This window comes from Lycium barbarum, chromosome 11 (genome assembly GCF_019175385.1).
Source record: "Lycium barbarum isolate Lr01 chromosome 11, ASM1917538v2, whole genome shotgun sequence".
Classification (NCBI taxonomy): Eukaryota; Viridiplantae; Streptophyta; class Magnoliopsida; order Solanales; family Solanaceae; genus Lycium; species Lycium barbarum.
Window position 1 is genome coordinate 116,790,309 of NC_083347.1, and position 72,089 is coordinate 116,862,397.

Below are 72,089 nucleotides of genomic sequence, written 5' to 3' on the forward strand. Positions count from 1 at the left end.
TTTTGGAATCTTGTAACCTGGTGGCAATTCTACCTCAGGAAATACACATAATTCTTCATATCTCACGCTTTGGTTACTATCGAGTCCACGCAAACTTCTCATAGCATCTTCCAAACTTTTGAGCTTTCTATTTATCATTTCATCATTAACTGCCCTTGCCTCCTTTTCGACTTCGACATAATGATCAACATCTGTGTGACATAGTCCTTGGGTTTGTGTCATGGGTGGAGCTGTGGCATAAGTATATACCGGCGGAAATTGATACGCATTGGTAACATCATGTGCCAGCGGTATGTACTGAGCCTTTGAAGAAGCGGTTGTAAACAAAAGAGGAGCATTTTGAGTAACTAGGTGGGCGAGGGGTTCGGAATGAGCTGGATGAGAAGTGGTAAAATAGTTTGCTTGGTTAAGTTCATCCAAGTTTGGGAATGGAGGTGGCATAGGCAAAGTCTGACGAACCCCATGAGATGGAGTCATGTGTGGCGGAGTTTGAGAAAATGACCGATTTTGAAGCACTATGTGACTTAGTTCAGCAACTCGTTGCTCCAGATGAGCAATGATCTCTGAATGTGTTTCTGGTTCATTAGAGGATGTGGGATCACTCGTGATCAGTAAACTAAGAGATGGCTCAGATGAAGTGGCTGCATTGATCAAACTTTGCTCCATTTTAGAACGAGTCTTTTTAGTTAACCAGGTGATTAGTGATGAGTCAGAGTCTGATTTCTTGGCTTTAGACCGTGTGAAATATGGATGCTCCGCCAGTTCCCCTTTAGCACAAGTCAACCTTTTGTTTTGAAAATAAGTTTAAAAGAAAAAGGATAAAACAAGAAAAGAAAAAGAAAACGAGTCAGTATACGGTAAGGACATATTATTGCACATAAACACATTATTGCACATAATACATCGCGTTCTATAATGCAAGGGACCTCTTTATGCCAGAGGTAGGCCTAACGAACATTTGAAGGACAAACATGTCTTTTATGTATCATTCCATAACTCTTCCTAAAACTAATTTACAAGAATAATAAAAATTTATTACATGCCAGTTAATAATACAATTCAAAGTTAATCTAAGATATCTAATACTTCATCTCCACTAATTTCCTTTGGTTGTCTTCAAACCTCCAGCATTAATTGGATGCTCCACGACAACCTACAACAAAATGTTAGTTTCCCTGAAATATTTATCTATAGAGTACTAGGTCCACATATTCCTCACATTCGTCCTTCAAATAATGCACAAAAATAGTGAATAGTGTCACTTAGAGTCATAGACTCATTTGGATATTTGGTAAGGTTGACTAATGAACTCAATACACCAAAGGTATTAAGCCTCCTAGGCTTAAAATGATGCATGTCCTTACAAGGTTTTGGTTTTCACTCTACCCTAGGTAGACTAAGAGTGGGTTCACTATGACACAAGGCTCTCCCAAGTGGACAACTTGGGGGTGGAAAGTCTGTGGCTGTCGACTGCACCGCCGATCGACTAAATCCACAAGATCGATCCAACTAAAGGGTGATTTAATAGTGCACGGCCGCGAACCGCGAAACCGCTTTAAGTGTGTGAATTTGTGTGAATTTTCCAAGAGTGGAGGAAGTATGAACGGAATGCCAATTAAAGAAAGCAATAACACATTATTACATAGAAAATTTCACATAAGGAAATAATAAAACAATAATTAAAAGCACTTAAAAGCACATAAGGGAAACAACAAAAGCAACAATAAAGGCAAAAATAAAGAAAAACAACCAAAACATCCAACAAATTAATTATTAACCTAAGTTTGTTGTGGTTAGAACCTAAAGTCCCCAGCAGAGTCGCCAAGCTGTTATACCCTCATTTTAATCGGGTTAAATTAGAGTACAACATATTGGTGATTCCTAAATTAATTAACTAACTTAAGGAGTCGCCACCTAATTAATTTAGAGTTGAATTAGGATACCTATCAATTACTAAATATTAACTCCATTTAAAATCTACTAAACCTAAAATTCTGGATAAGAGTTCAATTAATCTAAAGGGAATGTGTTAAGCACCCTTTAAGATCCGTATTAAACGGTTAACCGGCCGAACTTAATTAATTAAAACAAAAGGTACATTGTTATGAGTTTTAGGGAAATAGCTAAACATTTAGCTGAATTCAAAAAAAAATTACAAGCAACACAAAGTTTTATAAGTAAAATAATGGATCTAAACTGAAGAAAGAGTAGAACCGAAACTTTAAAAAAAATGAATTTGTTGTTTATTTAAAGGTGTCCAGATGGCATATTAGTTCAAAGGAAACTTTGGTGAGAACTTCTAATTGGACTAAATGGGTTTCTTAAGTCATGAAATATATACGCTCTTTTATGCCAAAAAAAAGGTACCTTTGTATTATAAAATAAAGGAAGTACTCTATGTGATTAAATAAAACTTCACTCCTAACCATGAACCCAAACTTGAAATAAACCCCAAAACACACAAATCAACATTTATACATAAAGATTTAGATAAGACAAATGATAAAATGAAAACGAAGAAAGACGCCATGGGCATCCCCAAGCAAATTCGCTTGTTTTCTTGTTGTCGCATGGGGTTAAAGAAGGTAGAGATATGATGACTCTATGTTGGTATGAAGAGTCTTGTATCAAGACTCCATGTCGCTCCAAATGTGTACATGTAAACAAAGACGAGAAGGAAAATAAAGAATTAGAGAAATAAATAAATTCTCAAACATAAGGAGTTTGTAAACTAAGGCGAATCTGAACAAATACTAATTCTCAACTATTACACGCATAAACATCAAACAAATAGATCTAGAATATTACTTTAAATAACAGCTATTTATAACTACTTGCTAAAATAACAGATTTGTCCATCCCTCCACTATTTCACCATCATATATTTGTTTAAAGTTGATCTACAGTTTTAATTAACGACAACACCAACTACTTATAGGTAATAATGGATATGAATTTAGTTATACCTTAGCAAAACCTTCAGCAGTACCAGTTTGAGTATTTTAACAACAAAAAATAAAGGATCGGAATCAGATTTACGTAAGCAAATCTTAAGTATTTTATTTTGACATTCAAGCATGTATATTAACCGAACCAAAGTAGAATTGTAGTAATGCTCCGAACATTTATTATCAAGCAAACCAAACAAAATTCTAAAACATGGATTTCTAAGTAAACAGAACCACTTGGAATGAAAGGAAGAGGTGAATGGACACGGAGTCGGATTTACCTTTCTATGGAGCAATGAACTGGGCTTTGAGGGCTTAGATCTATTCGCCTTCAAACAAAATCAGAACAGACAGAGATCGAGAGAGGAAAATACTAAAGTTACTTTGAGAGATAGTAGAAAAATATCAATGGCCTAAAATGAGAGAGTATTTTTTTATCCTAAAAAAAAAAACCTCCTCTTCGGCTGGAGCATTAGAGAAATATTTATAGGCCCCCATTAGGGTTTTCGGATTTGAAATTTGAACACAACCAAGAGGGTCACGGGCTTGACTTTGGATCTGAAAGATCCGTTTGAGTCAAACTTTCTGAAAAATCCAGATTTTTTCAAAAGTTTTTTTTGGCTTTTAGTTTGACCAAATCTTCTGACAAAGATGAGAGATGAAGATTTTAAAGATTTTCATCGAAGTAGGCCTACAAGTTCTGGTTTAGAATTGAGAGGGATTGGCTTTGTTCATAAGGGGAAAGGGTGGGGAAAATGGAGGGTCGAAAATATCTTCTTGCTTTGGTTGAGAGTGGAATGGAAAACAGAACATGTTGGTGAATGAAAAAGAGGGTGTTCATTTGGGCTGGTTTGGGTCAGTGGGGAGGAAAAAAAAAATGGGCTGCTGAAAACAATAGATTGGGCCAAGTGGTATACTAGTTGAAGGGATATTTGGGCCACGAAAACAGTGTTCTTTTTTTTTTTTTTTTTTATCTCAAACATTTTCTTGGGCTTCCTCATCATAATAATTTATATAAGTTATACTTATAACATATGCTACTGTTTACTAACATATATGTATATCTATTATATGACCAAAATAAAATTCTAAACTAGAAAATTTACATATAAAAATACTAATGAATTAATAATAGTGGTAATATAAACTATAAATGTACTAATTCGCGTAACGACAATAACGTCTTAGTAATACCAAAAATGATAACGAGATGTAATTATAATAATACTAATGCTAATATTAATAATAAGAGTAATAATAATGGTACTACCAATATAAGTAGCAGTAGTAAAAATGGTAACAATTACAATGATGGAAAAAATAAGAAGATTATTAATGACTAGGAAACACAATTAAATCGATTAGAGGAAAAGTGGGACAAAATAGGGTGTCAACAGTGGCTGGAGCATTGGTCAAGCCGAACAACATGACTAGGAAGTCGTACGACCCATATCTTGTCACACATGTCATCTTGGATTCGTCTCCCTCTGCAATGCCATTAACCTGTATTCAGGTCTATTTTGGTGAACACTGTGGCACTGCAAATTTGTCAAACAAGGCTGCAATTAGTGGTATGAGGTACTTGTTCTTCACGGTGATCTTGTTTAGAGCCCGATAGTCCACACAGAGCCTTAGGGTACCATCGTACTTCTTTTGCAACAACATGGTGACCCGTAAGGTGACATAGAGGGCACAATAATCCCTATGTCAAGTATTTCCGTCAACTCTCTCCAAAGCTCGGTAAGCTCGGGTTGTGACATCCTGTATGGCGCCCGGGCAGGTGGTTTCGCACCCTGCACCAGTTAAATTTCATGATCCACCATCCGCCTATGCGAGAGCCGCTTGGCATATCCTGCGGCATCACATCTTCAAATTCTTTCATGAGCTCCTTCACAGGCATAAGAATGGGCCGTGAAGAACGTTCAATCTCTTCGATAAAAAAGGTAGCCAGGAACGTGGGTTTTTGTCTGTGGACTCCCTTCTTCAGCTGTAATGCAAAGATATTTTCTGAGGCCATCTTTACGATTGTGCATGGGATAATGCATGGTTTGGCCCCGTTTACTCCCATCATCAATAACACATCTGCGTAGGGTATGAGAATGGTGTTGGTTTGCCTCATGAATTCCAACCCCACTATCAATTCAAAGTCATCAATGATTACCACCCGCAGGTCAAACTTGCCTTCATAAGGACCTATTTTTACCGGCACTCCTCTAGCTAGTCCACCCACCAGTTGAGGCGGTGAGTTGATAGCGTTGACGTGACCCCTTCCCTTTCCAACAACTAGGCTATGACGTTCTACCTCAGTGGAGGCCAAATAGGTGTGCGTAGCGCCTGTGTCTATCATGGCCTTAATAGGTTTGCCATTTACTCTCAAGTCGACAAACATCAGGGTCTTCTCCTTTTGGGGAGGAGACCCCTCGCCTGCCTTTGTCTTTCTCTTCTTGGAAGTTGGGCCTGGGTTCTTCTTTTTGCATATACCGGCATTGGTGCCCTCTAAGGTATCAGAAATGGAACAAACAAGTGCATTGAAGGCATCTATCGGTTCTGTCTGATCAACATTATCCTCATCGTCGTCCGTCCCATCATCCAGAATTTGATGGGCATTCATCTGTGCCTATGGGGCGTATGGCTGCTTTTAGTTCTTTCCATGTCTCAAGAGCATCCTCACCAGCCTTGATGGCTTTATACTTTACACGCCACCAGAGTTTGGCATCACCTTGTAAATACATGGCAGCAGTTGCTACTTTCTTTGGTTCCTCTAATTCTCCCACAGAGCCGAAGTACTACTCGATTTCAAAGATGAAGTTTTCTACTTCTTTGGCATTTCAAGCTCCATGATAGGGCTTTGGTTCAGGAATCTTGAGTTTTTGGGGGTGTTGGGGCAAGGTTTGTCGCGCCCCTAATATGATTGCCTCCTACTCAGAGTAGGCCTTGTAGTGTAGCGTTGACAACATTGAGCTGATTAGTCATGTTGTCGATGCTTCGCTGCATGGCGGTCACCCTATCTGCCTCATGTGCCCCTGTAAGCTAGATCCTCAGTCCGTTGCGTGGCAACCGTTTGGGCGGCTCCATCTGAGTCGCCAGTAATATTTACAATGTCTTGCTCGGCCTGCCGCATCCTGTGGTCCAGTTCGTCCAACCTTTCAGGCACAGGTCGTAATCTGTTAATCATAGTTTCCAAAAGCAAGAGGCGGTCTCCATGGTTCACCATGGTTAGAAAATGATAACAGTAGCAATGTGTTCCCTCGTCCGATGTCGAGCCTAGGCTCTGATACCAATTGTTATGCGGTGCCTTCCTGAGACTTCTTGGAAGGACGACGTAAGGCTAAGCAACCGATGTTTCTTTAGTTACTATCCGCCAACCAGTGTCCCCTCCGTACGCTAGACGAGACTGCCAGTGCCTTTCGGGAAAACCAATGTCAAGAGCAATTGAGAGAACAAAAAAGTGAATGAGAATGAGAATGAAAGAAAGCTTGATTGCATTAATGAAAGCTATTACAACGAGAGCAAGCGGTATCGAGGGGGGAGAGACACCAGTATAGATAATTGATTGCTTGCTTGAAAGTTTTTGATTGCATGATCACTCCGATTTTAAAAATAAAAACTAAAGTTACAGGACTAGACATAATTTGCTAGAGAATCACAATGCAAGTACAGAAAGTAAACTACTCTATATTTACATCAAAAGGGACCTAAACTAGAGCAGGTCCATGGGCACCCTCGGGTCATGACACTGTCGTACGCGCAGAGGTGCTGGGCGGGCGCGCGCGCGCATGGGCGCTGGGACTAGTGCTGGGCGCTGGTGCAATTGGCCTGGCATGGGCGCCTGGATGCTATCGATAGGCACGTGTTGGGGCACGACCAGTATAGGGACGCTAACGAGGGACATCGGTGAGGTGACATAGGCAGAAGCAACCTTGTCACTTGGCGCAACCAAGACCACGGGGTCAGCCATGGTGTTAGGCGCTGCGAGGCTTGCCATTGCGCCATGGGGCGCATCTAAGGGGTCATGGGGCATGGCTGGAAAGCCGCCCATGACAGTTATTGCGAGCTTTGAATAATATTGATTAATAGTCTAATTAATAAATCTTAATAGTAATATTAGTTAGTAACCCAACAAAAATAATGGCTAATTAATCTACCATTATAGATTAAAGTATCGAATGTATATAGTAATCACTGTATCTTACTAGGACAAACTAAATATTTGGAAGTATTAGTTACATGTTTTGTTGTGGAGACTTTTCGGGGGGGGGGGGGGGGGGGGGGGGAACTCGAAAAATCGATATCGAAAAAATCGACTTTTAGTGGTTTGATTTTGTTTATAGATTTAAAAACCGATATAGTTGATTTGGTTTGGTAAGTAAAAAAAGAAACCAAATCGACATATGTACTTCCCTACTCGTCATGATCGATCTACACTCTAGAATAGTGCATAGCTTACAAATCTAGCTTACTAATGTGGTTAACTTCTCATTTTGAAAAAAGAAAACTAACTACAATGTGTGTGTATGAAAATCATTTACTGTCATCCTTTTTCACAAAATATAACTTGTTAAATTAAGACAGAGATGTCCCTATTTTCCTTACAAAATATTTTCTATGACTGTTGTGGCTCCAACGAGCTTCGGATCAAAATGGGATGGGCGATGATATTATTTATACTTGTATCGAGAAACGAAAAACGCAATTACATAGCATTTACCTTAGTTTGAAAACATGATAACAATTTATAAAATACTTTTAACATTCTTTACAAGATTGAGATATTTTTTAGGAACATATGTACTTTCTTCTGCTAATGCTCCTACCGCTAGTTTAAAATAAACCGCTCCAACTAACTCAGAAAATAAAAGTGAGAATTTCGTCAAGAATATTTATACCATAATGAAGCATTGCATGATGTTTACAGTTTCCAATAAATAACATAATCTCATTGGTGTTGTGTAATGCTAGTTACAGCAGTTTCCGTCATCACGATAAAAAATCTTTTGAAGTGCAACACTTCTCTGAATTCGTCCTCCCTAGTTAGCTCTAATGCGAAGGGATTAAAGGGTCGGAGATAAAGGAAAATTTTAGAGGAACCGTCCGACCCCTTACCCATTTGTTGACACCCAATTTTGTCCCTCCTTTATTCCGATTTATTTCCTTGGGCTTCTAAATTTATTGACGAGCTAAACGCTTTATTTTCACTATTATTTTTTATTGCTACTATTATTAATATCATTACTTTCATTTTCACTATTCTACAATCAACATTACTAGTATTACTTTATCATAAATTTTAAATGGTTCGTCATCGTTTCATTTTAGGATTTGCACTCGATAAATTAATTTTACTTTATTAATCCTTTACTTTCTATATATTAATTACTATTTATCTTCACGTAATATATATTGTACTAGTTACTAGTTATTAAATTAGAAGCCCGGGGATAATTAAAATGAAGGAGGAAAAGATCCATGATTTGCAACCCAATTCGTCAAATTGAGCCCAAATCATGGACCAAATGAAGCCTTTCATCAGCATCCCACAAACTTTTTTAAACCAGCCAAAATTAAGGCCCAAAATGACCAGCCCAACAACACTTTACCCGACCCGATTCAGCCCATACCCGTTAACCACCCGTCCGGCCCATTTCTTAAAAAACTTAGGCATCAGTCATCTACCCTAATTAAAAAACAAAGCGTAGCTCCCCTTTCTCTCTCCCTTCCCTTCCTCTCTCTTCACGCCTCATCCCCATTTCAGCAAAGCTCAGACCCTTTCAACCATGGCAGATCCTGCCACCCCCATTTTCGTGCAATACGCACATCTTTATTTTCCTCCTCCCTCTCTCCTCTCCTTTTCCAGTTAAATACCAGCCTCCCTTTAGCCTTGCACAAAACGCATCTTTCCATTTCCACACAAAAACGTCTCTATGTCTGTTTCGTCTGAGTTTTCTGTCGATTGACAGAGAAAGACGCTCCTTTCTCGCTTCAAACAAATTGAAATCTTCAAAGATCAGAGAAGGTCGAACCACTTTAAGGAGGGTCTGAATCAACCACGTGAAAGGCCCCAACGTTCGGATTAGCAAAACTTTGACTCAATTTCGATTTTTGATTTAAAAACCCCGCCCAATTTCGAACTCAAGAAACCCTACAAATCATCCTATAGAAAGATCTCCAAGTTCATTTTGAAAGAGGGGGATTTTGGACGACACTCAACGTTTTTCCATCTTTTCATTACTACTCTAAATCTGGAAGTTGTTCGAATTACGTTCTGTTCAGTTCGTTTTACTCTACTGTTACTTTAAGATCGAGCGTAAATCCGAGACCTCGAAACCCCGTTCACTACACCTACAAAAGGTCGGTAAACCTGAAGCTTCGTTTTTATTTTTTTATTTTTCTGGTACTGTTAGTATAATGAATCTGTCGTTTGAGATAAAATCATGAATTAGAGTTCTTCTCGTGTAAATCACTTCTCATTTCTCCTCGATTTTGTTTTACTGTTAATTAGCCTAAAATATTACTCTTCGTCAATTTTATTTTGTTGTTTTATGTGGTTGAAATTCCGACTGAAATATGTGTTATTTACTAGTTTGGTTGAAATCGTGACTGAAAATGTGATTGAGTGGCTGTTATGACATCTTTACCATGGCATGTTGGCTGGGCTGATTTTCGACTTTAGCTTTAAAACTTTTGATTCATTAATTTAAGTTAACCTTAATCTATGTTGTTTAGCTACGCGTCTCTGGTTTTGATTTAGAAATGCTCGATTAAGGTTGATAACTATCAAGAGTTTAGAGAATTATAAGTTGAATATCAATTTGGTCCTTTTTGTTCTGAGATCCTGTTTGAGGAAGAGGCAGAGTTTCAGTTATAGAGTGAGTTTGTTAATTGAGATTACGAGTGTGATTTCAAATTTAGAATAGACAGTAGTCTCCTTTCACGTACTTTGATCAAGATTGGTTTATTTGTTTGCCGCATGTTTTCCAGGGTTAGTCCTATATCTATTTTAACTACATGAACTTGGCTTTGTTTTACTTCTTTAGTTTGGTTTGTTACTGGTTTCATTCTTTGTCCAGTTAAAGAATGAGCAAGCATGTTTTAGTTTCCTTGAATCTGTAGTTACTAAATGTTGGTTTAAAAAAATGAAAATTGCCAACGATTTATGCTCAGTGTAACATCTTACAAATTCCCTGATGAACATTCTGCTTTGCCTTGCTTTGTGTTTGAAGCTTCTCTTTTGAACAAAATGATGATAACCTATTGTGCCTTAGTGTGATCTCTCTCTCTCTCTCTCTCTGTTTGTTTGGATTAACCTCCACTGCGGTCAACCATTGTTGTTCCTATGTGCATAATTTGTTGCTTCACTTTTCTTGCAACAGAGTTAGATATCAACTGCTTCTACTTTAAAAAATGCTAAAAAAAAACAGTCTTATAACCTCTCGTTCCAAGTAGACATTATGACTATCGATGGGTCTAAGCTGCTGCCTTTCTTATGCTGATTTTTGATTTACCTATACTGTACATTATCATATTCTCATGAAGCTTATACTTGTTTCAATTTTGCCGTACAACCGATGATAATCCCCTTGTTATTTTGGGCTTACTTTATTTGCTCGTTTTGTTGCTTTGACACGTTACTGGGCTTGCTGCCCCTTTGATGTTAAGCTGGGTTTTTCTTTTCTTTGCATTCTAAACCGGATTGGGTTTTTGTTGTGTCATGAGAATTAGTTTAAAAGAAAAATAGATCAGTACTTATGTAGTTGCATTAAATTCATTTTAAGTGTGTGTTTTAGATTTCGATATCCTTTTGAAATCACCTTTGTTATTAATCCTTATTTTCCTTTCTTTACATGTACACATCGGAGAAAAATATAGTCCTAATTCGGGACTCATCATCTGCCGCATTCGGTGTTAGGCCAAAGCCCAACGAAATTTTCTTCTCGAGTCATCCTCAACCCGCAACATACAAAAGAAAAATTCTTGGGCCAAGCCATGTGGCAAAAGAACCGAATGCAACAGCCTTTAAATGGGCTAGGCCCATCTACTTTCTCTACTCTATTCCTTTTGTATATTTGACTTGTATGGATTGACTAACACTTTATCTTATTCTTGTTCTTTCTTAGCTTAGATGAATCCTAGCGGGGTTTGTAGGATTTCTAGTTTGAAAGATTAAGTGGGTTTGTTTAAGACTTAGAATGAGTTTAAATGTTGATATCTATAACATTTGGGCTACACGAATGATTTCCCAAAAGAACGCCAAGAGAAAATAATAACTATACTTTCCAAACAAATCATGTTGATTTCAAAACACTTTAAAATAATGAAGACTTGAATCGTTCCCTTTTATACATTAAAATCCTCTCTCCGATTTCCGACGATTTCGTCATATTTTAATAATGTAAAACTTTAAAACTTTACCGATATTAATCTTACAATAACTCTTTTTAAATTTGTTAGTTAGCATAAATCATCTTCTCCAAATATCTACAAAATGTTATACATCCCGCATTTTTCCCAGTTTATTTGCAGCTAAACTCTTTTTATGCAAATTATTATTTTCTACCAATCTTATTTTAAATGGCATTCTTATACATCTATCCATAACTTTAGCAATACTTATAAAGATATTTTTTTAAAAAATATTATAAAATATTACATCCACATTCTGTCACGACCCGGCTAGGGGCCGCGACGAGCACCCGGTGCTACCCCACCCGGGCACCCCCTTATCGTACATAACATAACATCTAGGTGAACCATAAGTCAATTCGTGCTTTTCTTATCGTTAATCATATTGATCCCATTAGACGATCATCATCATTTAACATATCATAGGCATCTATGCCACATCATAAGTACAAGGCCGACGAGGCCAACAAAAGATATACAAAACATGGGCCGACATGGCCGAACATCTCTACCCACATACACATGACTACGAGCCTCTAAGAGTATGACATATCACATTAGCGGGACAGGACCCCGCTATGCCTATAATTATATACACAAAAGAATGAGTACCCAAAAGCTATGGCTCCGAAGGAAATGGAGCTCTCTATGAAATCTCTGAATAAGCAGTTATGGATCAAGTCTGTCTCCCTGTGTACCTGCGGGCATGACGCAGCGTCCACAAACAAAAGGACGTCAGTACGAAGAATGTACTGAGTATGTAAAGCATGATTAACATCAATATAGAAGCATCATAGACAATATATGAAATGGCACGGGAGGGAAGACAATAATATCATCATCATGGCACTTACCTGCCTTTCACAGGGACTTTCCATTTTTCATACGTATTTGTACACCTACGTCATCATCCGTATTCCATAATAGTACTCGTACCATACTTGTGCTCATATTCGTATACATGTCCTTATTCGCATTCATATACATAGTCTTTTCACATTCATATTCATATTATATACATAGCCATACACTTATATACATACATAGCATTTACATAGCATACCCGACCTCATAGGATCGGTGTTTCATACATACTTGGCCAACTAAGGCTCAAGGTTACTCATACCTGGCTCTACCAAGGCTTCAGGGTTATCTGTACCATCTGCAGAGGTGTGCGCGCGTTACGTAATCGTATACATACTTTATACATAATCATATACATATATCCTACCCGGCGTTATAAGCTCGGGGTATCATTATAGCCTTTCATAGGCACATATAAGTATAATAGCCCGTAGGCACCTTTGGCATCATTATTATTATTATCGTCATCACTATCATCATCATTATTGCTACATCCATATCTTAGGCTTACTCGTCATATGAGGTGCGTAGTACATTCGTAGCACGTATCAAGGGTCGTGAGCTTTTGAGCTCGGAGTGTCAATCACTTGAATACAACATACTCGTCTAGAGGATTTAAGAGTTTGGCCAAGGAACCATGCCTTATGAAAGAAGGGTTAGCCTCACATACCTTTTCGTCGAACTAGTTTACACTTGCACGTTTCCTTCCAATGCTAGCGTTTATACCTTCATTAATATAATAACAATGGTCATTAGTCATTCACATTATCAACATTATCTAGATTTCTCAATTTGCCTCTAATTCACCCATATTCATGGTCATAACATCCAACTTCGTCCATTCGTCTAAAGTGTCGAGTTCATGATCTTAGTACCATTTATAATACATTCATATCGTAACACAACAACATTCATAATTCAATTCCAACTATTCCTCAAAATGTCACTATTCACCATTCATGACCTAGTTGACCACATTTTCTACAATCCATGTATTTTAATTCTCCAATACCTTAAACATCTTGTAAAAATCATGAATCTTACCTTAGAAGTTGTAGGAACAAGCTTTGGTTGATAATACCCCACTTTGAGCCAAACCCTAGTTTTTCTCCATTTGGATTTCTTGACTTGGGTGATCCTTGATGATTCCCTTATCCTTGATTCACTTGTCTTAATGTTATTGATGGCTTATAATCCTTGAAAACTCATATAATAAATGTAGAGAGAAGTTTTAGAGAGGAGTGGTGTAATGTTGTAATGAAATAAAACAAGTGTTGGTCCCTTTATTTAATGACTTGTGAAATCTGTGTTGAGATGAACAGTGGTCGTCCATGGAGGTTTACGGCTCGTATTCCACTATACGGCTCGTCCTCTATGGGCGTATTTAACCATTTCCAGAACCAGAAGCTGGGCTGCCTTCATGGTGGTTTACGACCATGGTTTATGGGCCGTAAATCACTTTACGGTCCGTTCACTTGGTCGTATTTTACCATTTCTTGACTGGGCAGAAAGTTGAAACCTTGCATGGCAGTTTACGACTGCCAGTTTACGGACCGTATTGCAATTTACGGTCCGTATTTTGCAATTTACGACCACTGGGCAGTTGCAATTCTGCAACTTCCCATATTTCTTAGACTTCTCATTTTAATCACCCCCGTCCATGCACATGCATTGCTCACCTTGTATCTCATCTTAACTTAGCCAACTTCCTCGTCTCACATCGGATAATTTCGAAATCTCGCCTAAGGTCATCAAACGTCGTTTCTTGCTCATAGACATCATGCACTCATATTCATCACTAGTTCATCCACTTGCGTACCAACAGAAAATTTTCCGAGGTGTAACACATTCTTAGCCTAATTAAATGTTAGTCCGGTCGGTTAACCATTATTAATGGAATTTAGAGGATGCCTAATACCTTCCCTCTAGGTTAGTTGAACCCGTACCCAGAATCACTTGGTTTCGTAGACTTTAATAAAATCAACTCTAGATAATTACTTTAATAAACTCTAGGTGCCCTAATTCACCATAAATAATTAGGTGGCGACTCTCTACTTTAATTAACCCCGGAATTACCCGGAATGTTATAAACTATTTTGACTCCGGTTAAAATAGGGTATAACACCATTCCTAGTGGATCGGTCCTTAATGCGTCAGGTCAGGCGGATATTTAAAAAAAAAAAAAAATATATGAACACAAAAATGATAGGTAATACAAGCTAAAGAATTTCAATTTGAAGCTTAATTAAGTCTTTACAATATAAAGTTTCTGCTAGAAATTTCAACTATCTTGGAGAATATAAAATCTCTTGCAAACGAAGGGGTGAATTAACGAAGATATGAGTTACTTTTTCGAGATAAAATGCAAAAAATGTGGAAAGGTAACCTTAGAGCAATATACTTATTTGAATGAGACAATGGGGCACGATGAAAAAGGATTTAACCTAAAATTGATTTTGTTTTCCATTGATTCTGTTTGCCAAGGTTTACAATGATTTAGACGAATTTTTAATGTGTGTCTTTATGCTTTCTCTGGGGGAGAGAAAGTGAGACATACAGTGATGCTAAAAAGCAAGAAGATTGAAATATGATAACAAATATATAAAAGATAAATTCTTGTCTTAAAACTAAAAATATGGTGAAAATAAGTAACGTTACTTTTCTTTTTCTTAAAAGACTTAGGTTTTTGACCTGCTGAATAAACTAAGTAGCTGTACAGTAGACAACTAGTATGCTACAAACAATAGAAATTAACTTTTATTCTACTGAAATTTTGGACAAAAGAGACAAGGGAACCCAAGTACTTGACAAACAAATGTGGGGCGGGGCGGGGCGGGTTGAAAGCAACAAATTATGCGGGGCGCGGTTGAAGTCTTCTTGAATTATGTGGGTTTGTCCCACAACTGCACCACACCACACCGTTTTCCGTGCCTACTCAAATGGCAAATTCTGGATATCTATGTTGCAATTACATGAATTTTTGAATTTTTGTTCACAGTTTATGCAAAAGATGAAAGATACTTGTAAGGCTTTAAGTATTAGGTCATTTGTTAAGCAAGTGGCAAGTTTTCTTCTTAAAATAAATATTTATCTTGTAAAGAATGTTAGCAGTTTTCTTCTAAGTTGTTAGTGTGTTTTCAAAGTTTGGTTAATTCTATGTAATTGTGTTTTCCGTTTCTCAATGCATGTACAACATATTGGAATCCGAAAAAATAACACCAGACCTACCATTATAGATTAAAGTATCAAATCGTCTTTGCTCGATATAATACATAAATAAAAAATAGCTAAAGAAATTAAGAATGTCACTGGGTTCAGGTTAGGAAACTTTCTGGTTGGGGGATAAGGCTAGGTGGTAGTGCACGCGTTTGTTTGAGAAACAATTAGGTTACACTTGTTAGCCATTGTAGTTTGTTTTATATGGCTATGATCTGTATATTGAAATTTTGTGGTCATCCAGTTGTTAATATTTTTAGTTGGATGGCTATATATGCAACTTTCCCAAACTTAAATACTCAATCAGCCTCTGCTCTTTTAGCGATCCTGGGCCGGCTCAGACTAGGACTCGAGCTAATCCGACCAACTTGACGGACTTAATTGGAACATAAAGCGGAAGAAATTGAACGGTTTGCTCTTCAAATGGGTTGGTTTAATTTTTGCTCTTCAAAATCGAACTATGCCTATCGATACATAAATACTTTAAGGGCGCGAGACATAGCTTATGAGATATTATGATGTGAAAATATAAATTTATGCCCCGCGAAAAAAATTATTTGCCTTCAGGTTAAAAATTAAAGACCAACACAAAATAGAGGTAAAGTGCAAATGACCCCACAAAGCGACCAACACAAAAATAAAAGAGAGAAAGAAACCCTCTAACTCTATGGAAATGAAATTTAAAAAGTAACGTAAAAATAATAAGTGCACAACAAATAAGAAGAAGAAAAAAAAAAAAAAAAACAGTGCATGCTTGCCCTGTTCTTATACACTTTCACTCAAAAACTCAAAGCCCATTTCTTAATTACCATTTTTAATAAAAAAACCAAACACCCCAAATAAGTTTCTTGGCTTTTCTTTAACACCATATAATTCAATGTCCAGTTCTTCTCAGGTTCAGGTAATTTCTCTATTAGTAGCATTTTCATTCAATTAAATCAATTTATTCTGACCCATTTCATTATAATACTGAATAATTTACTCTAACAAACAAATTTAAAGTTGGCTAAAATTAGTTTTTTTTTTTTTTTTTTTTTTTTTTTTTGTGTTTCTTCTAGTTTTCACATTGATTTTAATGTGTATGATTAAAAAAGATTGGGTTTTTAGTGCCTTTAAGTGATAATTTGGAAGAGTATGAGAAAAATTCAGTCTGTTTTTGTGTGTTTTCTAGTTCTTGCATTGATTGTAATTTGTGTTTGATTATAAAAGATTGGATTTTTGGTACCTCTAAGTGATAATTTGAAAGATAATGAGAAAAATTTCATACCCAAGATTCCATTTCTCTATTAGTAGCATTTGATCAATTCATCCCCAAATTTATACTAAAAAGTTTACTTTAACAAACAACTTTAAAGTTGGCTGAAACGGGAGATTCTCTAAATTGGTATCATATATATATTGAAGGGGAGCCTTGGCGTAACTGGTAAAGTTGCTGCCATGTTACCAGGAGGTCGCGGGTTCGAGCCGTGGAAACAGCCTCTTGCAGAAATGCAAGGTAAGGCTGCGTATAATAGATCCTTGTGGTCCGGCCCTTCCCCGGACCCCGCGCATAGCGGGAGCTTAGTGCACCGGGTATCATATATATATATCAGTAGCATGAGTTTTTTTTTTTTTGTGTGTGTGTGTGTGTGTGTTTATTATAGTTCTTGCATTGCATTTGTGTTTGGTTCAAAAAGGTTGGATTTTTGGTGGCTTTAAGTGATAATTTGGAAGAGGATGAGAAAATTTGAAGTTGGCTAAAACTAGAGATTCTTGAAATTGGTATTAGACATATCAGTAGCGTGAGTTTAGTTTATTTTAGTCTTTTTTTGTGTGTTTTCTAGTTCTTGCATTGATTTTAGTTTGTGTTTGATTCAAAAAGTTTGGATATTTGGTGCCTCTAAGTGATAATTTTAAAGAGAATGAGAAAAGTTCCATTTCTCTATATGTAGCATTTCGATAATCAATTGATTCCCAAATTTATTCCAGCCCATTTCATTATAATACCATATAATTTACTATAGCAAACAAATTTGAAGTGGTCTAAAAGTAGTGATTATCTAAAATGGTATCAAACGTATAAGTAGCATGAGGTTAGTTTATTTTAGTTTTGTTTTTTGGTGTGTTTTTCTTGTTCTTGTATTGATTTTAATTTGTGTTTGGTTAAAAAAGGTTGGATTTTTGGTGCCTTTAAGTGATAATTTGGAAGAGGACGAGAAAAATTCCATACCCAAGATTCTGCTTTCCGAAGGTCCTAATTTGATCGGCCGAAATTGCATTCCAGTTACTGATAAACGGCTCAGCCGCAAGCACATTAGTATCACTGCATCCTCCACTGGCTCTGCTGATGTCGTCGTGGTACTTTTCTGACCTTTTTTCCTGTTTTTCACGTCGTTATTCATGTATATTTTGATTGTTTAAATATATCGATCAATCAATCAACGATGAATCGATCTCAAATTAGTTGGGTCAGCTCTGTCTATTAACTTTTATTTTGTTTGAGTTCAGTATTGGATGAGTCATCCTAGTTAGGAGTGGCGAACGGGCGGGCTGGATCAGAAATGGGCAGGTCGTAAAGGGGTTAAACAAAAACAGAAGAAATATCTGACCATCCGTATTTAGCACGGCTAAAAAATGGGTTAACCGAAAGTTACCAGTTTCAAAAAAAAAAAAGGGGTTAACCGACGGATAATATGGGTATTCATATTATCCATTATTTCAGGAAATAGTCAGGTGAGAACACAAGCTAAAAGCCAAAATAAGCTTAGACTCGCTGAAAGCAAAAACTCATGAAAAATAACAAACAGACAAATGGGTATTGATAATACGGATATCCATATTATCCATCTGTATATCCATTATAGTGGATAATAGCCATGTTTGATCCATTTTTAAACGGTCAGTTATTCAACCCATATTTAGTGGGTTAGATTGGATGGTTACTTGCTTTTTTTACCATTTTGCTAGCCCTAATGCTAATTAATATTTTACATCCATACACGTATGTGATTATTGTGAATTATCCTTTTGTAAGTTGTGGATACTAGGATTCTTGACAATATGCTTGTTTGAGTCTGTAGTTTCAATGATGAATTTTCTGCTAAGTTTCCTAGGCTTGTATACCAAGAGATTGGATGGGTTAGCGGAAGTTCTTGAAAGTTGTGGTGCTTAAATTCATGTATATGTTGCTTGTTAAATGCGTGAGTTCTGTCCACACCTTGTGATATCATTTCAACTTATTTACAGTGTAAAAGGACGTTAATGTCCTTACTTCTTAATTCCTGTTGAATTCTTTTCCTTGGAATAAACACGGGGATTGGATTGTAGGAAGGAACAAATCCAGTTGTTATAAGATCAAATGGTGAGAGAAAAAAGCTTTTGTCCAAAGAAAGGTGGAAAATCGGAAATGGTGATGTCATAGAGTTGATACCCGGGCGTTACCTATTTAAGTATGTTAGCACGGATCCCAAAGATGAAACTTCACCAGCCAACAAACAAAAAAGGCCTTCCAGTGAAGAAAGTGGTACCGACAAAGGTCAGATGCGTGGTAAGAAGAAAGCTCGAGAAGTTTGTCAAGAGGACGCTTCAGAAAAGGTATGGATTTCTTTGTTTCCTCGTTTTGGCTCTGAATATATAGTCTTTTAGCACGTTATTAGAAAAAAATATGTACGGAGAATGTTTCAATCTTGTATACTTATTAAGTATATCTTTTGCATATAGATTATGTTGCACAACAATGGCCAAGAAACAAATAGCTCCACAGAGGCCATCCGTCAGTTTAGAGTTCTCAAGCATAAGTTACCACTCACATTCAGATTGATGAGAGTGCGGGAGTTACCAGCATGGGCAAATACAGAAGCTGTGTCTATTAATGATGTTATTCAGGTAAAGTACACATTAAGATTGTTCAGTGATAGGTTCTGTTTGCATGAGATGGTTCTTGTAGGTGCATTATTGTTCACGAATTAGTAAAGGGGCAAAAGAAGATGTGACGTTAAGTTTGTCTCTGAATTGCCTGAACTGATGCTTCCTCTAGTGAATTCATTATTCTAATCCATTTGTTATCTGATTCTTAAAGTCTTGTATATATTTGTTAATACTTTTCTACATTATAAACTTTATAGGAGCTTTATGGCAACAAAGATTTTAGAGGTTGTTGTCTCCTTATATGGTATCAGACAATTCTCGTCATACAAGCTAGCTTTTGGGGTTGAGTTTCCGAGGTCCAGATCATCCCTGTTCTTGGTTCACCCAATGTTGGGCCTCATGTTTTATTATCCACACTCCAGTGTCTAGCTTTGGGCGTGCAGGGTGTTAGAATGCCTCACATAGGTTGGGGAAACGGGCTGATATCTCTTTATATGCTTTTGAGCAATTTTCACCTCATGTTCTAGCTTTTGGAGTTGAGTTAAAACCAAGGTCCATTTTCCATAAGATAATTGATAAATCCTTCTATATGTGGAGTTGTGGACCTGTAGTTGTTGGATAATGTCTACGTTTTTGTTGCTGCTTGACATGGGTTCCTATTTATCACAGGGGAATGTGCTTGTAGCTATCCTCTCAAATTACATGGTGGATATGGATTGGCTTCTTTCTGGTGAGTTCTGTCATTTTTGCCTTTTCGTTCGTTTCTCTGTTTCTTATTATGTTAACGTTGTCTATCTCTCCTTTTATTTATGCGCTTCGACGTCTTGGGTCGTTCAATGAAGTGGTTCCTTAACTTGCCAATTCTCTCCAAGTTTACTATGCTATTGTAGATGCAACTATCCAGTCTTTTTCCTTTCAGACCGTTCTGGTTGTAATTTTCACTTGTTAACATTACCTCAAAGTACATTTGCATGCAGTCTTATAAATGTCTCTCTTGCATGTATCATATCTCCACTGCTTATTTGTGGTTGTCATTGTTTGTTAGATACTCAGTATAAGTTTGTTTGCTTTTATGAACTAAGTTAATCTTTTTCTGTCTGAAGACTGGTTTCGTGGTCCTTTCTAATGCAGCATGTCCTAATCTTAAACGGATTCCTAATGTTCTCGTCGTTCACGGAGAAGGTGATGGTTCCATGGAGTGCATGAAGGTAAAAAACAGTTACGAGAATCTGATGTTGTTGGAGCTTCTCTTAGATTAAAAGGGATAATTATATGCTTATACTGCTCAAGAAAATAATAGCCAGAAAATGTATAGGTTTTGTATATTAAGTATAAATATACACATAATATACATACTGTATACATAAATATACATACAATAATATACATAATCAATGTATATGTTTTGTATATTTTGGCTAGCACCCGTAATTAATTTCGGCTGACGGGCCAAAAATGAAAAAAGCCCCAGATTAAATTTCTACTTCATTGTCTTCTTCCTTTACAGAGAAGCAAACCTGCGAATTGGATTCTGCACAAACCTTCTTTACCTATTGCATATGGAACACACCATTCGAAAGCCATGCTTCTTGTCTATCCAACAGGAGTTAGAGTTATTGTACATACTGCAAACTTGATCTATGTTGATTGGAATAACAAAAGCCAGGGATTGTGGATGCAAGATTTCCCCTGGAAGGATCAAAACAAATTGAGCAAGGATGGCGGATTTGAAAATGATTTGGTTGATTATCTAAGCGCATTAAAGGTACAGATGAACCCAAACCCAAAACGAAGAATAACTTTCCACTGCATCGAACAACTTTTGATGTTTTAAAATTTACTCCCTCCGTGCACTTTGTTTGTCTTGGTTTGACTCGGCAGTCGGCACAAAGTTTAAGAAAATCCAGAAGAGTTTTGAATCTTGGGGTCCTAAACTAAAGATGTGCATAATGTACCAAAATGCCCTGTGATTCTTGTGGTCTTGAATATTCCATGTACGATGTTGGGTTTAAAGAGTTACTAAATATAGAAAGTGACATTCTTTTTTAAACAGATGAAATAGGAAAGTAAGACAAATAAATTGACACGGAGGGAGTATTTAATTTGAATACATCTAAAAATTTCAGCCATTTTCTTCACATTTGATACAGTAGTTGGGTAATATCACCATCATGTTTCTGCACTTGATTTGTAGGCTTCTTTTTTGATTGACAGACTGACATTGGAAAAACATTATTGGCTTTTCATTAGTTGTCAATCGTCATACTCACGAAAATAGACATAAAAGAGGAAGGCTAGAATTAAACAGCCGTTCATCCACTGTTGTAGACCTTCGTATATAAAGCACCTTTGGGCAGCAAACTGACATTGAAGACATATTATTGACTTTTCATTTGTTCGCCTATCTTCGTGCTCACCATATCTATAGGCTTGCAAAGAGGAATGTGTGAGAATTAACTCTGTTCAATATTGTCTATCTTTTATACAACTTTTTGTGCGAATTGCAATAACTGACTCCCCATTAGAGAGACAGTTGGAACGTAGACCAGGGAAAATCGCTTCAACTATCTGTAGGAAGAGGACACTGTAAAATACACCTCTTTATTTGCAGTGTCCCATGCTTCCAGTTTTGGTTTCTTAACCTTTGCCCAATTTATTTATGAAGTAGTACAATGGTTTGTTTTTTCAATATAGAAATTGGCAATTGTTTCATCCTATATGGAGAGCTATGACTATATGTATCTGTAGATGCTGCAGAACATGCTATTTTAGAGGAAACCCTGCCTTGTTATGCGATAAATCAGGACCAAGAACTTCACATGTTCTTGATGTCTGCATTCTGATGACATTTAGCCTTTTCCCTTCTTATGAATTCACCCTTTTTCCTTGAACTTATTTGTTTCTGTTGAATTCTTTGCAGTGGCCAGAATTTATTGCTAATATACCAGATTTTGGAAGCTGCAAGATCAATTCCTTGTTCTTCAAGAAATTTGATTACAGTAGTGCAACGGTATTTTCTCATCTCTTTTACTGTAATCTTTATATCTGATTTACTTGTATGTCTTACTGGGTACGCCTTATATACCGCTTTTTGGCAACCTTCTCCACAACCAAGAGATCCTTTCGAGGGAGACTAGTTGAAGTACTGAGATAATGAAAAATCATTTCACTTTTTGTCTCCCAAGCTGAAACTCTATCTCCTTTGTGCTCACATTTCACGTGATGACTCAGTATTGAGAAATGTGGTGCCTGAGGTTTTACCGACTCCCAGGACATAATATTCATTTCTTTACTGTCAGCTCTCTTCCTATTTACAGCTCATAGGCAGCCCTCACCACTAAAAAGGGGAAAAAGAAAGGATGAAATTAAAAGCAAAATAGAGCTGACAAACATGGCTTTTCACTGTCACGTTTTAAAACCAGCATGTCTTTCTTTGGCGAAAATATTTGCCTTCACATGCGTGAGAATAGGAAAGGAAGGCCTGTATAACTGAGTATTATCCCCTCTTTCACTATTTATCATGGAGGCTGATTCTGTGGTTAATATTCTTGTATCCATGTTGGGGTGGAGGTGACAAGAAGTATAAATCGTTGCTAGGAATTTCTAAAAAGCTGTGTGGGGGTAACTGTTTATTGTACCATTTAAGGTGCAATGTGATAACATGACCTTGAAGTTGTCATTTCTCCAATTCCAGGTCAGGCTAATTGCATCTGTGCCTGGATATCATTCAGGTCCTAGTTTGAAGAAGTGGGGACATATGAAGTTACGTACTGTTCTTCAGGAATGTACTTTTAGCAAAGAATTTCAGAAGTCTCCTCTTATTTACCAGGTACCCATATCGTTTCGAGTTCCATTCAGCTCCAAGTATTCTTCCACCAGATGTCTCTATTTACACCTGCATTATCAAATATCATTAACATCCTTGCCTGCATTTGCCTCCTGCAGTTCTCCTCCCTAGGCTCTTTAGATGAGAAATGGATGACGGAGTTTGCCACTTCAATGTCAGCTGGAGTTTCAGACGATAAAAAACCTCTGGGCATTGGGGAGCCAATGATAGTATGGCCCAATGTAGAAGACGTTAGATGTTCTTTGGAGGTAATATTGAACAAATCCTATTAGACTATTAGTGGCATCACTAACCTGAATATAGATGCCAAACATAAGTTATGTTGCCCCTTTAATTCTTTTGGTTTCTTGATATCTTGACTTACAATCATACCTTATAAGCTTGTCTTTCTTATTCAGTTGAAAATTGCAATAGATGTGATTGGTACCTGACAAGTTAAAGCGAAATTTCTAGTGCATGCCCTTATTTACTTTGCTATTTGATACTTGCTGATCTTCATAAGTGAATTCTAACTCCTTTCATTTACTGATCATGAATTTTAGTGGTATCTTTGCTTCATCTTCTAGGGATATGCAGCTGGAAATGCCGTTCCCAGCCCCTTAAAGAACGTGGAGAAAGAATTTCTGAAGAAGTATTGGGCTAGATGGAAAGCTAGCCACACTGGTCGTTGGTATTGTATCTTTATGAACTTTTGAATTTTCTGAATGTTAGTTTCAATTTAATATTCTGGAATCCTTTGAAACCCTGTGCATTTCTCTCTTAAATTCCTAAACCTATGGATGCCTCCTTAAACACATTTACCTCTAGAGTTTTGCAATTAGAGCACTGTGGACTGTTACTGAAGTAATCACTTACATGTCAGAATCATAGAAAATCAGGCATAGTCATGTTAAGTAATAACATACTTGAATTATGACACGAGTTCTCTTCTTTTTTCTTTTTAATGACCTGGTCTAAGGTTTTCAGGCTCGCCAAATGTGAAGAAATTGATTGCCCAATACCATATAAGGAGACAAACGACCTATTCCTCCACAAATGTGGGACAGTTAACACCTCCCTCCCATAAATAACCACCCTCCCCCCCCTCTAAGCCTGCTAATTAGAGCGCGGAAAACAGAAATGGGGGCCGAACATTGGGGCACACAATAACAGAAATATGTCTGGCTCTGATACCACTTTCTCCAGAAGAAGAAGATAGAAAAAATGTTTTCAGAAAGGAAACAACCCTTCGTTCTTTTCTAAACTGGAATAGAAAGTGAAAGAACTTTTAGACAATAAAGAGAATATTTTCAAGATTAGAGACTCAAACTCTTGGTTTTGATATGGTATGAAGAAATGGATCTTGAGCTTGACTCAGCCCCACAAGCTAACTCATGAGGTGAGGATTTCCCAAAGCCATATAAGGAGACAAACATCCCATCCCTCCACCAGTGTTCCACACCGAACACGAAACATCTTACACTAGTCATTAAGAGCACATTTTAATTAATTGGATACGTTTTTCATACCTTGGTATGAGTCATCACATTTGGTAGCGGAATAGTTGATTAGAGTGAAGTGGGTACAAAAATTGGAGATCAGGGTTCAAATCTCATTAGAAACAAAAACACTAGGTGATTACTTTCTATTTTTCCGAGTTTTTGTGGCTAGAGTTATCCAATACATGTGCTGGTGGGGGATAGCAGGTACCCGCTGGAATAGTCGAGATGCGCGCAAGCTGGTCACCACCATAATCAAAACAAAAAAATAGTTAATTAGAATGTCAAGGTGATTGGACTGTATTCCGTTAATTCTGATGGTAGTTTTTAATAGCCGGCACATCTGGTGAGTCATCCTTCTTTCCTACTTAGAGAGCCCACGTGAGGGAGGATTCTCAGTGGCAGAACAACTTCAACAAGCTTCTCACACAACCTAGGTTTCCTGAAATTCACTGAAACAGCTGCTGCTCAGATCTATACAAGTGCAGTTTGACTTTTCACATAATGCTCTATTTAGTACTCATTGCTTTTGAGATTGAATCTTTAGAACCATGTGCTTAAGAGGGCGAGGACCTGTAAGAACAACAACATACCCAGTGTGATCCCACAAGTAGGATGTACGCAAACCTTACCCCTACCCTTTGAGGGGTAGGGATAAAAGCAGGGACCTTCCTAGCCTTAATTCTTCCCCCGTTCTGCAATAGTGATCCGTCATTGGCAGAAGCAATTTCACGATGGCATATCTGACCAAGTTCAATCAGGACTATATGTTGCAGTGATAAACTAAACCTGTGACGAAAGTTTCACCTTCAGAATGTCCCAGAATTTGAATTACTGATCACGTAAACCTTATGAACATCTTAATTGGACCTTCCCTGAAAAAATAAGCTTTCCTGCTATAGCCCACATATGACCCTTGTATCATGTACTAAGTAGCTAAGTTGTACTCTGATTATAGTCATGATTGTAATAGACAAATTAGTAAGAGCCTGTTTGGATTGGCTTATAAGTTGCTTATAAGCTGTTTTCAGCTTTTTTAAGTGTTTGGCTGGCCAGCTTAAAGTCATTTTGTGCTTAAAATAAGCTCAAAAAAATAATTGGGCCCATTTGACTTAGCTTATCTAAAGCAGCTAAGTTAGACTACCCCAACTTATTTTTTTTAGCTTATAAGCTGTTTGCAGCTTATAGGCATAAGCCCATCCAAACAGGCTCTAAATTCATAGTCTTATAGATATAAAAAGGGGAGAGAAGATTGCACAATCACAATGACCTATAGACTTCTTTTTGTGTCTACCAGGAGCATGTACAATGCAGCCGCATATTTTTGAACAAACTGGAGATGTTCTCAAACCTAAAAAATTGTCAAACTGTTTTTGGGGCCTCAATTAATACAATTTCACGTCAAAGAAAACTAGTTACAAGAAATCTTGGAATGAAGACTTGGTAGTAGTAATTGATCCTGTTCATGTTCTACGTTATTGGTTAGATGAATGTCTTGTCTTGGTTTGTATAATGAAAAAAGTAGGTGGGAGCAAAGTGGTGGCAGTGGAAGGCTGTGCGACTAGCGTAACCTTTCTAAAGCTTGTTTCTGTAGGGTTTCTAGTGGTTAAGAGTCGAACCTTATGCATGCTGTTGTCTGATAAAAAAGAGCTTATGCATTCAGTTGCCACTTTTTATCCTACTTTGGTTGTATGCTCGGCGAATACATTGCTAGGCAACTATAGTAAACTCATACAATATATTCTGATAGATTGATGTGGTAAGTGTTCTATGTTTTGAGTTCCATAACAATGTATAAAGGAGGCTCATTGTGAAGCTGATGTATGATTATTGTGATAACGCTCAAATTACACCTATTAATGGTATAACGCAGACGTTGTCAAATATAGTAACCCAACAAGGTTGGAGTCGAATCCCACAGGGAATATGGTGTGAAAAGGTTACTAAAGTCGTAGGATGCTGAGTTCTAGGTCTAATGTCTTAATCCGATGATTTTGGTAAAAGTTGGTTGATCTATAACTAATTGCTGTCTACTTGCTTTGGTGGAAATTTATGGTAAAAGAAACTAAGGTTGTGTCCCCGTTAGATAGGGTGTATGATCATGGGTATTGATCTTGATATACTTATAATGGATCATTATATGAATGCACTTAATCTCTATGTGAATCTCTACTATTTCCCAATAAATAAAGATTATGTCTTTCTATGATTTTCCCAAATATAAGAAAGTAACCATGAAGAACGATTAATCATGCCAAGTAAATTCTCCTTATTCCTAAGTGAATTTATTAAACAAAGTTTAAAGCTTTGAGTCCTTGTTAGTTATTCTTACCAACCCTAATTATTTTCCCAAATAAATCAAGGTTTATGGCTTTAATCAATGTTTGCAACCATTAATTATGAATGAAGAATGAAGAATAACTAAACCCTAATAATCCATTATGTGTATATCATTCACAAACTCAATCACAAAACACCCATCATTGGGTTCACAACCCTAGTAAGGTAATTTAGCTACTCATGACAGAGAACAAGAAATAAGAAATTGAAGAATTCATAATTGCTTAGTTTGGAAGAAAAGAGGAATTGATAATACTTGAATTGATGTTTGAATCTTAAAAAACTAGAGAGTATTTAATGTTCTAAGTCAAGAGACAAAAATATAATAACTGATAACTAATAAAAACCCTACAATGACTATTTATAGGTTTTGAAAACATAAAAGTTACAGATTTGCACTTTGGTCCCGTCGACACGAAATACGGTCCGTAAAGTGAAATACGGACCATAAATCAGTTTACGACCCAGTCGTCCTTCCAGTTGTGAGCAACTTCCATCTTTCGAAATACGGACCGTAAAGTGGTTTACGGCTCGTAAACCGCCCGATCGTCTTTCAACTTCCAAAACTCAGACTTTCTGCCAAATGCTCGAATGGTTAATTACGTGTTGAAATACGGACCGTAAATTGAAATACGGTCCGTAAACTGAGTCCGTAAATCACCATGTTCTCAGCCTGCCTTTCTGGTTCTGCTATCTTTTAATACGACCATGGAATACGGCCCGTATTGTAGAATACGGACCGTAAACTGAGTTTACGCCCACTTCTGTGCTTCCAACTGCTTTCATTCCAAATCTGCTCTGTTTCCTGAAAAACACTAAAAACCACGTAAAATCACATAGACTTGCTTAAAAACAAGTAAAACTTATAGCAGATAAGCATCGATTTGTGGCGTAAAATCACGCCACATCAATACCCCCAACTTAAAGTCTTTGCTTGTCCTCAAGCAAGCCATACAAAACGACGACTCAATCTAACACCTAGATATCATAGAATAACAATGTCTACATTGGTTTTGACTCCGAACCACCGGCATGCATGTTTTTCTTCAAAGGACCACCCCAATCTTCTATTTCAAAGCAATATGCACAACTCAAGAACGCTACGACTAACAATGAAGCTTCAATGCATGACATTACATTATCGAACATATTATGATGCACACAAACGCTACTTTAGGCGGTCACTTTATATTGCTCAATTCTCATCCTTATGCCCTCACATAGACCAAAGAATGTCCCAATACACATATATACAACAAGAATGGGACGAAGATGAAAGAGAAGAGAAAACACTCACACTCACAAAGAAATTCACATCTACACATGCAAATACCATAGGCTTGCCCTTATTTTCTACGTTCTCATCCTAGGCTCGTTCGGTTGTGATCACATTAGGACTTGTTTCGGCTTGTAATGTAGGCTTAGGGACGGGTAGGATACTTTTTGGATATTAGTGACTCACCCTCCTTGACACTACAACATCTCTTTACCTTGATTCGCCTCTTTTCTTTCCAACCCCTTTATTTTCTTTCAAGTTTTCGACCTCGATGTGGTTTTATTCCTATCCAACTAGCAATTCTTTTTGTGTTTCAATTTTCTGATTTTTTATTTTTTATTTTTATATATATGCAACTACCACATTGACTCTCTACTAGCAAACTCCACCACCCCCAACTCATGTTTTTAACATCTACTTCACATTTAATTCACCCCTACTTAGGCGTTTTGCCTCATCTATCTAGTAGCATCAAGGAGGGAACGGGTGCGAAGATGGATAAATTTCACAACGGGTGAGGTCTCGTTCGGCTAGCCAAGAAAAAGGGTCAAAAAGCTCAAAAGGGAAACTAGTGATATTTTCAGCTTTTGGTAAGGCTTATTTAGGCAAAATAAGTAAGTTCTGGATTACACATGGTTAAACAGAATTAAACTAACAACTCACACACACATTGGCATAAGGACAATTATTTTTACACTTGTGACCTCCTAAATAGTCATCTATCACACACAATACCCCAATAATTACAATGGCATATAAAGAATCAATCATGTCAACCAATAATTGTTCTAAGTATGCATTTTTCAAATTTCGAGGGGTCCCAAATTTCCCACAAACCATAACACATGCCATCAGTTACAAAATAACACCAAATAAGTCAAAATTATTCTACTCAACCTAAGCAACATCCTAAACATGCCAGTTTCAACAAGATAAACCCCCCTCAGGAAAAGAACTCTGGCAAAGAAAAGCCGAGGGGTTTCCTAAACATATATTTACACTACACTACTAACAACTAAAGAATCAAGCACTGTCTCAGTGCTGCACTTATGAGAACGAGGGAAAAGAAATGGTACCTTGGTGCTGTGAGCAACTCAGGACTGGCCCGCCGCATCCGGCGGTTGACTTGTGGACTCTCCTGGTTGGCGCTGTGGCTCAACCAATGACTGAAAGATCGCCTGCTGCAGTTCCTTCTTTTCTGTCTTCTTTAATCTCCTGTCCAACTCTTCTGGGTCCTCAGATGGCTCACGTACTCTCTTTCCTGTACCGCGAACAGAGGGTTCGGCATCCTCCGCCTCCTCCTCAGAATCCAGCAGATCCAGCACCTTAAACGTAGTAGGCAAAATGGCACGTGGTGCGGCTACCATACCTTGCACTTGAGTGCTTCAAACTCCTTTTTCAGCTTCTCCAACTCACTCCTCAATGAACTAGACTCCCCACCGGGTGTGGTCTGCTCTCGAGTTAATAATTTCGCCTCAAAGCTGTCTAGTCTAGCCTAGCCTGATACACTTCGTGCTTTTTCTCAAACTCAGCATGTATTTCTATGGTCGCCTCAGTAACCAACTGTTGCACTATTCTCACCACTTTCGGCTTAAATTGTTGCAATATTTTTTCTACTTGCCTTTTAGTCCTCACCGCTTTGACTGCAATCTGGCTGTAGTTAACATGGCTGAAGCGCAGCAACTCCAGCTTTCGATCAACAGGCTCAGCTGTCGCAGCGGTAGTGGCAGACCCCGAAGGAGGGCCCCGTGTGGCCAGAGGTGGTGGTGGAGGTCTTGCCTCAGAAACACCCAGTGTGGCTGCAAAAGCCTGTGTATTGATAGTATCTGGAAAAGCCTGTTGCACATCTCAGTTTCACATTGTTTTTGGGGATTCGGTTACTCAGACTTCACCCATTTTCTACCAATTTTTCATAATTCCCGCAAGAGTCCAGCTATTGGTGGGCAGACCAAAACTTCAAAATTTTGTGTTTAAAGTATGGAATGCCCTTCAACCCATTTGGGTTTTATTAACAAATTCCCACGAGAATTGAAAGAATTTAACACATCTATCCCCTTACAAGATCATTAACCGAGGTAAGTAGACCCTTAATCTCACAAAACCTAGCCTAATCAAATACTTACCATCAAGTTTACAGTCACTGCTGGAAAATAAGAGTAGAGAATGTCAATCATACCTTTTTATTATGACCCAACAGATGGAAATCAGCAAAACTTGGAGAACACAACTTCAATCACAACCAACTTTAAACCTAGGGCAGAGGGGATACGAATTTTGGGAAGAGTGGGTTTGTTTTTGGGTGTGAGTTGTGTATTTATGGGGTTTAGAAAGATGGAAGATGATGGGTTTATGGTGGGAATCGTGGGGGTTGAGGGGAGTTAAGGAGGATCGTTACTGGAGGGAAGTTTAAAAGAGGGAGAAGTTTATGGGGTGAGGTGCTCTGCCCGTTGATTTAAATCGCGATCTATTTAATTTTTTTTTTGTTTCTAAATACGGTCTGTAAAGTGATTTACGACCCGTATTTAGAGATATTGGTGTGGGCAGTACACTGTATGTCTCATGATAGTTTACGATTCAGGTTTACGGATTGTATTGTGAAATACGGTCCGTCCTCCATGGTCGTAAACTATCATGTTACATTACAGTGCTTACTGTTTTGTGACATTGTTAAATACGCCCTGGTTTATGAGCCGTATTGTGGAATACGGTCCATAAACTGCAGGCGTATTTTACAATGCTACGAGACAGTTTCTTACAACTGAACTTACCTGCTTTTCAGCAATATTTTCTGCAATATATTCCTGCACCAAAATAACCATTACCCTATATGTAATAAAAAACAAACTAAAAGATAAACATTACACTTGGGTTGCCTTCCAAGAAGCGCTTGATTTAACGTCGCGGCACGACGGTGGGGACCATTCACTCCTTATCTTGGTACACCAGATCATTGTTCGTTCCGAGGTGCTTCAACCTGTAGTGATCGACAATCCTATCCTCCGAAACCATTCCGTGATAGTGCTTCAATCTCTGCCCATTCACCTTAAATGTCCGAGTACCATCTCCGGACTTTAACTCAATTGCTCCATGGGGTGAAACACCTACCACCTCAAACAAACCTGACCACCTTGATTTAAGCTTACCAGGCAGCAACTTCAACCGAGAGTTAAACAGCAATACAGGATCACCCTTGTAGAACTCTCGCTTCAGGATCTTCTTGTCATGGTATTGCTTCATCCTTTCTTTATAAAGTGCTGCACTTTCATATGCCTGGTACCGAAATTCATCCATCTCATTTAGTTGAAACAACCTGAGCTTGGTTGCTTCCTCCCAATCCATATTCAGTTTCTTCAGCGCCCACATAGCCTTGTGCTCAAGTTCAACCGGCAAGTGACAAGCTTTTCCGAATACAAGCTTGAAGGGTGAAGTCCCAATCGGAGTCTTGAAAGCAGTCCGGTATGCCCACAGAGCATCATCGAGCTTGCGGGCCCAATCAGTTCTATTTGCATTCACTGTTTTCGCTAGAATACTCTTGATCTCCTTGTTGGACACTTCAACCTGTCCATTTGTCTGAGGGTGATAAGGTGTTGCCACCCTATGTTTTACACCATATTTCTCCATCAGTCCCGCGAAAGCTCTATTACAAAAGTGGGATCCACCATCGCTGATTATAGCCCTCGGAGTACCAAAACGAGTAAATATGTTCTTTTTGAGGAAACCCATAACACTCTTGGCCTCATTATTAGGTAAAGCCACCGCTTCTACCCATTTTGACACATAGTCCACAGCTACCAAGATGTATTTCATGCCACCCGAACTCACAAAGGGTCCCATAAAGTCAATCCCCCCAGACATCGAACACTTCTACCTCCATAACAAAATTCATAGGCATCTCTTGCCTTCTGCCGATATTCCCTTGCCTCTGACATTGATCACAGGATCGCACCAATAGATTAGCATCATGAAAAATAGTCGGCCAGTAATAGCCGCACTCAAGTACCTTAGCCGCAGTTCGGTTTCCGCTATGATGACCCCCAACAGGAGAGTCATGGCACGCCTTTAGAATCGCCATCACTTCACTTTCCGGAACACAACGCCGAATGATGTTGTCAGCGCATGTTCGGAACAAATAAGGCTCGTCCCAATAGTACTGCCGAGCATCCCGCAAGAATTTCTTCTTTTGGTAGGCTTTGATATCTTCTGGAACTATGCCTGTTACTAAATAATTGGCAATGTCAGCATACCACGGTGCCACCTTATTTGACACAGCCAACACCCTCTCATCCGGAAAAGCATCATCTATATCAAGCTCATCAGAAGGTCTCCCAGCCTCTTCAAGCCGAGAGAGATGGTCAGCAACCTGGTTTTCAGTACCCTTGCGGTCCTTCACCTCAAAATCAAACTCTTGCAGCAATAGCACCCATCTGATCAGTCGCGGCTTTGCTTCCTTCTTTGCCATGAGGTATCTCAAGGCTGCATGATCAGTGTAAACCACTACTTTGGACCCCAACAAGTAGGCCCGAAATTTCTCAAAAGCAAACACAATGGCAAGCAGCTCTTGCTCCGTCACTGTGTAATTCATCTGGGCAGCATTCAGTGTTCTGCTCGCATAATAGATTGGGTGCATAATTGTATTGTGCCTCTGCCCAAGCACAGCACCTATTGCAAAACCACTAGCATCACACATCAGTTCAAATGGCAGGGACCAGTCAGGAGCAACAATAATAGGAGCCGTAGTGAGACGCTCTTTTAACTCCTCAAATGCCTTCTGGCACTTATCATCAAACACAAATTTAGCCTTTTTTTCAAGAAGCTTGCACATTAGGTTAGCAATCTTGGAGAAATCTTTGATGAAGCGCCTGTAGAACCCAGCATGTCCCAAGAAACTTCGGACACCTTTGACCGAGATAGGTGGTGGAAGTTTCGCAATCACATCAATTTTCGCTTGATCGACCTCGATGCCGTTTTCAGAGATTTTGTGACTGAGGACGATTCCTTCCTTTACCATAAAATGGCACTTTTCCCAATTTAGCACCAGATTGGTCTCCTCACACCTTTTTAGCACTTGACCCAGATGGCCAAGACAATCTTCAAATGAATTACCCATCACAGAAAAGTCATCCATGAACACTTCCAAGAAATCCTCTACCATGTCAGAGAAGATTGACATCATGTACCTCTGAAAAGTGGCTGGTGCATTACACAAACCAAAAGGCATCCGGCTGAATGCAAATGTCCCATAAGGACAAATAAAAGTGGTCTTCTCCTGATCCTCCAAAGCAATGTTGATCTGATTGTAGCCCGAATAACCATCAAGGAAACAATAGTAGGAACGCCCTGCTAGCCTATCAAGCATCTGATCAATGAAGGGCATAGGGAAATGGTCCTTGCAAGTGGTCGTGTTGAGCTTGCGATAGTCCATGCAAACTCTCCATCCGGTGACAGTTCTGGTCGGGATCAACTCATTCTTTGCATTCGGCACAACAGTAATGCCGCCCTTCTTAGGAACACATTGGACTGGGCTTACCCATTTACTATCGGCAATTGGGTAAACCACGCCCGCATCCAACCATTTGATGATCTCTTTCTTGACGACCTCTTGCATATTCTCGTTTAGTCGCCTCTGATGCTCTACACTCGGTTTGCTACCCTCCTCCAACTAAATTTTGTGCTCACAGATCCCAGATGGAATACCTCGAATGTCTGCTATGGTCCAACCAATAGCACGCCTGTACTCCCTCAACACCTCCAAAAGCTGTAAAATCTACTCCTCAGTCAATAGGGCTGAAATAATCACATGTAATGTATTGTCTGGACCAAGGAACTCATATTTCAGACGTGATGGTTCAGATGTGATGGGAGCTGCTTCAGCTCCAACTTAGGCAGCTCAATGATCGAAAGCTTTGCTGGAGGAGTAGTTCTATTTTCCAGATCAAGATTTAGCTTCTTTGGGTGGTATGAGTATGAGCCCAATCCAACAAGTGAATTAACTGTCTCCACATAGCCTTCCGTGTCTTTAGCATCAAAATTAATAAGAATACCAGCTAGAGCTTCACCAAACTTTCTTCTTCCATCTTGAACTCCACTGCTTCATCAACAACATCAAATGAATCAATTACCGAAATACTCTCGTAAACACTTGGTAACTTCATCCTTTTGCTAGCCTGAAAAGTCACTTCTTCATTGTTGACTCGGAACTTGATTTCATTTTTCTCCGAATCCATCAGAGCCCTCCCTGTAGCAAGGAAAGGTCTCCCCAGAATGATAGGAATGTCCCGATCAATCACCTTCTCAGCAGCCCCCTGGATTGTTTTACCACTCCTAGTAGTGATGGCAAACTTCCCACAAACCGTAACACATCACCCCATAAACTTCTCCCTCTTCCAAAAAAATTAAATAGATCGCGATTTAAATCAACGAGCAGAGCACCTCACCCCATAAACTTCTCCCTCTTTTAAACTTCCCTCCAGTAACGATCCTCCTTAACTCCCCTCAACCCCCACGATTCCCACCATAAACCCATCATCTTCCATCTTTCTAAACCCCATAAATACACAACTCACACCCAAAAACAAACCCACTCTTCTCAAAATTCGTATCCCTTCTGCCCTAGGTTTAAAGTTGGTTGTGATTGAAGTTGTGTTCTCCAAGTTTTGCTGATTTTCATCTGTTGGGTCATAATAAAAAGGTATGATTGACATTCTCTACTCTTATTTTCCAGCAGTGACTGTAAACTTGATGGTAAGTATTTGATTAGGCTAGGTTTTGTGAGATTAAGGGTCTACTTACCTCGGTTAATGATCTTGTGAGGGGATAGATGTGTTAAATTCTTTCAATTCTCGTGGGAATTTGTTAATAAAACCCAAATGGGTTGGAGGGAATTCCATACTTTAAACACAAAATTTTGAAGTTTTGGTCTGCCCACCAATAGCTTGACTCTTGCGGGAATTATGAAAAATTGGTAGAAAATGGGTGAAGTCTGAGTAACCGAATCCCCAAAAACAATGTGAAACTGAGATGTGCAACGAAATCTTGACATCAAAATATGTCTCTGTCTGTGATGCGAAACATGACTATACTTTACGGACCGTATTTCAGTTTACGGTCCGTATTTAAGCATGTCACGAATGGACAGAATGTTCTTCAAAGAACTGAGCATTTTACGATCGTACTTCACGGACCGTATTTCAGTTTACGGTCCGTATTTAAGCATGTCATGAAGGGACAGAATATTCCCCAAGAAACTGCTCAGTTTACGATCGTACTTTACGGACCGTAAACTGCCGTCTTTTGAGTTTACGATCACAGACAGAACACAGATTTTGTGCACAATCAAGTTGTCTTATCTTTGATCTGATGTTTCATGGTAACTAATATGATGTGTCGTTTGCAGGAATGGGTCAGAAAAGGAATGCAAAGAAAGCGGGGGCCAAAAGCACTGGCACAAGAAAGAAAGCGCGCCCGGATTCGAGGCTGATAGATGAACCCTCCAATTCGGAAGGGGAACAATCAGGATCCGAGTGTGCGGAGGTTATATCGCCACCAAAGGTCAGGGGGCCCCCACACAAGGCCATCACAGCCCCCACCTATGACCCCGTCCAAGTCTGCGTCGCAAGCCTCCCAGTCTGAAGAGGGGGATTCTAACGCGGAAGCATCAAGCAGGGGGGCAGCCACTCAAACAGATCCGGAGAGTGACTCAGCAGGGCCTAGTGATCCGGATGATGGTACGCTGCCAAAGGGTCGTAAACTGGCCGTCAGGACCAAACGGCTGGAGGAAGAAAAACTTCGGTTCTCGGTCAAAGGGTCAAAGAAATTGTATGACCAATGGATGGCCGGGACAGCCGCCGCGGAAAATATTTGAAGAACGGCGACTGATTTTCGATGGTATCTCGGCTCATCCACAGCTGGATGATACCATCAAAGGGTACAAGCTGGATGTGTTCACTCATGAGCCGGGAGAGTGTGCTCCGCACATTGTGCGGGAGTTCTATGCATCATATGGGGCGGTATTGATGTCGATGAAGAAGCCGAGTCGTGCTTGGCATGAGATACCCATGCTGGAGAATGTGACAGTCCGGAACTCACTGGTTGACATTTCCTCAAAAGCTATCAACAGAGAGCTGTTTGGTGATGATTTTGTGGCTCCTAATGATCTGAGCCTTTTCCTAGACAAACGAGACAGGAAAGACAAGAAATCTGTGAGGGAATGGACTGCTGCAATTATCACATCTGAGCCATATGAGCAAAAATGGACTAATGATGGAAAAATCAAGATTACTAAAAGTTGTTTGTCCACAGAGGCTAAATTTTGGTGGACGTTGCTTCGGTGCAGGATCACTCCAACCCAGGCAGATAATACCCTCTCCACCAGTCAGGCGGTCACTATTGCCTCATTGATGTCCAGGTACCCGATGAATATTGGGGAGCTCATAGCTGAGGAGCTGCATGTGCGGGCACACAAGCCCAACCAGAACATGGTATTTCCGTGTCTTATCACGGAATTGTGTAGACAGGCAAGGATATTTCAGCTTCAAGACTGGGACGGTACCATCACAGCTGCTCGTGTGGGGGATTGGAGGAAGAATAAGGTGAAAAGCAAGAAGGACCAAGTGGCAGATCAGTCCGGTGATGACGACGACACTCAGCTAGAGTTGAGTCCAAGCCGTGCTTATGGGACTGATCCAGTAGAGTCCGAGTTTGGTGCTGCCACTATTGGGATTGATGCTCCCACGACAGGTGTTCCAGATACTGTCGATACACAGGCTTTTGCAGCCACACTGGTTGTTTCTGAGGCAAGACCTCCACCACCACCTCCGGCCACACAGGGCCCTCCTTCGGGGTCTGCCACTGCCGCTGCGACAGCTGAGCCTGTTGATCCAGAGCTGGAGTTGCTGCGCTTCAGTCATGTTAACTACTCCACATTTAATTCACCCCCAACTTAGGCATTTTGCCTCATCTATCTAGTAGCATCAAGGAGGGAACGGGTGCGAAGATGGATAAATTGCACAACGGGTGAGATTTCATTCGGCTAGCCAAAAAAAAGGTCAAAAGGCTCAAAAAGGGAAACTAGTGATACTTTCAGCTTTTGGTACGGCTTAATTAGGCAAAGTGATTATTTACACAAAGAAAGCCTAAGATCATTTCACAACCAAACTAACTGTCGAATCTCAAACAAGATCAACCAGGCAAGTTCTAGATTATACATGCTTAAACAAAATTAAACTAACAACTCACACACATTGGCATAAGGACAATTATTTGTACACTTGTGACCTCCTAAGTAGTCATTTATCACACACAATACCCCTAATAATTACAATGTCATATAAAGAATCAATCATGTCAACCAATAACTGTTCTAAATATGCATTTTTCAAATTTTGGAGGGGTCCAAAATTTTCTACAACCATAACAACATGCCATCAGTTACAGAGTAACACCAAATAAGTCACAACTACTCTATTCAACCTAAGTAACATCCTAAACGTGTCAGTTTCAACAAAAAATATAAAACCCCTCAGGAAAAGAACTCTGGCAAAGAAAAGCCGAGGGGGTCCTAAACACATATGTACAATACAACAATACCAGATAGCCACCCCCAACTAAAAATTTTGCAGTGTCCTCACTGCATCACATAAGCATACAAAAAATCTTAGGCATACCTGCTAGCACTGAGTGCTATAGTCATCTCTGCTCACCCTCGGAGCTGAAGCTGCTGGGCTCTCGCAGGACAAAATCTTCCTCATTTTCCTCCTCATTCTGTGCTCCGCATACACTCCTCATCTTGTTCAAAAAATTGCTTTGCTTTTTGGCATGCTCTCTTGCCTTTTTCTGCCTCCTCTCCATCTTACCCTGCTTTTCCTTTATATGCTTCAGTTCCTCCACTACACCTGCTAATGTTGGACCACCAGATCCAGAAGGAGATGTAGATGTGCCCTCTCCAGATGGGCCCGAAGGGAGACTAGCCACTAGTTGCTGAATCCGAGTGTCCACCCATGGACCTGGGTGGAGATTTACTGAAAAGGCCTGGCGGCCTCTTGCAGTGGTTGAAAGATTGGTATAGCTGGAGTAGGAGCAGGCGCCCCATCAGTCGAGACCGATGCAGTAGAGGTGAACTGCCCAAATGAAGGGGCTGCTACGTCAATCTTCCTTTTCTTCTGCGCATTACCGGGCCCTCTTTTCTTCAATGGATGAATCGGTCCGCCGGGCCCCTTTTCTTTGTCACCTGGCCTCGTGGGCACCCTATCAGTGGAGCACAAATAAGTGATCAATGACGGGAAGAATAGACTCTTAGTCCTTTCAAGCACCACCTCCCGTATTTCTCGCATAATTAGCCTCCCCACGTCAACAGGCAACCCTTCCATCACAGCACAAATTAGTTTAGCCCTATCAAGGGGCACCTCTGAATCATGTTTGGACGGCAGCACCCTGGATGTCACAATATCTAGCCAATTTTTGGCCTCAGCAGTGAACTCTGTGGAGTCAATCTTCCTTTGCATTGTGGTCAACCACTTTGGTTGCTCCCCACCGTGAAGGTGGGTCACAAACCATTGTTGCTTCATTTGTTCGTACCTCTGCGCCATCTCACTGTTATTACCATCCTGCAGATTGTAGTAGGCATTGATTCGAGAAGCATTGCACAGGACATCTACGCCTTTGACTTTGACAATCGCCCGATCTATGTCTGCCGCTGCAGCATTTGCATAGAATTCCCGCACAAGGGTATAATTTGCCTAACAGCGCGAACGCGCTGAAGGAAAATGGCAGTCCAGAAACAGAATGCTCGCACAGAGCTGCTCGAAACTTTTGTGATCAATTCCTTTGGCCTAATTGCCTCATTATACATTGTTTTAGGTATTCATATGTGTGCTCGACATGTGTGTTCGTTTTGTAGGTACATAAGCTTGAAAAATGGCTACAACATCCAATGTTGCCCAAGTGCCCTTGATTGAATACTACGATACCACCACTTTTCAGTCAGCAAAATGTTCGAAGCTCTATGATAGACTGCTGGGAAAGAGCTTCATCGAAGAAAGGGGCATCGTAACAGAAAATTTGGAAGAAAAGATGCTCGAGTTCTATGAAAGGCCGGTAACAAGCAGATGGATACGCTTTGCGGATGAACCAATCAAGGCAAATTATACCCTTGTGCGGGAATTCTATGCAAATGCTGTAGAGGCAGACATTACAGATCGGGCGATTGTCAATCTTGCACCCGTTCGCTCTTTGATGCTACTAGATAGATGAGGCAAAATGCCTAAGTTGGGGGTGAATTAAATGTGGAGTAGATGTTAAAAACATAAGTTGGGGGTGGTGGAGATTCAATGTGGTAGTTGCATATAAAAAAAAATCAGAAAATTGTCACACAAAAAGAGTGCAAGTTAGGTAGAATAAAATCACATCGAGGTCGAAAACTTGAAAGAAAATAAAGGGGTGGAAAGAAAAGAGAGGTGACAAGATGTTGTAGTGTTCAAGGAGGGTGAGTCACTAATATCCAAAAAGTATCCTACCCGTCCCTAAGCCTACATTACAAGCCAGAACAAGTCCTAGTGTGATCACAACCGAACGAGCCTAGGATGAGAACAGAGAAAATAAGGGCAAGCCTATGGTATTTGCATGTGTAGATATGAATTTCTTTGTGAGTGAGTGTTTTTCTCTTCTCTTTCGTCTTCGTCCCATTCTTGTTGTAGATATGTGTGCTGGGAGATTCTTTGGTCTATGTGAGGGCATAAGGATGAGAATTGAGCAAAATAAAGTGACCGCCTAAGGTAGCGTTTGTGTGCATCATAATATGTTCGATAATGTAATGTCATGCATTGAAGCTTCATTGTTAGTCATAGTGTTCCTGAGTTGTGTATATTGGTTTAAAATAGAGAATGGGGGTGGTCCTTGGAAGAAAAACATGCATGCCGGTGGTTCAGAGTCAAAACCAATGTAGACATTGTTATTCTATGATATCTAGGTGTTAGATTGAGTCGTTGTTTTGTATGGCTTGCTTGAGGACAAGCAAATACTTTAAGTTGGGGTGTTGATGTGGCGTGATTTTACGCCACAATCGATGTTTTTCGGCTATAAGTTTTACTTGTTTTTAAGCAAGTCTATGTGATTTTACGTGGTTTTTATTATGTTTCAGGTAATACGAGGTCCCTAGAGCCTACGTGTGGAAAACAAGCGAAAAAGAGAAAAAAAAGTTGATCACCGGAAACAACTGGAGATTCTGGAAATTTTGGTGGAAAATTACTCTGCGCGTTCGCGCAGGTAGGTCACGCGTTCGCGCCCACACGCGTCAGTGACTCTGCGTGTTTGCGCCAGTATCTCACGCGTTCGCGCTGAAGTAACAGAGAGATGCTGACGTCATCCACGCGTTCGCGCTGAAGTAACAGAGGGATGCTGACGTCATCCACGCGTTCGCGCAGCCACGTGGCGCGTTCGCGTTGAAGGTTTTCCGGCCCAGTCCGAACAGAACTTGGATTTTGACGATTTTTGCTATTCTAGTTCTTTTAAAAAGCCAACTGAGGGTATTGTAAAATTATCTTTGGCATAAAACACAAGTTTGGAGGCTAGGGTTCCTACGTAAATATTCTTTCTTTTATTTAATCCTTGTTTATGGGAATGTCTTGGTGAAAATTAAGATTGATACTCTTGTTATGCTTATTTATTCATCGGCATTATTCTTAATCAAGTAAGTTCTTGTTATTTTAATTATTCTTGTTCTTGAACGTTTCTCAAGGGAGTAGCTAACCCTAGGACTCGCCCATTTACTTTGTTTGAAACTCGGAAGAGGAAGAACGGGGTTGGGATAGAATAATTAACATGAATTTGGGGCGTTAACCCTCATCTAATGGAAGTTGACCTAGGAAAAGGTGATACCACTTGTAGCCATATTCGGGTGTTCTTAATGCTTCTAATTGCTTGAGGGATCTTCAATTGGGTAGTCTAGTTAATCTTCGGGAGAAGTTAATTTAGAGTCATTATCCGAGGCTAAATAACATAAACTTGCTATTATTTATAATTTGTGAAAAATATTGGATCGTTACTTGAGAAGTAGTTTCCTTTATTCCATTCTTGTTGTCATTGATCAATTTACTTGCTTTCTAGATTAGAATTTATATTTCCGCATTTTATCAAAACCTTATCAAAAACCACCATTGATGAGTTCGGTCTAGCTATTGTTAGTGATAATTCCTAATCTGCTTAAATCGCCTACATATTGTTCTCTGTGGGATTCGACCCCAACCTTGTTGGGTTACTATATTTGACAACGTCCGCGTTATGCCATTAATAGGTGTAATTTGAGCGTATCAAATTGAGTGTGAGTGTTTTGATTCTCCTTCACTATATTCTGGATCATAGCATTACCATACGGTACCACATCAGCATTGTTTGAGTGCCAAGCTTGATTATGAGTAGTCAGCTTGTTAAGTATGGTGGTCACTCGTTGATAAGTTTTGTTCATGAAACACCCATCAGCTGCATTATTAGCAACTGACTGTGTCACTGGATCTAGCCCTCGGTAGAACTTCTCCATTAATATCTGTTCAGGAAAATCATGATTCGGACTCTTCTGCAAATATTCCTTGAATCTCTCCCAGGCTTCATATAGTTGTTCCCCCGGTCGCTGCTTGAATTCATAAATCTTGTCTCGAATTTCAGCCTTCTTGCTAGGGGGGTACCACTTTGTGAGAAAAGCAGTCACCATCTCTGCCCACGAAGTAATTGAATTTCTGGGCAGTTTCTCGAACCATGTTCTTGCCTCTCCAGCTAAGGAATATTTGAATAATCTCAACCGAATAGCATCTTGTGGAACGTTGTTCTGGATGTGATTAGCACACACATCCACAAAATTTTGCAAATGACGTTGAGGGTCATTCTCAGTAGAGTTCCAAAAGTATCCCTCAAGTTTCAACAGCTGGTATAGAGAGGAGTCAATTTTCACAGTAGCAGCTCCAACTCGAGGCTGAACAATAGCAGATGCATAGTCCTCCTCTGGAACAAGATCAGCAAAAATATTCTCATCATCAGATTCATTCACCTGATTGTTCAACCGATTCCCCTGGTTACCAGCACGTTGATTTTGCTGATTTTGATTTATGTTCACCTGGTTTACACAGAGTAGCAAACAAGGTGTGATGGAATAAGAAAAAACTTTAATCAAAGCAAACACTGTTTAGTAATTTCAAAACCGTATTCTCCGGCAACGGCGCTAAAATTTGATACGCTCAAATTACACCTATTAATGGTATAACGCGGACGTTGTCAAATATAGTAACCCGACAAGGTTGGGGTCGAATCCCACAGGGAATATGGTGTGAAAAGGTTACTAAAGTCGTAGGATGCTGAGTTCTAGGTCTAATGTCTTAATCCGATGATTTTGGTAAAAGTTGGTTGATCTATAACTAATTGCTTTCTACTTGCTTTGGTGGAAATTTATGGTAAAAGAAATTAAGGTTGTGTCCCCGTTAGATAGGGTGTATGATCATGGGTATTGACCTTGATATACTTATAATGGATCATTATATGAATGCACTTAATCTCTATGTGAATCTCTACTATTTCCCAATAAATAAAGATTATGTCTTTCTATGATTTTCCCAAATATAAGAAAGTAACCATGAAGAACGATTAATCATGCCAAGTAAATTTTCCTTATTCCTAAGTGAATTTATTAAACAAAATTTAAAGCTTTGAGTCCTTGTTAGTTATTCTTACCAACCCTAATTATTTTCCCAAATAAATCAAGGTTTATGGTTTTAATCAATGTTTGCAACCATTAATTATGAATGAAGAATGAAGAATAACTAAACCCTAATAATCCATTATGTGTATATCATTCACAAACCCAATCACAAAACACCCATCATTGGGTTCACAACCCTAGTAAGGTAATTTAGCTACTCATGACAAAGAACAAGAAATAAGAAATTGAAGAATTCATAATTGCTTACTTTGGAAGAAAAGAGGAATTGATAATACTTGAATTGATGTTTGAATCTTAAAAAACTAGAGAGTATTTAATGTTCTAAGTCAAGAGACAAAAATATAATAACTGATAACTAATAAAAACCCTACAATGACTATTTATAGGTTTTGAAAACATAAAAGTTACAGATTTGCACTTTGGTCCCGTCGACACGAAATACGGTCCGTAAATCAGTTTACGACCCAGTCGTCCTTCCAGTTGTGAGCAACTTCCATCTTTCGAAATACGGACCGTAAAGTGGTTTACGGCCCGTAAACCGCCCAGTCGTCTTTCAACTTCCAAAACTCAGACTTTCTGCCAAATGCTCGAATGGTTAATTACATGTTGAAATACGGACCGTAAACTGAAATACAGTCCGTAAACTGAGTCCGTAAATCACCATGTTCTCAGCCTGCCTTTCTGGTTCTGCTATCTTTTAATACGACCATGGAATACGGCCCGTATTGTAGAATACGGATCGTAAACTGAGTTTACGCCCACTTCTGTACTTCCAACTGCTTTCATTCCAAATCTGCTCCGTTTCCTGAAAAACACTAAAAATCACGTAAAATCACATAGCCTTGCTTAAAAACAAGTTAAACTTATAGCAGATAAGCATCGATTTGTGGCGTCAAATCACGCCACATCACACTGCTTCTTGTGAAAATGCATATGTACTTGTATACTCACTTGCCTAAAATTCCAAAAGCCCGTTTTCATCTATTCCCAATACCAAGTACGTTAAAAGAAATATATCCAATATGTTGTTCTAGTGAAGCTCCAGTGTGACTGCATAAAAATTGTTTCAATGTTTGAGCCATCGGAACAAATGTTGTCAGAAGCACAAAACATGTTGAACGTTTCGCCTCGCTTAGCAGGTGCTTTAGTGTTGTTATCATGGCTCTAAAGCATACTTCTCCTTGCCAAAGAGCGTAATCCTAAAGACGCGACACTAAACAATTGATATTTCACTTTATCGTAAAAAAAAAAAAAAAATAATAATAATAATAAAAACCAATTTTTCTGTCCTTTTTTGTGTTATACATGCTCATAATTATTAGTCTTGGACTACACATACATATTTGTATTTTTCTCCATCTGTGTCTTTCTTTATTAAGGCCATGCTATATTTGCGCTTTCCTCTTAAAGCTCCAATGGACCTTAAGAGTTTTATTGTGCCTTTCGCCTTTGATAACACTGAGAACAAAGAATTATTTATTTATTTATTTATTTCTGACTTGATGAGATTTCCATCTGAATATTGCTTGAGCTTTGCTGATATGTACTGATTTAGCTGCTGATGAATCTAGTTGCATAATCAGATTTTCCTTTCTTTATTTGTGGGTGGCGGTGGTTTTGAGGGGGGAGGGGGGGTTAATAAAGGATTGCATAATCAGGATTTTAGCTCCTGTTTATTTTATTGAGAAAGGACACTTACATTTAGTTCTTCAAATTTCAGCCGTGCAATGCCTCATATTAAGACATTTCTACGTTACAACGGTCAATCGTTAGCGTAAGACTTCTAAGACTGCTTTATTTCTTTTAAAGATATGATTTCCCACTAGACTTGTATGTTGGATGATTTTTGCTTTTGTCAATATTTGTTTTCTTAATCTGATAAAACAGGTGGTTATTGCTTACTTCATCAAACCTCAGCAAAGCTGCCTGGGGCAGTCTTCAGAAAAATAATTCTCAGTTGATGATTCGGTCTTACGAGGTATTTTTGCTTCTCTCTGTAGATTAGAAGCCTTCTTGACTTGAGCTTCCAGAAATGACAACTGTGATTGTAATTTCTGTTCTTCACAGCTAGGGGTGCTCTTTTTGCCATCTTCTGTTAAACGTGCATGCAGATTTTCTTGTACAAATAATGGTTATCCATCAGAGGTACAACTATCATCTAGGTTTTTCGTGTTAAGTTTATGCTTTATTTGCTTGGTTTGTATCGTACGGTTTTTTATTCTTTGGATTTTCAGGACGGAACTAGCATGCACGAAGGGAAAAAAATAAAGCTGGTAACTCTAGCTTGGCAAGGAAAGGGAAATGATGATGATTCTGAAGTAATCAAATTGCCAGTGCCTTATGAGCTTCCTCCAAAACCATATTCCCCTGAAGGTCTTAGCTCTATTTTTGTACTGGATTCCTATTACAGTCAGACCTCTCTATAACAACATTTCATTATAGCGGTCATGTTTTATTTGGAACCAATTTTTTATGTTCTGTTATATTATATGTTCTGTGTAACAATATTTATTCAGGCTAACGATGCTGTTATAGAGAGGTTTGACTGTGTACTACTCTCTGAATAACATCAAGCTCACTTTTTTTTTTTTTTTGGTTAAATGCAGATATTCCTTGGTCATGGGATCGTCGATATACCAAGAAAGATGTTTACGGCCAAGTTTGGCCGAGGCAAGTACAGCTGTACACCAACCAAGGTTCCTGATATTCTCAGTGATGGGATCGATGAGTTAGGCGAAACTTAATGAACAATTGATAGTAGATTAGAGCCATGCATCTGTATACATTCTTAGGCATGAAAATTTGGAATGTTGGCAATATTTATGAGCTGGGTTTCAATATACAGTTGATGAACTTTTCATCAGTTGGCACTAGGTTAAAGTCCTTGCTTCTGTATATATTCTTTACGCTTGATCTCTAGAATGTTGACACCATTTGTCAGCTGGTTCTCCATAGACAGTTGATGTGTAGGAATTTTCCCACCTTGTCTCGTACTTTTAGTTCTAGCTTATTACCCACATGGTTTACTAGTCCTTGAATTGCCTTAGCAATGTACTAATCTTCTCCAGTGCCATCTTTGTTTTAATAGCTATGTTATTCGGGTTAAGCTTGCTCGCACTTCGACTAATTTCACAGGGTACATGCCTTTCACCAGCACAAAATATTGGGTAACTCTGTCCGTCAAGGCTTGGACAGATTGGAAGAAATTACCTTGTGATTGTGCATCTGCTATATTTGAACTTGAGACCTCATGATTCACCTATATCTTTAATCAACTCAACAAGCCATCAATTGGTGATCGGTAAAAATGGTAACTAAATTGCTATCACATTCATATTCACTAACATTGTAAGTTCTTTATTTTGCACTATCAACTTTTGCCATCAATTGGTGAACGGTAAAAATGGTAACTAAATTGCTTTCACATTCATATTCACTAACATTGTAAGTTCTTTATTTTGCACTATCAACTTTTAACGGTACGGAGACAACCCGGGAGCAATAGCTACTATTTAGGCGAACTACTATTTAACATCTTCTCTGGGCCTTGAACATTTCAATATATCCTTATTGTTATTTTATTGAAAATTAGAAGAATGTTGCCTTTCAATTCGGCGTATAGTACTTGCATTGAGGTTAGGTTAATTTGGATTCGCGCTCGGAAGTCCCGCATTGGGGGTAAGGCACTCTTTAACAAAGATAACTTGATACCCAGGGCTCGAACCCGAGAACTTTAAGTAAGGATGAAGGAGCACTTATCACTCAATCACAAACCGATCTAAAAGACAAGGAGTATGCCTTCAAGGTTGTCAATTCGGCAAGACTTCGCGAACAATTTACTAAAATAAGGAGAATAAGAATAATACAAGTCTTGTTAGTCCGGTAAAACTTGTGAACAATTAAAGAACACATATAAGTTTTGCCTATTTGACAGAACTTGTAATGATTTGTACAGAAGTTATGCCCAGTTACATAAGTTATGAACAAAATAAGTTTTTTCAATCTAGTAAAACTTGTGAACAATTTGAACCAAATTTATGCCGTGACTGACATAACTTTGAATGCATGTTTTGCCAATCCGGTAATAATTGTGAATAATGTAACATGATATATAGACTGATTACATTACTATAAGTCTGGCAAAACTTGTGAACAATTGAATAATAACATACAAGTTTTGTCGATCTGGCTGTGAACAATTTGTACCAAAGTTATGTTCGGTCACATAATTTGTGAACAATACAAGTTTAGGCAATCTGGCAGAATTTGTGAGCAATTTGTAATAAAGTTATATCCTGTCCGACATAACTTGTGAACACGACAGATTTTGCCAATTCAGCAAGACTTGTGTACCAAAATTATTCTCAGAGCTTATTTTTGCACAAACTTATAAACGGGGACAAAATTCAAATAGAGTCACGAAATGATCCTATATGTACAAATCATCAAATACCATATGATTTTTTTATTTTATTTTTAAAAGGGAAAAAACAGCAGAGAGAATATGAGCATTGAGGTTGGCCACCATGCTCGGGTCCTAATATCCGTTAATAAATGAAAGATAATTTTGTCACCTGAGATTCCAGAAAAAAGAACAACAGTCCAAGTGTCTGATCAATCTAAAATATTTCAACATTGTCAGTTTTTCTATCTCTCTCTATATAACCAAACCTTCTCTCTCTGCACCCATTTCATCTTTTGCACATTCCATTCAATATAAAATAAAAAATTGTTGAGATTTCCAATTTCATCTCTCCACCATCCACCCCTATCCCTGTTTCTTCTTCTTGGTCAGGTAAATTCTCCTCCATTTCCAACTTATTGTAAACAAGAATGTATTTTTTTTTATTCTTTTTTCTTTGTTCTTTAATGTAATCCTTGTTTTTCAAGAGTCTGTTATGATATCAACGTGCACCATTATTTCTTCTATGATTGGTTTGTTTGGATGGTTTGTTGTGTATTGTTTCATAATGTAACGTATTATATTGCATTATATTGTATTGTTTTGATGTACATAACTTTTTGAAAGATTGTGTTGTTTTCTGTCGTTTCATAATGTCATGCACCAACAATTTGAAGGATAAACGACACATTATTACAAAAGAACAAGTAGATGTATTATCTTGTGTAACAATGAAGGGGGATAATCGATCAATCAATCAAACTACGGTTCAATCACAGACTAGTTGGGGTCGGACGAATTGGGAGAAGGAAAAGACTATCAAATGATCGATTCACCATTAAAGAACGTTAACCCAAGAAAGACGAATATTGCGGTGTTCTAATAGAATTAACAGATCAAACAAGAACTTGATGAGCAAATTCCGCTGACAAAAGAAAAAGAGAACTTTTTGAATTGTGATACCTAGCGCCCCCTGATAACAGTGGTGATAGAGTTAATGTGGTACCTCAGAAACTGGGATTTGACGGTATCTAATATAAGAACAAATTGTTTCAAGTTAATCAGGTTTTTGTTTCAGTGGCAAGGATGTTGAGCATGATATCGGCAAATTGGTGGATTTGCCTTTTTATCAGGTTCTTGCTTGGAAAATAAATTGCTTGGTCCATAGCATTTAGGTTACAAAAAATGGATGCTTTCGAAATTCTTGTATTCTGCCTTGAAAGCAATGTGTATGTTTATTCATTATTTTAAGTTAGAAGCTTCATTTGAATAGTATAAATTTGTCGCTTAAGGAAAGCGTGCAACTCTACTACTCTTAGGTTGAATGTGCTTAATCAGAATCCCCGCGACCAATAGAATTTATCAATAAATGACGGACCAAACTTACAATCATCTCTTTCATCGAATGACCAAACCTTTTCTGTCTTTTTTCATGTTAACATACTCTGTTAGTATATCTATGAGCTTGCAAGTGAATTACTTCTTTTTTCATTTCAGCTGGAATTTTGCATTCAAGGTTGTTCTCTGTACTTCTTACAAGCTAGGTTCATGTCTGAGCTCGATATCCAAATCCCTACCACCTTTGGTACGTCGTATCTATTTTATGTTATTGTTTATGGCCTTATCAGTGGTTTTCCATCAGTTACAGCAGCTTTAATTTAGCTTTTTTTTGTTTTTTAACCATAGTGTACAGGCCAGCTTGCGGCGTACCTCGACTAGTTTCATGAACTAATTTTACTTCTTGCTACCAATTTCTCTTCTATGCTTCCTAGAAAGCAATGTTGTAATATGTTGCTGATGCAATTTAGTTGGTGCTAATCTATTAAAAGACACAGAATTTTTAGCTTTGTCTATACAATCCTCCCTTTCCCATCTAAGAAATTTCTTTGAATTTCAATGCAGCCACTGAAAACCGATTATTTCTTTCTTTTCCACTAATACAGTCAAACCTTTCTATAACGACGTCGTTTGTCCCAAAAAAAAAATTTGGTAACTTATAACGGAATGGTGTTATATAGAACATATAATATTACATAACATGAAATTCGGTTCAAAAGAAAACTTGGCCGTTATAGTGAAATATTGTTATTGATAATAACTGTTTGTAGAGAGGCCTGACTGTGTTCTTGACAACAACTGATTGGAGTAACACTGTTTTGTGCCTTATATCGTGTGGACAGATCCGTTCGCTGATGCCAATGCTCAGAACTCAGGCGCAGGTGCGAAAGAGTATGTGCATATTCGAGTTCAGCAGCGAAATGGCAGGAAAAGTCTGACTACCGTCCAAGGCCTGAAGAAAGAATTCAGCTACAATAAAATTCTGAAGGACCTCAAGAAGGAGTTTTGCTGCAATGGTACCGTTGTGCAAGATCCAGAACTCGGCCAGGTGAATAATTGATGCTATTTTTTCTTTCTTCTCTTCCCCTCTGAGCCATAGAGGAACAAAGGAGTTAAGTAAGGCAATTCTCGTTCTTTGGATCAACATATATGACCAAATAAAAATGAGTTCTTCACTCTTTTTCACGTGCATCCGAGAGAAAAGGTTACAATACTAAGCCTCTCCCCTGCTGGAGAGCCTCCAGGACAAGGAGGCTGTGATAAATCCAGAGGCAGATACAAGATTTGAACTTTATGTATTCGAGTTCGGGATTCTGCCACAACTCACTTGATCTATTGGGGTCAAAATTAATTACTTGTATTTATTTAGTGAATTTTTTTACCACATATACAAGGTTTGAACCAGTGGCGGAGCCACATTGAAGAAAGGGGGTTCATATGATACCTTGCTCAATTTTTTTTTTTTTTTTTTTTTTACTTATTATACCTGTATATTACAAGCCAAAAATAATAAGTAAAATGCATGACAAATACAAGGGTTGAATCCCCTTGACTTGAAGCACAAGCTTGATATAGTCTATTTTTATAGAAGATGAATCCCGTTAATGAAATCTCTGGCTACGCCACTGGGATGAACACTTCTTGTTTGTCTTCTACTGATTTTTTTCCATCACACAGGTTATCCAACTTCAAGGCGATCAGCGGAAGAACGTGTCAACCTTTCTCGTACAGGTTTAATTCATCCTCTGCCTGTATACATAATCTTAGAACGGTTTCAATAAACACGATTTCTCTGATTTTGTGATTTTAGGCTGCCATTGTGAAGAAGGAAAACATCAAGATTCATGGTTTCTAGACACAAGCAAAGGAAGGGGATTGATGCACATTTGTGATTGCAACTTCCAGTTTGTTTAATTTTATTACATCCAAGCGCCACGACCGACGGTTTCTGAGTTTAACAACACCTTCTGTATATAGCAGAAGCTGATATTAGTAGCTTGTTGATGTCCAAAATCAGTATATCAAAAGTTATCTGGTGGTTGTATGGTATGCTGCTAATTTTTCTGAATCCCCAATGGAGGTGGAGAATCTGCCCAAATGTTTACCAGATTATATTTTATTTTGGATGAACATCATATGTGTCATTCTGTATATAATTTACTATCCGTATTCATTAGCTTATTTCATGAGCTTTTTGTTTGTATTTAATGTAGCTAATTTGAACATGTCTTGTTTAAATTTACTTTGGCATGTGTGTGATCCAGTTTTACCATTTTAGAGCAAAAAGGGTATATAGGGATTTACAGGACCGAATTTCGTATAGCTCCTCGAAATTGACCTATGTTGGGTCCATCCCATAATTTGAGGAAGGAAACATCTCACTCATTTTAAGGAAGAAAACATTTCCCTTGTTTTGAGGAAGAAAACATATTCCTTGTTTTAAGGAAGAAAACATCTTCCTTGTATTTGGCAAATTGTCAAGTGCTTGCTTGAGTCACAAATGACATCAATAGGTTCATTTCATCTCTATAAATAGGGAAACCTTCTATCATTTGTAGCATCACCAAGAGCAAGAGAGAAAAACAGTAAGGAAAACACTTGAGTGAGATATAGGTATTAAGTTTAGGATTGGTTTTTTGTAATAGTTGAGTGTGAGAGTTGCTCCTCCTATTGTAATTCTGTTCCGGTTATTAATAGAAGAATTTTCCAATCCTAACAAGTGGTATCAGAGCTTGGTTAATCTTCCAGGCCAATCTTTTAAAGTTTCGTAAAATTTTCAGTCAAAAATTTTTTGTCCCAAAATTGTGCTCTAAGTATATCATTAGAAAGATCTCGTTCCGAGGATTCCGAATATATAATTTTCGGAATTTTTCGACCACCGGAAGGCCTCCAAAAGTCCAGTCAAAGTTTCTCTGTCCACCATCGCCGCCGCCGCTCCGCCACCTTCCGGCCACCAGCTCGCCGGAGAAGACGACCGGAGAAACCCGATCCGACCAACCCATTTGACCAGAACCAAATTTGGTCAAAGTCCAATTGCCACATCATCCTTTTGTTGACTCTTTCAACCAGCCAGTGGTTAAACCGGCCCGGTTCGGTTTGAATTATTGCAGCCCGGTTCACTCTGTTTTTGTCCGGTTTTCAGATTGGTCAGACCGGTTCCTTAGGTTTTCGACCATTCCGGATTCAACCGTGAGTCCCGTTTTGCCTGATTCTGCTTCCACAGTCCAGTACAAGCAGATTAGGTGCACTTTATCATGGAGAAATCATCATCAGATACCATGATTCCGCTAACATCTTCAAATTATAACATGTGGAAACCTCGTATGGAGGACTTGTTAAATTTGAAGGATTTAGCCGAGCCGCTTGAAAATAAAGGTGTCAAACCCGACAAGAAGAAAGACGAAGAATGGGTAAGAATGAATAGGAAAACGGTCGCACAAATTCGACAATGGATTGACCATAGTGTATTCCATCATGTCGCGCAGGAAACGAGTGCTTACAAACTTTGGGAAGAGCTTGGGAGCATGTACCAAGCAAAAACGGCTCGAAATAAAACATTGTTGATAAGGCGATTGGTAAATCACAAGCTACGTAGCGGTACCTCTGTCACAGAACACACAAGTCAGTTCCAAGATCTCGTGAACCAGCTAAGTGCAGCCGAATGGGTTCTCAAAGATGAGGAGCAAGCAATCTTGCTCCTAAGTTCTCTACCTGATAGCTGGGAGACTCTTGTCATCACTCTCAGTAATTCCGCCCCCAATGGTAAGGTGACCATGCAGATGGTCACGGACGCCTTAATAAACGAGGAATCGCGAAGAAAAGAAGCCGGGGTAGATCAATCATATGCCCTTGTTTCTGAAAATAGTGGACGCAACGGAGGTAGAAGCGGAGGTAGAGGAAGAGGCCGAGGCAAAGGTAGAGGTCAAGGTCAAAGTAGAGGAAGATCTCAAGTTCGAGGGAGATCACGAGAGCGGGGAAAGTCCGTCGATACCAACACTTGGTTCGAGGGCTATTGTAACTATTGTGGCAACTATGGCCACAAGAAGGTGGAGTGTCGAAAGCTTAAACGGGAGCAGCCTCAAACTAACCAGAGTTCGAGCAAGGAAGATGGTGAGACCATGGTCACCGTGTCACCAGACATTGCACTTGTTACATGCGGAGAGAAAGCATGCCTACACGTGGGCACAAATGATATTGAGTGGGTGATTGATACTGCTGCATCATTCCATGCCACTTCACACCGGGATTTGTTCAGTACTTATAAATCTGGAGACCACGGCGTTGTGAAGATGGGCAACACCAGTTTCTCGAGCATTGTTGGCATTGGTGATGTGCACATAAAAACCAGCAATGGAAGCTCACTTGTGTTAAAAGAGGTTCGTCATGTTCCGGATCTGAGATTGAATCGGATCTCAGGAGTAGCTCTGGATCGACAGGGGTATGGAAATCTGTTCAAGGATGGTACGTAGAAGCTGTCCAAAGGCTCTATGGTTATTGCTAGAGGACATATTTGTGGTACTCTTTACAAAACCAATGTAAAGTTGTATCGACCGAATCTCAATGCAGTTGAAGAAGAGACATCGCCAAACTTGTGGCATAGACGATTGGACCACATGAGTCTGAAGGGATTGACGACTCTTGCAAAGAAAGAAGCCATCTCAATAGATAAAGATATACTTTGGATCCCTGTGATCACTGTTTATTCGGGAAACAACATAGAGTTTCTTTCAGTTCCACCAGAAAGAATCGTTCTGAGTTGCTGAGCCTTGTCCACTTTGACGTGTGTGGACCCATTGAAGAAGAATCTCTTGGTGGTAGCAAATACTTCGTGACATTCATCGACGACGCATCACGGAAGGTTTGGGCTTATTGTCTCAAATCGAAGGATCAAGTATTCGATCGTTTCAAGACATTCCATGCTATGGTAGAAAAGGAGACTGGAAAGAAGCTGAAATGCCTCCGATCCGACAATGGAGGCGAGTACACTTCCCGGGAGTTTTTGGCATATTGTGTTGAACATGGGATCAGACATGAGAAAACGGTGCCACGAACACCACAACATAACGATGTAGCTGAAAGAATGAACCGCACTATTGTTGAGAAAGTCCGATGCATGCTCAGTATGGCTAAACTGCTAAAGCCATTCTAGGGAAAAGCTGTTCTGACAGCTTGTTATCTTATAAACAGGTCACCTTCAGTCCCATTGAACTTTGAAGTTCCAGAAAAGATATGGTCTGGGAAAGATATTTCATATTCTCACTTGAAAGTGTTCGGGTGCAAGGCATTTGTGCATGTATCCAAGGAGTTGAGGCAGAAGCTTGATCTCAGATCTACTCCGTGTATCTTTATCGGCTATGGAGATCAAGAGTTCGGATACAGGCTGTGGGATCCCGAAATGAAGAAAGTGATTCGAAGTAGAGACGTCGTGTTCCATGAAAACCAGTTTCATGAGTGTGCTCCAACAGTCAACAAGCAACGAAGTTATCATGCTCTAGATGATATCCCTGAATCACCACACATTCCTCTCAACAACGAGGAACTTCATGATAATGTCCATGATGAACAAGAAAACATTGATCCGGCAGATGTTGATGATGATCAAAACGAAGAAATTCTTGAGCATGGGGAGCTTTCACCCCAAGACGCAGCTGGAAATAATCAAGTTCGACGTTCTGCACGAGGGTTAATCCCTCAAAGGTCATACTCGCCAACAGAATGGATCCTTCTTACCAGCGAGGGGGAGCCAGAGAGCTTTCAAGAAGCTCAATCTTATCGTGAAAAATCCAATTGGCGACAGGCCATGGAGGAAGAAATGAATTCTTTACAAAAGAATCAAACATATGAGTTGGTGAAACTTCCTCCGGGAAAGAAGGCCTTGAAGAACAAATGGGTCTTCAAGCTCAAGAAATATGCTAGCGGAAATATCGTGAAATACAAGGCAAGGCTCGTAGTCAAAGGTTTCCAACAGAAGGAAGGAATCGACTTTGATGAGATTTTTTCGCCGGTTGTGAAGATGATGTCTATCCGAGTGGTTCTCGGATTGGTGGCAAGTATGGATCTTGAACTTGAGCAGATGGACGTGAAAACAGTTTTTCTGCATGGTGATTTGGAGGAAGAAATATACATGGAGCAGCCCGATGGTTTCCGAATCCCAAATAAAGAGCATCTCGTTTGCAAGTTAAGGAAGAGTCTCTACGGTCTCAAACAAGCCCCAAGGCAATGGTACAAAAAGTTCGACTCATTCATGCTGAAACATCAATACAAAAGAACAACTACAGATCATTGTGTGTACTTGAAGAAGTTCCCCGATGGAAAATTTATCATCCTTCTGCTTTATGTGGATGATATGCTGATAGTAGGCCAGGATGCAACTATGATCAACAACTTGAAGAAAGATTTGTCTAAGTTCTTTGATATGAAAGACTTAGGCCCTGCACAACATATCTTGGGCATGAAAATCATTCGTGATCGAAAGGTAAAGAAGTTGTTCTTGCCACAAGAGGAATACGTTGAACGCATGATCAAAAGGTTCAACATGAAAAATACCAAGCCTGTTGGTACTCCACTAGCAAATCACTTCAAGTTTAGCAAGGAAAGTTGTCCTTCTTCCGAAGAAGAAAAGAAAAAGATGAAAGCAGTGCCCTACTCTTCAGCAGTTGGAAGTTTGATGTATGCAATGGTGTGCACAAGGCTAGACATTGCTCATGTTGTCGGTGTTGTGAGCAGATACTTATCAAATCTAGGAAGAAAACATTGGGAAACTGTCAAGTGGATACTACGGTACCTGAAGGGTACATCCAGACTATGTTTGTGCTATGGGGGAGCTAAGCCGATTTTGGAAGGTTACACTGATGCTGACATGGCAGGAGATTATGATAGCAGGAAATCAACTTCGAGTTATATATTCACATTTGCAGGGGGAGCTGTGTCATGGCAATCCAAGTTACAAAAGTGTGTAGCACTATCAACCACAGAAGCCGAATACATTGCCGCAGTTGAAGCTGGGAAAGAGCTTATGTGGCTGAAACGTTTCCTTCAAGAACTGGGTTTCCGACAAGAAGAATACACAATTCATTGTGATAGTCAAAGTGCTATGGATCTCAGCAAAAACTCGAGGTACCACTCACGCACAAAACATATTGACGTTCGATATCACTGGCTCAGAGAAGCAGTCGAGCAACATGAACTGAAGCTCTCCAAGATCAACACAAACGAAAACCCTGCAGACATGCTGACCAAGGTGGTACCGAGAGATAAGTTCGAATTGTGCAAAGAACTTGTCGGCATACACTCAAACTAAAAGCCAGTGTACTCTCCTTCAGGTGTATGGGACTGGAGGGGGAGATTTGTTGGGTCCATCCCATAATTTGAGGAAGGAAACATCTCACTCATTTTAAGGAAGAAAACAAGGAAGAAAACATTTCCCTTGTTTTGAGGAAGAAAACATATTCCTTGTTTTAAGGAAGAAAACATCTTCCTTGTATTTGGCAAATTGTCAAGTGCTTGCTTGAGTCACAAATGACATCAATAGGTTCATTTCATCCCTATAAATAGGGAAGCCTTCTATCATTTGTAGCATCACCAAGAGCAAGAGAGAAAAACAGTAAGGAAAACACTTGAGTGAGATATAGGTATTAAGTTTAGGATTGGTTTTTTGTAATAGTTGAGTGTGAGAGTTGTTCCTCCTATTGTAATTCTGTTCCGGTTATGAATAGAAGACTTTTCCAATCCTAACAACCTACATACATAATATGATTTTCTCATACTGTTGGGACACTGTAGCTCCGTCACGGGTCAAAAATGCTTTTCAAAAAATATTTAAGGAGAGTAGCATTTCGTATATGACTAATCAATTTGAAAATCAATTTGCCAATATTAGAATGACAATTTGTGCTTAATCAAGTTTCAGAAAGTACTTATAAGAAAAGTTACTTTTTTCAACTACTGAAACGACCCCAAGTTCTCTCCAAGTGTAGGATAGAAAAATGATAATAGAAAAATAATAGGACCACACAGATACTAGTTAAACTCTTCCTTCAAAGGAGCACTTCGGGATCCAACTTCGATAGGCTAATTGTTTCTTCTTTCTTTTAAAGGTTAAACATGTATTGGTATTTGTCACTCTCCATATGAAATAATCAGTCCAAACAAAAATTATCAGTCACTTTTATTTTATTTCAAAAATCAAGCTAACCAATGTTTAACACTAAAAATGACACGTTGTTATATGCGTCACAATAACATTTAGAGAGTCTAATGCTAAATTGGAAAAAAAAAAAAAAAAAAACAAATAAAGATAGTACAGCAGGAGTGCATGGTAGGCACCAGCGGCGGAAATAGAATTTTAATAAAAAAAATCAATATATTATATACACATAAAAGAAATTGATCATGTATATACAATATAATTTCCGGCGAAGAAGATCGGATTAACCCCTCCCGACCCTCTAGCTTTGTCCCTAGTAGATGCACACCACAAATTTAAATCCTGCTACTCATAAAGTCTATTTTAAGTGGTGAATTAAGTTTTTACTTTCCAAATAAAAGAATCCAACAACCCCTGGTGCAATTTTACTTACTATTTTAAGAGAAAGGCTCTACATCACCTACCATTCAACAGTCAAGGCCTTCCTCTCCTGAATATCTGTGTTGTTTACTTGCCACTACTATAATATTTTAAGTCATTCGACAACACTGTGGAAGGTGGTGGTAACTTGAAGTGCAGAAATGAATTAGAAAAATAATAAGGGTCCTTTGGTTGGTGAAGAACAAGTTATATATGAGGTTTAAATATTAATGAAATCATTTAGTGGATGTTCTTTTGTTGTTAGATGTTTGGTTTATAGATGAAATATCCGAGTTTAATATAAAACGTTTGTTTCGTCGTACACTACAGAAGTTGGATAAACTTTTGTTTTCATTTTTAACCTTAAGATTTTTTAAAGGACTTTCAGAAAGAGCTTTGGATAAGGACATATTTGTCATTTTGATGTTTTATCCTGGTAGAGATGGAGTCCGGATTTGAAACCTATGAGTTCGGAATTCTAATCCATTTAAGTTACTGAATTTTAAATTAATAATTTATACATTTTTCAATGAATTTCTTAAGATAAATACATAATTTGAACTAAGCTATTAGATTTGGCCGAATGCGTAACCCAAACGCGAAATAAAATAATTCAGCATTCTTCCCATATTGGTATCCCTTATTCCACGTACAAAAGACCACTAATTTGTTTTTTTTCTTAAAAAAGGACTCTACCTAATCTGACGGCCCTGACTTATTATTTAAAGGTGATCTAATATACAGTAATTAATAGTACTCTCATTCTCCACTAGTCTACTTCCCAAAATATGGCAGATTCAGATCAACTTTCTTCCTCTGATTATACTCCTGCTGATTCTCAAGGTATCCACTATCACCTCTAATTCATGCTTTGATTTTTTTTATTTTTTTTTGACAAGTGAGGGATGGCTCAGTGGTTAAGCACCTCCACCCACGACCGGTAGGTCCTGGGTTCAAGTCACACTGGAGGGGAAGTGTGGAAACACTATAAATCCTCCTAAAAATGGGAGGGGGAAAAAAGAAAAAATTAAAAAAAAAAAATGCTTTGATTTTTTTTTTTTTTTTTTATGTTTATTGTTATGTATTTTATTTCAAATAAGTTGAGGTCGGTTATATACATGTTCACCGTTCATATGGTTGCGGATATTTGTTATCAGGAAAAGCATTGAAAGAAGCTGAAACTGAATTCTCTAAAGATGAAGAAGCATTGATAATCAGGATGTTCAATTTGCTCGGCGAGAGGTTTTTTCAACTTTTTTTTTTTTTTCATTTGACAGGCTTTTTTAGAGTCCGTTTGGATTTGCTTATTAAAAGAAACTGATAAGTATTGAATATTGAAAAATAATTTTAATGTTGAAACTGATTTTTAGAAATAAGTAATTACGTGTTTGGGTTGAAGTGCTAAAATTGATAATAAGCAGTTGATATATTTGGTAAAAGCGTGTTGTTGAGTAATTTTTAGTTAAATGACTAACATGTCCATAACATTATTTACAAAAATTATAAATTAAAAGTATTTGTATAAGGAGAATAAGAAATGACTAAGATAGAATGGAGAGGAGTTCTGATTACTGGTTCTTGAAGAATGTTTTGAGTGTTAGAAAAGATATTAGTGATAAAATAGTAAAATATTCGTTTAAACCAAAAATGTTTATAAGATGAAAAGCTCTTTAATTTTAAACTTTCTATTTTAGCCTTAATGATATATATCTATAGCTATAGAAAGGTTAATATGTGACAAAATTATACTCCTTTCCTCTCCATTTATGTGCGGTGTTTTACTGAACACATAGTTTCAAAAAGAATGAGAGACTTTTGAAATTCATGGTCGTATAGTCATTTGTGTTGTTATAAATCATCTCATTAAGAATAAAATGAGAATGAAATGAATACTTCTTTTTGGTTTAGCCACTGTGACAAGCAGAGACAGATCCAGAATTTAAACTTTGTGGTTCAACCTCTTTAGATTTTTAATATTGAACGCATTATATTTTAAAGTTACATGTTCATGTCCACTATTTATTACAATTTTAGTAAATTTTACACATAAATTTATGCTCCGCGTCCAAAGTTATGAATTCAATTGAACTCGCATTGATAATGGTACATCTGCCCCTAGTGACAAGTCAAACACCATCATATAAAATGAAACGGAATGAGTAGTTGTTTGGTTGTGACTGATGGGTGTCATTTTTATCAGGTGGTCTCTTATTGCTGGAAGAATTCCAGGAAGAACTGCAGAAGAGATTGTGAAGTATTGGAACACTAGATGAAAACTTTTATGCCTCTGGCAGAATATGATTGAGTTCTTTAAAGCAACACAATTTCAGTATTCTGAAATGTTCATTTGTCTTTCTTCCATGATCAGTCATTGCCAAATTCAAATAAACTTCAGTTTTCCTTTCTTAAGTGTGTCACTTTTATTTATTTACGTCGTGGACATTCGGTATTCGAAATTCAATAGTTAACTAATTTGGTTTAGCGTTCAATAAACTTACTAAAGGAGTAAATCAAATTATTCATTTTTAAAATTCAAAGTTGAGATATTTGATTAACGGTATGAAGAGATCGAAGTGATTCTATTTCCTTATGCTTACTCCTGGAAGGAAAAAAAAAAAAAGAGTGTGGCATCGCTGACTCTGATCCATTTTATGTGGCACTATTTTTTTATTAGTCCGGTAAGAAAAGAATGAGCAACGCATATTTTAAGTTTAATAGCATATTTTTATAGCCATAAAAATCTCCTTACACAATTTTTAAAATCTTTCTTCCCTCCTTTCTTAAACTGTTAATCAGCTAAATGCCGTCATGTAAATTGAAACATAGTGAACAGAAAACAGACATTTGAGTCTCCAACGATTGTGCAGGACAGCTATAACATTCTTTTTGTGAGTGTCGGTGTGGAATATATAGAGCAGTGCAATGTGTGCAGATTACCTTTGACATTTGCTCTCATTACCTCTAACATTATATCATTAATTAATATTTTTTAGGGAAAACTTTTGAAAGAAAATCAAGACAACATTGAGAGTTCTCAAATTTCAACTAATAAAGGTACTCGAGCTGTTGCTTGGCCATAGATTTTGGAAAAAATTGAAAATATTTCTTGTCCATGAAATTTGATCAGTTTTTTGAAAAAAGTTCAAGTTCCAAACACTTACGGGTGAAATTTTTCTTCCACTCAAAAAACTTTACTTTTTTTTTCCAAGTAAAATACATGTCCAAACATAACTTCAAGTTTTATAAACTATTTTTAAAAACAACTTTAAAAACTCGTTTTTGCATGGTTCACGAAATCTATGACCAAACGCTAGCTCAATTGTCTCATTAGTTATGGGGTTAAGATATGAAGGGAAAGATTAATGAAAAGAAAGGAAGAAATGATAAGTTATGAATCAAAGGAGAAGATAATGCTTCTCTATTATGTCAATTGTGTTATAAAATGAAGCTAAAAGAGTAATAATATTAAAGGATGAAAACTATAAACATAGAGTGACAAAGATGAGAGATTTTATTATTCTTCCAAAATGTGTTTCAAGTACATTACATATGAAAACTTATGTCTCTATTTATAGTGCTACATATGCATTCAATATATGAGATAATGGAAGAGCCATTAATATGGTGGAAGATAATGGAAGAACCATTAATATGGTGGAAGATAATGGAAGAGGCATTATATTTGTGTAGTGGACATCCATTCTATATTTCATAACACTCCCCCTTGGATGTCCATAGATGATGTGTATCGTTAAAAACCTTATTAGGAAAAACCCTGTGGGAAAAAGCCTCAATGAAGGAAAAAGAGTACACATATCTAGTAATACGCTTTGAGAGTTGCCTCATTAAAAACCTTACCAAGAAAACTCAATGGGACAAAACTTGGTTAAGGAAAAAAGAGTACCACGTATTTCACTCCCCCTGACGAAGACCAATATTCAGATGTCGGAGTCTTCGCATTCCAATCTTGAATATCATCTTCTCAAGAGTTGAAGTTGGCAAAGATTTGGTGAACAAATCTGCAGGATTGTCACTTGAACGAATTTGTTGCACATCAATATCACCTTTCTTCTGGAGATCATGTGTGAAAAATAACTTTGGTGAAATGTGCTTCATTCTATCTCCTTTTATAAATCCTCCTTTTAATTGAGCTATGCATGCAGCATTATCTTCATATAATACTGTGGGTAATTTTGTATCACACTTCAAGCCACATCTTTCTCTGATGAAATGTATCACTGATCTCAACCACACACATTCTCTACTTGCTTCATGAATAGCTATTATCTCAGCATGATTCGAAGAAGTAGCAACAATGGACTGCTTTGTAGATCGCCATGATATAGCAGTACCTCCGCATGTAAACAGATAGCCTGTTTGAGATCGAGCTTTATGTGGATCAGATAAATAACCTGCATCTGCATAACCAACAAGATCTGTACTACCTTTGTTAGTATAAAACAGACCCATATCGCTAGTTCCCTTCAGATATTGCAATATATGCTTAACTCCGTTTCAATGTCTTCGTGTAGGAGAAGAGCTATATCTTGCTAGCAAATTAACAGAGAACGCTATGTCAGGTCTTGTAGCGTTAGCAAGATACATAAGTGCGTCAATTGCACTAAGATATGGTACTTCAGGACCAAGAAGCTCTTCATTTTCTTCTTGAGGTCGGAACGGATCTTTACTCACTTCAAGTGAGCGAACAACCATTGGAGTACTTAAAGGATGCGCATTGTCCATGTAAAATCGTTTTAAAACCTTTTCGGTATAAGCAGATTGATGGATAAAGATCCCATCTGTCAAATGTTCAATCTGCAAACCAAGACAAAGTTTTGCTTTTCCTAGACCTTTCATCTCAAATTCTTTCTTTAAATATTCAATCGCCTTTTGGAGCTCTTCTGGAGTTCCAATTAGGTTTATGTCATCAACATAAACAGCGATTATAACGAACTCTGATTTTGTTTTCTTAATAAAAACACATGGACAAATGGCATCATTTATATAACCTTCTTTTACCAAGTATTCACTGAGGCGATTGTACCACATGCTCCCTGATTGTTTTAGACCATACAACGATCTTTGTAATCTGATTGAATACATCTCTCGAGACTTTGAGTTAATTGCTTCAGGCATTTTAAATCCTTCAGCATTTTCATATAGACTTCATTATCAAGTGAGCCATAAAGGTAAGCTGTAACCACATCCATCAGATGTATTTCAAGGTTTTCATGTACAGCTAAAATGATGAGATATCGAAATGTTATGCCATCCATAACGGGTGAATATGTTTCTTCATAGTCGATACCGGGTCGTTGAGAGAATCCTTGTGCAACAAGGCGTGCCTTGTATCTCACAATTTCATTTATCTCATTCCTTTTTCGCACAAAAACCCATTTATGGCCAATTGGTTTTACACCATTAGGCGTTTGGACTACAGGTCCAAAAACCTCACGTTTGGCAAGTGAATTCAATTCTGATTGAACTGCCTCTTGCCATTTTGGCCAATCATATCTTCGTCGACATTCTTCGACAGATTGGGGTTCCTGATCGCCAATGTCTTTCATAATATTTAGTGCAACATTATATGCAAAAACATTATCCACCATAATCTTCGATCGATTCAAATTTATCCCATCACCAGAAGAACTCAATGATAGTTCTTTATTTACTTGAGTCTCGGGTTCCCTAATATCTTCAGGAGTATCAGGATTAGTCAGATCTTGAATATCTTCATGATATTCTTTCATAGTGTCATTTTGATCATTTTTCGTGTTTCTTTTTCTAGGATTTTATCCTTAGAACTCAATGGCCTACCACGCTACAGGCGTGCATGAGATTCAGAGGCTATGACACTAGTAGATTTTCCCTTTGGGACATCAATTCGGATAGGCACATTCTCTGCAGGGATATGTGACTTAGTTATCCTTTTCAAATCAATAAAGGCGTCTGGCATTTGATTTGCTATTTTTTGCAAGTGAATGATCTTCTGGATCTCCTGTTCACATATGGGGGCACGTGGATCAAAATGAGATAGTGATGGAACTTTCCACACAATTTCTCTTTTGATTTCTTTTCTCTCTCCCCCTAATTGTGAAAAATTTGTTTCATCAAATCGACAATCTGCAAATCGGGCAGTGAATAAATCTCCCGTCAATGGCTCAAGATAGCGAATAATAGAGGGTAATTCAAACCCAACATATATACCTAACCTTCTTTGGGGGCCCATCTTAGTACGCTGTGGTGGTGCTACAGGCACATATACAGCACAGCCAAAGATTCGGAGATGAGCAATATTTGGTTCATGACCAAATACTAATTGTGACGGGGAGTATTTATTATAATGAGTCGGTCTGAGACGAATAAGAGATGCTGCATGTAAGATAGCATGTCCCGAGGCGGTAGTGGGCAACCGTGTTTTCATAAGTAGTGGTCTTGCTATCAATTGTAGTCGTTTAATAAATGACTCTGCAAGACCATTTTGGGTATGAACATGTGCTACAGGATGTTCAACTTTTATCCCAACTGATAAACAATAATCATCAAAAGATTGAGACGTAAATTCTCCGGCATTATCGAGGCGTATAGCCTTAATGGGATAATCCGGACACTGTGCCCTTAAGCGTATTATTTGTGCCAATAATTTCGCAAACGCCAGGTTTCGAGACGATAGGAGGCACACATGAGACCATCTTGAAGATGCGTCTATTAGGACCATAAAATATCTGAATGGCCCACAAGGTGGATGAATAGGTCCACATATATCCCCATGTATACGTTCTAGAAAAGCAGGGGATTCAATGTCAACTTTCATTGGTGATGGCTTAGCTATCAACTTACCCTGATAACAAGCAGCACATGAAAATTCACCACTTTCAAGAATCTTCAGGTTCTTAAGTGGATGCCCATTTGAATTTTCAATAATTCGTCTCATCATTATTGATCCAGGGTGACCTATTCGGTCATGCCAAAGCACAAAAGTACTTGAATCATTAAACTTCTGGTTTACGATCGAGTGTGCTTCAATTGTACTAATTTTTGCATAATACAGACCAGAAGACAAAGTTGGCAATTTCTCCAAAACATATTTCTGGCCGGAGACATTCTTTGTAATGGCAAGATATTCATCATTTATTTCGTTTAATGTCTCAGCGTGATATCCATTACGGCGGATATCTTTGAAACTTAACAATTTTCTTGGGGATTTAGAAGAGAATAATGCATTTTCTATAACAAGTTTCGTCCCCTTAGTCAGAAATATAGTAGCTCTTCCGGAGCCTTCAATCAATTTCGAATTTCCAGAAATTGTATTAATATTTCCCCTTTTTCTACGCAAGTGAGAAAAGTATTTCTCATCTTTGAATATGGCATGTGTTGTTCCACTATCAATCACACAAATATCTTCATGATTGATCATTGATCCAAATAAAATTTGAGGAATTTCCATAGATTCTTCAAAATGAAATAATAGATAAAGTGAATATCGAAGTAGATATTATGATTAGGCAAAGCATTACACACACTTCATTTACATAAACATGGAAACATAACCACATACAAACGACACGTATGAAATATCTAAGTTTTTACAGATCCATCACCGATCAAATGATCTGTTTTTCCTTCAGGGAGTTCAAAGAAATCTGCCACATCTAGATGCATGGGCTCAACATTATCTTCAGAAATAAAATTTGCTTCGGCATCCTTTTCTGCCCTTTTGAGAGAGGCTTGATACAGCATAATTAGGTGCTTTGGCGTACGACAGGTACGTGACCAGTGCCCCTTTCCTCCACATCGGAAGCATTTATTTTCTGAATTTTTCTTTTGCCCAGTTTCATACTTTTCATCCTTCCTTTTACACTGCTGGTGGTGAAGGGTATTATTTGGTGCAAGACGAGAATCATGATTAAAATTTCTTCCTTGACTACGGCCATGACCACGACTGGGGCCACAACCTCTTCCACGCCTAGAATGGCGAAAATTTGCCTCATTCACTTCAGGGAATGGGGCAGTACCAGTGGGTCGGCTTTCATGATTTTTCATTAATAATTCATTATGTTGTTCAGCCACTAGAAGATGTGCGATTAGATCAGAATATTTCTTGAACTTCATTTCTCGGTATTGCTGCTGCAGGAGCATACTCGAGGCAAGAAAAGTGGAGAATGTTTTCTCCAACATATCATGATCAGTGATATTTTCACCACATAATTTCAACTGAGAAATAATTTTAAACATGGCAGAATTATATGCTTTAATAGATTTATAATCTTGTAGCCTTAAATGGAGCCAATCAAAACGTGCTTGTGGAAGTATGACCATCTTCAGGTGGTCATATCTATCTTTTAAATTATTCCACAGAGTAAGAGGATCTTTAACAGTGAGATATTCCATTTTCAAGTCCTCATCAAGGTGATGGCGGAGGAATATCATTGCCTTGGCACGATCTTGGTTTGATGCCTCATTTTTATCTTTGATGGTGTCCGCCAGACCCATCGCATTAAGGTGAATTTCAGCATCAAGAATCCAAGACATATAGCTATTGCCGGATATATCTAAGGCTACAAATTCACGTTTAGTTAGATTTGCCATTAGTAAAGGGAAATAGAAAGTCAATACCTTCGAGGCTTTTAAAGTATTTGCTCGGAACGGCAGAGTCTCGTGCTGATAACGTGTTATAAAATGAAGCTAGAAGAGTAATAATATTAAAGGATGAAAACTATAAACATAGAGTGACAAAGAGGAGAGATTTTATTATTCTTCCAAAATGTGTTTCAAGTACATTACATATGAAAACTTATGTCTCTATTTATAGTGCTACATATGCATTCAATATATGAGATAATGGAAGAACCATTAATATGGTGAAAGATAATGGAAGAGGCATTATATTTGTGTAGTGGACATCCATTCTATATTTCAGAACAAATTGTTTATTTTGTCGGTAACAACGCTTTTGAGTATTTAATAATCTAATTATTAGATAATGAATATTATATTTGTATTGTAAACCCTACATAGGCTTTTCCAAGATTAAACATTCATAACATTAATTTAATTCTTGATATTAATAGTGTCGGTACTGATTTATGCGCATCTTAAAAAAATTATGCAATAGCATTTTTAGCCCACCGGCATAAGTAGTCAATATCAAAGTGATCATGGTTACCAAGGTCCGATGCTTTGGCCAAAAAATTGGTGCATGAGTTGTATATTTGCTTTCAATCTATTAAGTAACCATTTCTTAAATATTGGAGGATTACTAGTCGAATTGATCTTTTAAAGTATAATAAATATGAATAATTTTGTAAAATAAATACTTAGTTAATATTTTCTTAGAGGGGGGAAAGTGAAAAATACATGCTGAACAAGCAGACAGAAACAGAGAGCTCGTGTGTTAGTGTCTCGTCCTACGAATGATAGCCTCTGAAGGCCGCCCACGGGATACGTTATACGGTTGTAGTTTATGTTAGCTTCAATACCGTGGTCACCCCAACCCCCATAAAAGTTAGGCAAAGAAAAAAACAAAAACAAAAAATTGAAGGCTTCAATAATATAACAATAAATTCAATAATCCAATAGCAATGACAGAAATAATACACCATATACAACTCAACATCAAAAAATCAAAATACTCCTTCCTCTCATAAATATTCTTTTTACCTTTCTTCAAATTTACTATTCCCATGGACTTAACCAACACTCCTCAGGCTTCTCAGGGAATCTTTCGGTATCTTGACAATAATCATAAATCACAAGGTTTCTTTGCACCCAAGCATAATCCATTTTTTGGTCACTTGATAAATGCCAAGCATCATATTGATCCCACCAATTTTTAGTTGTAGTTGAAACACAAGAAGGAAATGGATCTTTCCATTGACAACCATCAACACTAAAATCTTTGTAACTTGAAACAAATGGTTGATTTTTCCATTCTGTTTTCTCCAAACCACCCCTTGTAGCCCAATCATCAGCATTCCATATACTTGAAAATAAGTACATTGGCTTGTCAATTGGGAAGAAATTGTTCGTATAATTCGCGTTTTTGAACACTCTTATCGGTATCTTATCAACGAAAAACCTGTTCAAATACAAAGACTTCGGTATTAATTATGATCGTTGACAACAATTGGAATATTATATTTTTGTCTGATCCTTCCTATCTCACAGCCCTAATCAAGCAGAAGCAAATTAACATGTTGTTAACTTGAAACCTAGCTCAGCCAAGCTAATCATCAACATGTTCTACATATTGAGTGCGTAAAAAAATGTAGACCATATTTTACCATCTTTATCCATGCCCGAGTAATCCAGACAGTTACATATAATTGTTTTAAGGAATTCTATGTAACCATTAGGCATCCGAAATTCATTGACTCAATTAATCCGAATACGTGCCGTGTATGACCCAATAAAAAGAAACATACTTCCTACCAAAGATATGTAAAAATATCTACGGGAGAGCCACTTTTCAAATAAGTTTTTGAAAAATAGCCAGTGTTTAAAAATTCGTTGAAAAGTAGCAATTTTTAATACATAACACCACGGAAGTGTCATGGTCTCATGGATTCCGAACTTAAGCAAGTGAAAAACTAAGGATCTCGTCCTGATTTTGAAATCCATGATGGTATCGACCATTATTATAATAACTTTTGAACTTTGTGGCTATTTTTCAATTACAAATTTAGAAAATCACTATTGTTGAAAAAATTTCCGAAGATCTCCATTCTCAAGGTTCAAGATGGAAACCTCTTATTATGGGATAAAAGATCTCATTCATCCTACTAAACTCCTCGACGATAATTTTGAGTAATTTAATAATAGTACAAATAGAAAGTAAAAGAAGGACTTACACAATTTGGTGAGGGTTCCAAAGAATGGAATAGCTGTGGAAATCCTCAGTGGGGTCAAACCATAAAACATGTCTCATCTCCCTATTACCAGTCCCATTCTTGTACACATTTGTCTGAATAGTATAGGGTTCCCCTGTTCTATTTCCCAAGAACTCAAAATCTAATTCATCTCTTGTTGGTCCTGCTCCATCTTCTGTGCACATCTACACTCATTGAAAAATTTCCATTAAACTAGATTACCTCATAACTATAGAATTAGTAGTCTAGAAAATAAGGCAGATTACCTGCTACGACATGTTAAAATATACTGATAACGTATTTGCATTTTTAGTGTATATAAGTTATATTAAAGTTAATAACACTTTTGGTCTCTTAGTCATTGGTAAATCGTGATTTAAGTTTTTATGAAATCTGATTAAGTACATTTAACCTTCAATTACTTGAAATATGTACTTTTGATCTTTTTTCTTGTGAATAATCACAAATTTTCTAAAATATTGACCGTTTCATCATTTAATTACTTCCTATAATAGTCTAACTATAACATATTTTTTGCATAAAGGGACCACATACACACATTTTAATTTAATTGGAAGTTAAATGTAATGAGTCTCATTCCACAAGGACTAAAATTAGAAGTTATCCCATAAATGAGGGATCAAAAGTGCAATTATCCTTTCATATTAATTTGCATTGCCAGAGTTAACAATTCATGTAAAGAAAAAACAAAGTTGCATATAATCGTCCGTAAAAGGTGAGATTAGTAATCTGAAAAATAATCAAATTATTTGCTACGATATATTAAATTACACTGATCGTGTGATTTTTTTTTTATTTTTTTTTTACATTATCAATGCATATAAGGTATATCCATATTAAATTGCATTGCCATAGTGAAAATTCTTGCAACTTACATAGTAAGCAGTCACAACACCAGCAGAGTCGCCACCCACCAATTTCAACTTCATGCTGAACCACCCAAATCTGTATTTCTCCTTGGTCATAAATCCACATCCTAAATATAAAAAGAAAAAAAGAATCATCAATCAATGTTAGCAATAACATAACATAAAAATTCAAATGTCAAAAAAAAATAAAAAAAATGAACATGATATTCAAAAACATCCAATTCTTGAGTTTTAATCACCTCACAAAGAAAACTCATTGTTAAATGTTATCGAAAGGTGATCAGTTGAACACTTTGGAATATAAAGATTAAAGGTCAAGAAAATGAAAATTGTATTGAAAAAGTTTGAATTCTTGAATTGAATCACCTGCTTTCTTGTCCAATGATAAATACCAGATCTGTCCATCTTCAGAAGTCTTGAAATGTGTTTCAGGACAGCTTTTGCTAAAATTGTCATCAAATGAACCTTGTACTTCAGCTTGTGCTGATGAAAAAAGTACAACAAGTATTGCACTAAGTGCAAGAAGATGAGCTATTGAAGAAGCCATTTTCTCCATTCTATTTTTTGAATGGAGCACTTCACAAGAGGAGCTTGAGAAGTGAAGCTTCTTTTAAGTTGAATTTTATGGAGAAGACTACAAATAAATAAATAAATAAATAAATAAAATAAAGGAAGTACAGCACACTAATAATCACTTTTAGTCATGTCGAGGGCAAAAAAGGAAATGTGAATCATTCCCATGTTTGTTGCTTTTGGTTTGTTTCTGGTGTTTATACTTCTCTAACCTTAGTATATAAAGGATAAAATTCTCTCCTTTGATAGGCCCCTTTCAAAGCAATAATAAAGTAAAGGGAAATAGAGACATCAAAGATTGTTCCAAAAATACTGCTCACCTAGTTTGAGAATAACAGTTTTTTCCTAGTAGAGAAAATAGAAAAGAGAATATCAATTCTTTTGATACGTTGTATAGTTTTACTTTAACTTTTGTCTGTTAATTACATAGACGAATTCAAGATTCAGCGTTTAAACCCGCCGGACCTATCTTAGATCCGCCTCTATGAACGAACTTTTCCTGTTATGCGTAGAATTTTTTATTTTTACACTTGATATTTCTAACCATATTAACGGCCAAATCACGTTACACATCAACAAAGATGGTGGTGTGATAAATAGGATGCAAATATCCGGACCGCACAAATGTCGAAGCACCTCAAAGACACACTCTGCCTACCACAATCAAAGAGACGACATTCTATGAGCATATCAAAGTCAAGGCTTTGAGTTTGAACCCTATAATTGAAAAATCCTGATAGAAAACGCTTCCTCCTTAAATGGCTCGTACACAACGTGAATTCATAATAGCCAGAACTCAAGACGGATACCGAACAAGAAGGTAAACAAAAATCATGTTACACATAGTTTTTACCAATTACAAAAGTTAAATTACTACTAGAAGAAGCAAATACAAGTTTAGATTTTCAGAAGGGTAATTTGGGGATTGACACCAAAATCACAGATTGGCCTAAGGACCGACAAGTTGGAGAAAGCAATTGCCAGAAAGACGAGGGAGATCGAAATGTCCAGAATGCCCATAGACTCACTGACTTTGGTTTCAGAAAAATGTAAGTGGGGTCTAAGATGCCTGCATATGGGAACATGATTCCATTTGATATTGTCTTATAATAATAGAAACTTGTTGGATTTGACAACTGGATTTTGCTCTTGTGATTGGTTCACTAAAATCCACTGATTGGTTTATTTATTGCTCACTTTCTAAAAATTACTACTCCAATATAACAGCACAATCCTTTTTCTGATCGATGTCTACTGCTCGCTTTAAACCTTGATTAATTCCAATTCACGTTGAAACGTCCCATTTTGCAGTGAACCGCTCCTTAATAAGAATGACTTCATTCATCGAATTCGAGATCTTTAATTAAAAATAAAGGGTACTTATCATCCAAGCGCAACTATGGTGGTGGTAACATTGAAGACACTTATTTGGCCCAAATCTGCTTTATAAGTGGTTCTTGTTAGAGGCATTTTCGACCTTTCAGAAAGTAGCAGTTTGTGTTTAGCCTATCAATTCAAAAACGTTTTGACCAATATTAGAGCAACAATTTATGCTTAATCAAGATTACAAAAGTGCTTATAGTGAAAAGCTATTTTTTAGCTTCTCAAAAACTTTTACTATTATTAAAAAACACGTATTTTTTTCCTAAAAATTTGATCGAATATCTCAACTCTCTAAAATAAATACTTTTGACTTCTCAAAAGCATGGTCAAACAAGCTATCAATCCCAAACTAATTTAAGTCTACGTATATGAAATTTCCCAAATCTTTTGCTCCATTCAAATATTAATTATACCTTAAAAAAATCGACATGTTTAAGAATATATGAAATTATTATAGACCACAATATTGTATAAGGCAGCATTTTAGTTAAAAAGAAAATATTATTTGACCCCCCCCCCCCCCCCCCCCCAATTTAATTTGAAAAAAGAGAGAGAGAGAGAGAAAAACAATGGAAACAAGTAACAACGAGCAGAATAATGGGCCAGTAAGCTAAAATTAAGGGGGCAATAAAGATGAATTATTAAGTTAATCATTTGACTTTACTGCTTTGGATCTCTACGATTACAGAAGAAACTTACTTTAAGTTTTTTTAATATTTTAATTTATTAAAAGCAGAGAAATTATAATTTTGGGAAGACGAGCTGAGAGGTGCTAGTTGCTGGGAATAAAGATTACCAACATGCCAGTGCTTCCATTACCCTATACTATCATAGAGTGGAAGGATAAAAAATTCATTGACATGAATATATAACATGGGTTCTTTACGCAATTATTTAAGATTTAAATTTTATAAGCTCAGAATTCAAATTTATTCATGATATATTTAATTTACTGAATTTGAAACTTATTCTAATTTAATGAAATTTACCACATATGCATGATCTGAGCTATATGAAATTTATTACTTATACTAATTTAATGAATTTTTTAACCACATATACTTGATCTGGACTAAAGTCACTAATTCAGACCCGGATCTATTACCCTAGATCCACCTTCATTTTTTTCTTTACACCTATTTCTCTCACTTAATCA

At 37.8% G+C, this 72,089-nt stretch overlaps 3 protein-coding genes and 1 non-coding gene across 5 annotated transcripts; 3 read left to right on the top strand and 1 right to left on the bottom strand.

The window, feature by feature from the left end:
* Positions 1–16,104: 16,104 nt before the first annotated feature.
* Positions 16,105–45,942, top strand: LOC132620354 (tyrosyl-DNA phosphodiesterase 1). Of its 2 annotated transcripts, XM_060335019.1 has the most exons (16): positions 16,111–16,329; positions 17,580–17,765; positions 18,735–19,001; positions 19,128–19,292; positions 19,944–20,004; positions 20,406–20,482; positions 20,782–21,039; positions 22,195–22,284; positions 22,969–23,103; positions 23,220–23,369; positions 23,688–23,791; positions 44,634–44,687; positions 44,801–44,891; positions 44,981–45,058; positions 45,148–45,286; positions 45,520–45,942. In XM_060335019.1, exons 1-16 carry the CDS (start codon positions 16,306–16,308, stop codon positions 45,615–45,617), a joined length of 1,977 nt encoding a protein of 658 aa, XP_060191002.1. In that variant the 5' UTR covers positions 16,111–16,305; the 3' UTR covers positions 45,618–45,942. The 2 variants fall into 2 exon arrangements, with proteins under 2 accessions (XP_060191003.1, XP_060191002.1); XM_060335020.1 differs by lacking the exons at positions 44,634–44,687; positions 44,801–44,891; positions 44,981–45,058; positions 45,148–45,286; positions 45,520–45,942 and adding an exon at positions 35,609–35,758 and having other exon boundaries at positions 16,105–16,329.
* Positions 41,760–41,865, top strand: LOC132620557 (small nucleolar RNA R71). Its single transcript, XR_009575000.1, has one exon. It is a non-coding gene; the product is annotated as a small nucleolar RNA R71 (small nucleolar RNA).
* Positions 45,943–47,533: 1,591 nt separating the features above from the next.
* Positions 47,534–51,338, top strand: LOC132617685 (protein translation factor SUI1 homolog 1). The gene is made up of 5 exons (XM_060332746.1): positions 47,534–47,708; positions 48,813–48,900; positions 49,496–49,701; positions 50,331–50,384; positions 50,464–51,338. Exons 2-5 carry the CDS (start codon positions 48,864–48,866, stop codon positions 50,506–50,508), a joined length of 342 nt encoding a protein of 113 aa, XP_060188729.1. The 5' UTR covers positions 47,534–47,708; positions 48,813–48,863; the 3' UTR covers positions 50,509–51,338.
* A 15,405-nt stretch (positions 51,339–66,743) lies between these two features.
* LOC132618924 (probable xyloglucan endotransglucosylase/hydrolase protein 8) lies at positions 66,744–69,614 on the bottom strand. Its single transcript, XM_060333915.1, has 4 exons — positions 69,344–69,614; positions 68,984–69,084; positions 68,070–68,272; positions 66,744–67,297 (listed from the first exon to the last, which is right to left on the bottom strand). The coding sequence occupies exons 1-4, from the start codon at positions 69,531–69,533 to the stop codon at positions 66,895–66,897; spliced, it is 897 nt and encodes a 298-aa protein (XP_060189898.1). The 5' UTR covers positions 69,534–69,614; the 3' UTR covers positions 66,744–66,894.
* Positions 69,615–72,089: the final 2,475 nt, after the last annotated feature.

Bases quoted from the DNA above. Each gene is read 5' to 3' on its own strand.
- LOC132617685 (XM_060332746.1), top strand. From the start codon at position 48,864: ATGTCTGAGCTCGATATCCAAATCCCTACCACCTTTG. The intron at 48,901-49,495 runs GTACGTCGTATC...TCGTGTGGACAG, and splicing joins CCAAATCCCTACCACCTTTG to ATCCGTTCGCTGATGCCAAT. The intron at 50,385-50,463 runs GTTTAATTCATC...TTGTGATTTTAG, and splicing joins TGTCAACCTTTCTCGTACAG to GCTGCCATTGTGAAGAAGGA.
- LOC132620354 (XM_060335019.1), top strand. From the start codon at position 16,306: ATGTCCAGTTCTTCTCAGGTTCAG. The intron at 44,688-44,800 runs GTAAGACTTCTA...CTGATAAAACAG, and splicing joins TACAACGGTCAATCGTTAGC to GTGGTTATTGCTTACTTCAT. The intron at 44,892-44,980 runs GTATTTTTGCTT...TGTTCTTCACAG, and splicing joins TGATGATTCGGTCTTACGAG to CTAGGGGTGCTCTTTTTGCC.
- LOC132618924 (XM_060333915.1), bottom strand. From the start codon at position 69,533: ATGGAGAAAATGGCTTCTTCAATAGCTCATCTTCTTGCACTTAGTGCA. The intron at 69,085-69,343 runs GTGATTCAATTC...TTTTATATTTAG, and splicing joins ATCATTGGACAAGAAAGCAG to GATGTGGATTTATGACCAAG. The intron at 68,273-68,983 runs GTAAGTTGCAAG...CAATGAGTGTAG, and splicing joins GTGTTGTGACTGCTTACTAT to ATGTGCACAGAAGATGGAGC.